This window comes from Cydia splendana, chromosome 4 (genome assembly GCF_910591565.1).
Source record: "Cydia splendana chromosome 4, ilCydSple1.2, whole genome shotgun sequence".
NCBI lineage: Eukaryota > Metazoa > Arthropoda > Insecta > Lepidoptera > Tortricidae > Cydia > Cydia splendana.
In genome coordinates, this window is record NC_085963.1 from 10,701,753 (window position 1) to 10,773,841 (window position 72,089).

The following is a 72,089-nucleotide window of genomic DNA, read 5'->3' on the forward strand; positions in this document are numbered from 1 at the left end:
AATTTTCCACTAAGCGGATTAACCGGTTAACCTCGGGTTAGTGGGCTGGTGCAAGAACATAAATCGACTTCGATGTCATAGGTACCTACGAGTTAGGTTTGTTGCCTATATAGTTTCAAAGAAAAGCTGTATGACGAAAGTCGCTAAGAATTTCATATTAATAGACCGGTTTCTGACGGGATGAAATGTTAAAAATAGCCACAGAGACACTCTTCCCACAATTTCAATATCTCAGCAAGGATCTTGCTCTGAGGCGAGCGGGCAAGGTGTCGCTGTTATTATAGTGCTAATGTCTCCCTAATGCGACACAATTTCCGCGCCGGCCGGCTGACGACTTCCTTTCATATCAGATGCATTAGCGCAAAGATAAAAAAGAATTTGTTTTCCTTTATGAAGTCATATTAATTTAAAGCACTGGGATTTTGATTTGCCACACACACATTTGCACAGTAGCCATAGTAATTCCGAGCTCACCGCAGATTGTGGGATTGGACCCCTGTTATATTATAAGTACAATAAGTTTTTCGAAACTTAAGCAGGCACATATCTGTGAAATTACATTTGATAAATTTTACTACTGCTCGTTGGCGAAAAAAATATACGAGAGGATCTGCATTAATAAGAATTTCGAAACTGAGTGTGTAGTTCCCAATTCACATTTGGCTATCGTGGGGACTAGAAAACAAACTTTCTTGTACATACATGTACATTGTACACTAACAATTAAGTTTTCCTTACGGGACAAGGAAGTTACAGTAGTTTGCATACCCGAAGAAGTAGTTTGCATTAAAAACTAAAAAAATTCGGATAAGACGACGATATCAAGCAGAAAGCCTCTTATCTCGATAATTTATTTAACGATTTGTCGTTACTAAAGAAACTCAGGCAACTACACGCTGACAATTTGTTAAACCAAACTTTTACAAACAAATTTATTCCGCCCAGTTTAGATAGCGGTAGCTCAGGCGGCTTGTTATCAAATTCCGTAACAAGCTACATAAATGCTTCTGCTTTTGTATACTTATGAGTTAAAAATAATATTCATTTGGATCCAAAACATTGAATACGCAATTAATGGGTGGATTTTATTACAAAATGTAAAAAAATTGGTTTGGGAGGACAATATACCTACTTGGTCAGAGGTATCCACTACTTTTGCTTGTCCGGCAGAAGTAAATGGGTATACGGGTACGCGACCCCGGCCTACTCAAGCTGCTGCCGGTGTTTACCTCTTTTCTCTCCGCAACGGCAGTATCCTTAATTTCTTTCTTCTCTCCCCTTCACCTGCCCTATTTCCCTATCTTTGCTTGGTGGGCTTCCCAGCTTCGGCTCTTAAAATAGCACCTAGAAGAAGGTAAACTTCGAACAAAAACCCGGAATGACATCTCCGCAGATGTCTGCATCCGAGCCTCTCTCTGATCGTAGCGGTCTCCCGTTCCATCAGAATTAGAGGGGTAAGGACGAGAGAGTGCATTTGTGTCTGCGCGAACACTTATGCACTTTAATATGTCCTGCGCAATCTGACTGCTTTCTCACAAAGAACTCCGATTTACTTGTAAGACCTGTGACGATGGACAGAGTCAGAGCGGTCTGGTTATGATGCTAACCAGGCTGTGGATGATGTCTGCACATGGGCGGCTCAGGGAGAGTGGTCGCTTTTGCACTGCAATGGGTTAACAGTGCGAATTCGGCAGCACCCTGAGTGACGAAGCAGCCCTATTTAGGGAGGCCCTGCTTCCCTCGCTCAGCCGGGGAAGGGACTAGAAAAGGTGTCCCAAAAAAGGCTTGACCCACTAACAACGGAGGTAGTAACCGCGGCTGCTTCTGCATCACCTTATACGTGGTCGAAAACAGAGAAATAATAATAAAGCAAAACCTAAATCCCGTGATATGACCTTTGGCGCATGGAATGTCCGTACCCTCCTTGACCGCGAAGGTAACCAATGTCCTGAGCGCAAAACCGCCATCGTGGCCCGTGAACTCCGTCGCTACAATATTGATGTCGCTGCACTCAGTGAAACTCACTTAGCTGACGAAGGTGAATTGGTGGAGCACGGTGGTGGTTACATATTCTTTTGGAAAGGCACACCATCTACAGAACCTAGGCGATCAGGTGTTGGCTTCGCGGTCAAAAACAGTATAGTCAACAAATTGGAGGAATGTCCTATTCACATCTCTGACCGTGTGACAACCCTGCGTATACACTTAGAAAATAAAAATTACCTCAATGTTGTCGGAGTCTATGCACCGACCTTGCAAAGGAGCGATGACGTCAAAGATAAGTTTTACGAAGAGCTCACTCAAACTCTTTCTAAGATCCAACCCAGGGAACAGATTTTGCTGCTGGGCGATTTTAACGCAAGGGTCGGCCGTGACTGTCAGGCTTGGCCTGGGGTGTTGGGAAGGCATGGTGTTGGGAATATGAACAGTAATGGCTTGCTTTTACTATCACTCTGTGCCAAATTTGATCTAGCTATTACTAACACTATGTTTAGATTACCCGCTAAATATAAAACAACATGGATGCACCCTAGGTCCAAGCACTGGCACTTAATAGACTTCGTAATTGTGAGGCAGAATAATACTTCCCAAGTCCGTATCACTCGCGTCATGCGAGGAGCTCATTGTTGGAGTGACCATCGGCTTGTAGTTACTAAGTTAAGACTGCGTCTTCACTTACCCCGTAGATCTCAAGGAGTGAAACCTGAGCGCCTAGATGTAGGGAAATTAGAAGTTCTAGAAAGTAAAAAGATCTATGCTCAGGCAGTCACTAATGCGATTCAAACTCTAAATTATGATAGTGGTGACCCCATTGATACCTGGAATTTGGTTTCGTCCAGAGTAGTCGACACCGCCTCTCAGATACTTGGTGTTAAATCTTGTAGACGTGAGGACTGGTTTGACGATAACGACGAAACTCTGACTGAAGCACTTAGGAAACACCGGGCCCTGTTGCGTTTGAATCGTAGTGACCAAGCAGACGCAGTCAAGCAGAATGGAACTCTTCTTCGGAGAAAAATCAGGGAAGTAAAGGACAAGTGGTGGCATGACAAAGCCGCGCGCATACAATGGCTTTCTGACACGAACCAGTTGGGTGCGTTTCATAATGAGATCCGGCAGCTTGTTGGTCCGATAAAGCGAAGTTCTGTGCCGTTAAAGTCCTCCGACGGAACTCAACTTGTTACCAATAAGCTTGACGTGCTCAAGAGGTGGGCAGAACATTTTAACAGCTCGTTAAATATTGACCGTGCTGCAGATATGCAGCATATTGACTCGATACCAGCTCTGCCTACTGAACAAAAACTGGATGAGCCTTTGTTATTGCGTGAGGTTGTCACTGCCATACAACAACAACAAAACAAGAAAGCGGTGGGCGTCGACAATGTACCTGGAGAGCTATTAAAGTACGGAGGGACGGAGCTTCATGAGGCGGTCTGGAAGCTGTTCTCTAAAATGTGGGACGAAGAGCGAGTACCTGCTGACTTTCGAGTCTCTCGCATCTGTTCCTTATACAAGAACAAAGGAGACCGCGCTGACTGTAACTCCTACAGAGGTATATCCCTTCTAACTTCTCCGGGGAAGGTCTTTGCCCGTATTCTACTAAACCGCTTGATGCCGCTATCGGAAAGCATTTTACCTGAGACCCAATTTGGCTTCCGGCCAGATAGAGGCACCTGCGAGGCTATATTCTCTATACGGCAACTGCAAGAGAAGTGTAGAGAGCAAAGTCAACCAATGTATCTGTGTTTTGTTGACCTAGAAAAAGCCTTCGACAGCGTGCCTCGCGAAGTTTTATGGGTGGTTTTGGCGAAACTGATTTGTGCGGAAAAGTTTGTTAGGATGATCCGGCTATTGCATGACAACATGCAATGCTGCGTAAGTGTCAAGGGCGAACAATCAGAGTTTTTCTCTGTTAGCTGTGGCGTGAAGCAGGGCTGTGTGCTTGCGCCCACTCTATTCGCCTTGTACTTCGCAGTAGTAGTTCGGGAGGCACTACAAATTTCTTCTGATGGCATTCGTATTCGCTATCGCACCGATGGTGGCATATTTAACCTAGCCCGGCAAAAAGCGCGCACCAAGGTGTCTCACGCAGTCATAACGGAGATGATGTATGCAGATGACCTGTGTTTTGTGGCCGAATCTCCAGGTGCTCTACAACAGCTTATGTCGAGTCTTGATGAGTCATGTCAAAGATTTGGCCTAAAAATAAATGTCAAAAAGACTGAAGTTCTGGCCCTTGACATAATTGCCAATTCCCAGATTGACATTAAACTCGGCCGGGACTCGCTTAAGCATGTAGAGCAGTTTAAATACCTGGGTAGCACTATTACAGCCAAGTGCCACCTTGACAATGAAATAAACTGCAGAATAGGAGCCGCTGCAGCAGCGTTCGGAAAACTTCGTTCCAAGGTGTTTCGGTCGCACGACATAAAGCTCTCTACAAAGGTTGCTGTATACATGGCTATTGTCCTGCCAAATCTCCTCTATGCCTCAGAAACGTGGTGCGTATATCGGAAGCATATTCGCTCATTGGACGGATTCCACCTAAGATGCCTCCGCGACATTATGGGCGTCCACTGGTCCGACCGTGTTCGGAACACGGAGATCCTTAGACGTGCTGATGTCGCCGGAATAGAGGCCTACCTAATGAGACGACAGCTACGATGGAGCGGTCACGTCTCCCGCATGTCCCAAGACCGAGTCGCGAAACGCATCTTCTACAGCGAACTGAAAACTGGTAAGCGAAAGCAAGGCGGCCAGTTTCTGCGGTTCAAAGATGTGTTGAAGCGGCATATGAAAAGAGCTCATATACAGCCATTAACATGGGAAACACTAGCTGGTGACCGTCCACAGTGGAGACATATTGTGCAGACGCAGGTGCGTGAATTTGAAGCCAGGCGACGCACAGAGCTCGACGTTAAGCGTGAAGAGCTAAAGGCCAGACCACCTGTGGCCATCACGTATAATTACGTCGGAGGGGTGCTGACATGCAGCGAATGTGGCCGAACATTTGCTGCAAAGATTGGCTACGTCAGTCACCTGAGAGCGCACCAGCGACGCTCTCAGCTGTAGCAAAGCAGTCGCTGTAGCCGAAAACGGCTAGGAGATGATGGTGATGATACCTACTTAGTTACTATGATTTAGCAATCTTGATTATGATTAGGTTTTTAAATTTTTTGCTAGATAAGTAATTAAGTACTTAAGCAACAGTTTTAGGCAAACATCATTACACCTTATGAAACTAAGTCCCCCGCCCCGTCTGTCTGTTTGTGTGTTTGTTTGTATATATGTTTGCGATAAACTCAAGAACTACTGAACGAATTTTCATGCGGTTTTCACCTATAGTCCGTGGCGCTCACGACAAAAAAGTGCGATATACGGCAAATGATGATGATGGAATTTCCTTTTACACAGTTGCTCCTTTTGACTTACAGATTGATTTAGGAAGGGGAGCCAATCGAATATATGATGCAAAATTTTGACTTAGGGAGGGGTGCCCCCCAAAATTTGTAAAAGTTTTTTTATATGAAAACGTATAAATTAAATTTCGGAAATGAATTCAGCATCCTTAAATTACACGAAAATGATACCAAACTTGACCACAAGGCAAAACTTTTTTTTTTACAAATTTTGGGGGTGCCCCCAAAAGTTAAAATTCCTCCTTAAGTTAAAATTTTGCATCAAAAATTCGATTGGCTCCCCTTCCTAAATCAATCTGAGAGACAAATGGAGCAACTCTGCAAAAGGAAATTCCATCATCATCATTTGCCGTATAATTAAGTGAAGGCCACGGACTATTACCAATAATGTGATTCTTGAGAAAGGTTTAGGTGTATAATTTGTGTTCCCGTGTAAAGCCGGGGCGGGTCGGTAGTATATTAATAAATGTGTAAAATAATTTTATTGTGCTTGAGAGGAAGCTAGCCTATTGTATGCCCCTAACTGCGGCATAGTGTACGCATTGTGAAGTTGGCAGGTTGCAGAGTCGTCTTCATGGCCCATTAACGGGTTCCGTGCTCGACCTGCTTGCCATTGTGTCTCCACAATGCGGCGACGAATCGAGCCTTGCGACACACAATGTGGGGGTCGATTCTAAATTTCCTTGGCTTTTAGCTGTCTCGAAATACGACTACTGGGTAATTAAGTAATATCCTGTTCATATCAGTTAAAAATTTTATGGTATGGAGTCTTAACACTACATTACAAGGGTATTCTCCATTCTCCGTGTATTATTTAGAACTGTTGTGCAGTCGCAGGAGCCGTAGTAGTATAGGTACACTACTACAAAAGGAAAGAGAACGAATTATATTATAGGACTACGAAAAAACACTCATGTGAAACTCAGAACTATATGTGACGTTATCGATGAAAAGGGACCTTATTGTCGATGGCGCTTACGCCATAATTAATGATGCTCTGATATAAATACAATGCTGCGCGACATTGTGCGGCGTAAGCGCCATCGACAATAAGGTCTCTTTTCATAGATAATGCCCCATATGATAAAATAGTTTTGTCTTTACCCCTGAAAAATGGGCAACATTTTAAACTTGTAATTACGATTGTGAGCATACATGATAATAGAACCAGAATATTTAACTGCCTAAGTGCTTGTTAAACGCAAAACGTTTAAAGTTTATAGTCGATTTGCAAAAAGAACGCCAATGCCTTGTTTCATTGTAATTGTTATCGAATAGTTCGTGATTAGTGGAGCCTGAATTTGGCGGCATTCATGCGTGTTTGTAAATCATACGTTGCGTACCTATTTACGCCTCGTGTGGTGTAACCTTTGCTTCGCGGAATGTGTAGAACACTAGGTATGCAAAGCCCTGACGTAAGAATTCCTACTTTTAAATTCGTTTCCTTCCCTTCATGTTCTGCAAAAGTGATCATTGATAAATTACTGTTACGAAGGAAATTTTGATCCACCTGAATAGATAGAGCGTCGATAGCAGTGTTGCAATCATATCATATCTAATCACTAATTGAGTAGAAAAGTGGAAATAGTACCTAATTAGGTAACGGTGTGTCGTTATACACCGACTAAACAATGTATTAACCCCGGCATTACTTTGCGGAAATCTATAATATTATTATTTCAAAGCGTATAGTTGTGTTAAACTAAAACAATAATACGCTTTGCTAATCCGCGATGTAATTAATTACTTAATTGCATGTAGGTACAAACATTTGTAGGTAAGTAGGTAAGTATAACGGGTTAGCACTAATTTTGTTAATTGTGTAATAAAGCACATTTGTTGTTCTATTAACAATTGTTTTTGTCCAAGAAGGATGCGCCACAACTCCCGCAACCCACGTCGCACGACACACCACCTTCACGCATGACGAAACCACCGAAACCGTAGGGTGTCTTAAAAATGTCGTTCTAAATGTGTGATCGCGACATAACGCTTACGTAATAGTACCCCCAAGATTGTGCATTGTTTGTTGCCCATATTGTATTACGAAACAACGCTTCCTCTAACGCGCTTACGATAACACAAATTTTGGTGACATCAAAATCTGCGGCGGACCGTTCAGATAAACTGACAATGGGGTCTCATTCATTGTAAGATGAAGTGCAAATTGTTATACAATAATGTACTTGTGCTCGTATCGTAATGTTAGAAAATATTACAACATTCTGAATAATGCATAAGTATATTTATTTCCGTTATTACACCAGAAGCAAACAAAGTTGGTTTACACAACATTTAGTATGCTCTCCGTTCATAAGGGCTCTCGGATTATTGTGAATGACGAGGGTGAAACGGCCTCGCCGAATCATTGAGGACGTGAAGTCGGTTTGCCGGGAAATTTAACTCACTCTGTGGCTCGCCTGGGCCCCGTGAACCGGGAGGGACCAGACCGTGTTGCTATTGGTTGCTTGAGGGCGCCTCGAGTTTTCAGGTCAACCAATGTACATACAGAGGCCTCTGTGTCCGTAATGTGTAACTAATTCGAGAGTGCTATCATACTGGTTATCTCTTAGAGAGATAGTTCTATTATCTTCTACATGATATCATATCTCGTAAGTTTCATTCTAGTTTAACTTGGGCTAGAGATATTATGGAAATATTCCTTATGGCAGTTCAAGCCTACTGGTTTACCTGCGGCGATAAGCATTCTGAACAGCTTTGCCCTGAGTGTCGATTTACTCCAACCAACTTGTGGACTTTACAGCCTTAATAAATTTTCTCCGGGAAGGGTCAGAAATAAATATCGAGATTTTCACGTTCCAGTAAATTATTTTTCAACCTTCTAAATCTAGCCGTTAATATTATTAAACCTAGGTATAGTTCGTCGATTTGTAATAGAGCCCGGCGGCTAATCCTATTGTCTATTGTTAAGTAAAACCGCACGTGCTACTTACCTGCAAAACAGGGTCATAATTATTCTATTTGGCACCTGAGCGCGGGCTAGTCCAACGCTCAAAAAACCAGTGTAGGTGCGCTCTCCGATAACGAGCCTTTGTTACGCATCTCGATGACACATTTTAGACTGGTTCTGTAGTGTTCGACTCGCCGGCACTCAGTAACCGAAGTACTGTACTTTTTATGCAGGTGGTTGTGGCACGTGGCACGAGCGGTTTTACTTAACAATAGACAATAGGATTAGCTTGGGCTCTATTAGAAACCTACGAACTATACTTACCTATTCTTTTTTTCTAAATCTGATACTGTTATATAGGTACTTATGTACATATTTGTAAAAGTAGATCATGCACAGATTTTACCTCTATAGGTTATTTTACTTTTTCGTCAAATAACCTATATAACCGTGTGTTGTGTGTTTTCTTATGTACTAGAAGTACCTAGTACAGCAGAATGGAATTTCAAAATCCTTAAGTAAAGTTTTAAATTTTACATAATATGGTCGCCTGTTTCCGGTAAACCTCTGTGATTAACAGCTTCATTGTTATTTCTAAAATAACAAATTATAAAATACGACAGTAAATTAGCTGGTTTACGGGTTGGGGTCCTAGCGTGCGCAGCATTGTGCGCAAGAAACGTCAGTTACTGGCGTTGCTGGAGCAGCTTAAGTTATCTGCGCACTCGGTTCATGTCAATCATGTCTTCTCAACAACACAACGGTCTGTTTTGTCTCTTTTGCCACGTAAAGGCCCCAGTACACAATGGGCCATCGCCGGCCACTCCAAGGGACGCAGCCATGCGGTATAATGAGATAGCAATAGCACTTGCTCCCTCTAATGGCTCCTCTTCACGTTGGGCCAACGCCAACGCCAACGAGGGACGCATTTATGCGTTAGAGGGAGCAAGTGATATTGCTATCTCATTCTACCGCATGGCTGCGTCCCTCGTTGGTGTTGGAGTTGGCCCAACGTGAAGAGGAGCCACAACGCATAAATGCGTCCCTTGGAATGGCCGGCGATGGCCCATTGTGTTCTGGGGCTAGGGAATGCAAATCGGTTATAACCGTAACCGAAATATTCAGTTATAACCGAATATTTTGACAAAATTTCATAACCGAATATTGGAAACTCGAATAACCGGTTACGGTTATTTTCGGTTATTTATTTATGACTAAAATTGTATGTTTTTATCATCTAATGACTACAAAATCCTGCCATTTTTGGCTGGGGCGCCTGTGACTATGATTTTTGTCATTCGTGGACTTTAAAAACAAAAATATACCAAATTTACTTCCCTTATTTATGAAATATTTTTATTGAATATTGTATCACGTCCAAGGTCATTTTTTACTTTTACTGTATTTGGTGTGTTTTACTAAAAAACGAAGACTTACTCACATTCCCTAATACTGTAGATACTAAAACAAAGATTTTTGTATTTTTTTAATTACTTCATTGTAAATTTATAATTTTTCGTCGAAAATAACCGTAACCGATTATAACCGATATTCGGTTATTTTTCGGGCATAACCGTAACCGAAACCGGTTATGAAGTTTGGCCGGTTATTGCATTCCCTAACTGGGGCCTTAAGGCAAGGCAGACTCTAAACCTGCTTTTTATTTCTTAAAAATAACATGAACTAGGATTCAAACTTATATCAAAACAAATACTTAATAGTATGAACAAATCTAGATATTCTCATATTACCTACGAGTAACAACATTTTATCAAATATTGACAAAAAATGTTCACACTTTTGACTTAGATGTTGGCAAGATGTTGGTATTGTGATCAATTAATTCTAAATTTCCACCGAATCTAATTAAAATTAATTAAAGTTTGCTTACACAACACTAAAGTTAGTTTGAACATAATTGTTGATAGTTTCAATCGAAGGTTTCTTCATCAAATAATTTACGGCAGGTTGTTAAGCAAAATAAATTATAAACGGGCTACATTAAATTAGTGGGTCGCTTAATTATATTTTTACGAGGAGGTAGGGTAGTAATGTTTTATTTCCTATAAATCATTTTATTTTTCACCCCCTCAGTTGCTATAAATAGTTTTCTGGCACCGGACCATTGCATTGTAAAAGCTTTTTCGTGTAAAAAAAACAGCAGAGTATAATGTGGACTTCCGGCGTTACGGACTCTGGGGACATACTTACGTTGTTTATGGATAAGTCTAGGGTTGAAAAAAAAAATAGCAGGTGTTACCTGCTATGGGATTCTAATATGTTAATACCTAGTTATAGGTATTAACACTGTATAAAGCTGTAATATAAAGGGCTCCGGAATTTAAATTAGTTGTTTACGTTCTGCGGTACGACAGTAAAATCGAATTAGATCTAAATTAGTGTAAGGGTAACATTCCATTTCTGACCGCAGCTGCTCTACTAGTACGAACGCGTCGGTGTTATTGTCAATTTCCATAGTAAAATGAATGGTAGTGCTGCTGTCGTTGGAAATGGACTGTCACCTTAAGACAAACCTGATAGTCACTCTAAGTGGGTTACGCTAAATCAAGTGTCTAAAAACTGTTTTCATCTTTACTAAACCGCCACAGTAGCTAGCGACTACATTGCGGCGCATCATTACCATGTATATCAGGTATAAAAAGGTTCCGTAGCCGTAATAAGTGTCGTTGACACTAATTCATTTAAGCTTATCAGGCAAACAGTTCCGGCGTACCGATAACAGGAGACATTAGCGTGCGGCCCTGTATTCCATCGCCTACCGAATGTCTGCAAGCTTTTCACTTTTGTAAACCACCATAAATGGGTCTCGAGAACCTTGGCTATAAATCTGCAAAAGAAGTCTAACTCGACGAAGCAAAAATGTTTCTCGATTTAAGGATGACTCACGTTAGATCGGGCTTGCCCGGCCTGGAGCTTCCGGCGCTTCGTTTTCTATGGAAAGCACCACGTGATCACCGATCAGCCGTCATAGAAAATTACATGTCGGACACCTCGGCCCGGTTTAGCGTGAGTCATTCTTTAGATGTTAGTCTAAAAGCGAAAATTAGGCAGTATTATATACTTATTTATTTGATTACTTCCTACGTCTGAAACCTGTTGAAGTGGCGCCATGTAGCTCTAACAATGACGAGGAACTTGAATTCTCAAACGGTTGCCTGGCTTGCCGTGGTAAACATAAACTGTAACACAAAAAAACCTTTTCAGTCCTTTTCTACTGTGGTTTTGTCCAAAGTTTCTATACTTAAATGTGAATTTGTATTATCAGTCGCTGTTGTCGATATTATAATATTTATTATTACTTAGTTGTCTCTGGTAACAGCTATGTGTAATCGGATAGTTACTCTTACACAGGTAGGTACCTACGGCTTATCTCCTGCGTGGGGCGCTGGGAATATTAGGTACAAGCTACTGATGGTGTAAGCCGAGAAGAGATGCTTCCAAGAAACAAAAGATACTGTTGACATGACGTGTGTGCTCGCGAACATTATCTTTAACTTATGCTAGGTTTAAGCGCTGTACAAGTTTTACGATGAAACACAGATTGCAGATGCAGAATCCGTTGGGTAGCCATCTTGTCATAGAGTGTGTGTTTACAAACATTAAGCAGGTAGATTTTGAAGAGTTAACTAAGCATGTAGGCATGAAGAGATGACTAAAAATTGAAATATTTTCATTTATTCTTGAAACCCAAATTGGTTTGAAGATCAGTGACATCAGTGTACACATTATTTTGTAAATATGAATACAATTATTCCGGTACGGTACCTAATGGTATCTTACCTTACTTTCGATTAATAACGTTTATGTAGTTTAAGAAATCGTATTCGATATATTTATTATTTTTAAGTAAATCAAAGGTCATCGAACGGCTGAAACAATGTAGAGATTAAAAATAATTGATTCAATTTATTAAAAAAAAAATCTCTAATAATTATGTCAAACAAAGGGATCCGGTGTAATCAATTTTCGACAGGTCATTAATTCAATTAAATATATAAATCGAATGAACCTTTTACTATCTTTTTCGATGATTATGCAAATCATATCATTGGTTGTAGTGACAAATTAACTTAATAAAAATAGATATATAAGTACCGATATATTTTATTGTATACCTACTATCACATGAAATTTTATATCTACATTGCCTAAGTACATAAAATAAAACCATGAATCTAAACGCCCAAAATGATCTCAGAGAAAATTAATAGGAGTTTTCTTTTCAGAAAGCTTCGACGCAGCTGTGGGCCCGACTGTTTATTAATAACAAAATGTTTTCATGAGTAAAACGATATGAATTTTAGATTAAGTATTCTTTCATTGCCAGTTTTCAAAATAATTCTAAACTCAGTATCTCCGTGTAAGTTAGGGAGAGTGTTAAGTAATATAGAGTTTAGAGGCTGGTAAATTTTTAAAGCGATGATAATTACTCGTAGATAACCAAAATTTTGAGCACTGGACTATTTGAGAGGAATAATCGGTCTATGGTAATTAGGGTTCCGTACCCAAAGGGTAAAACGGGACCCTATTACTAAGACTTCGCTGTCCGTCCGTCCGTCCGTCCGTCCGTCCGTCCGTCTGTCACCAGGCTGTATCTCACGAACCGTGATAGCTAGACAGTTGAAATTTTCACAGATGATGTATTTCTGTTGCCGCTATAACAACAAATACTAAAAACAGAATAAAATAAAGATTTAAGTGGGGCTCCCATACAACAAACGTGATTTTTGACCAAAGTTAAGCGACGTCGGGAGTGGTCAGTATTTGGATGGGTGACCGTTTTTTTTTTTGCTTTTTTTTTGTTTTTTTTTTTGCATTATGGTACGGAACCCTTCGTGCGCGAGTCCGACTCGCACTTGCCCGGTTTTTTTAGGTATGTATTATACCCGCAGTTGAAAGAGACCCAGACTAAGTTTTTTCTTAGTTTAGTTATTATTTGTACTAAGCAAAACGCCTGCTAGTGATCTTTAAAAAATGTATAACGCAGACCAAATCTGATTTTATGATTATGGCGACTAAGCTGCTACCTACCTACTTCACGAAAGTTACGATGTCACGCTCTCAAACCGTCAAAAATATGTACTTACAGTGAAATTGCGCCTTTCAAGAAGGGTAATCTTGAGGAAACAAACAGCAGTGTGGCTCACGTGACTTCATCGCTTCGCTTCCGTCCCTTTAATTTGTGCAATTGACGTTTCTATCTCACTTCCATGCAGGTTTATTCCATTGTTTTCAATACAAATGGAAGCGAAAGTTTCTCACGTCGATGGATCTATGATTGGCATCGGGTGATGGAATGACGTGAAAGATTATCATGAATTCTTACCTCACATTTCTGTGCTCACACGACATTAAAGGTTAATCATAGATCATAGAAGATTGTTTTTGAAAGTAAGTTAAACAGGAGTATTCTGTTTGGATATAGGTAATGTTTATGTTCAGTGGCGGCGCATCAACAATATTCTCAGACAAACCGATGGGAATCGTGATCTATGGACGCCCCGCCATTGTTTACATGCAGATTATATGCAGATTTTCTTGTCATTTCGGTTTTTTGTACATTTTTGTAAAATTGCGCCAATGGGGGTTTGCGAGCTCTACAGCTCACAGATAGAGTCAGGTGATGGCCAAAGCTCACTAATTACTACCACTCTTTCAGAGCCTGGTACCTAGTGAACCTTCCTTTTCTTGTACCTAAAAAAAAAACAAAGTTGATTTTTCTTCAATATTAATTTTACTGCAGGAGTTTTGGTTGTAACCTGACGATACTTTCCTAATCATTACACAATAATTTAGGTTTATTTGATACATATGGTTAACTGTCACGTTTCTCGTATGGTGCTTAATCAGTTTATTTAATAGGTACCTATTATTTCTATTCTTTGTAGTTGTGGCGGAAATGGAAAAAACACACTAGATGAAAATTCTCAGCTATCTCTAAACTACTTAAGTATATAATTATTATAGGTATTCTTGAGATACAGCTTGCAGCAGATAGGTAAACAGTTAAGACTAAGTTAGTGTTAAGTTAAGTAAGGACTGTGAAAGCTAAATAAAGGGCCAAAACTATGTGAAATTATCAATTTCGGTGATGAATATTTCATTTATGGGTAATTAAATGGTTTATTCAGCCTAATATTAAAACAAGATAAACACTAAAATGAATATAATCGACATACTCTATCTATCTATCTATCTATCTATATATCTATCTATCTATCTATCATTTGAATTCAACATAATTAATTACTTTTAATAAAGCGCCATCTATAAATTTTCACTGTTACTATATTGTACCAACTTTGATAAAAGCGCCATCTGTCCAAATAGCTAAGAAACCTGTACGCACCGGAGTGAGCTATTTTGTTTGTTTTAACACTTGACTTTTTTAACTATGAATGCGCGAAATCAAACTAGTTTCAATAAATTCTGCTAGATGACGCGCTTCAACATAAGCGTCCCAGTTCTTCATAAATACTGCTAGACTCTGTGCGGAAAGAGAAGAGTCGTGGAATGTATGGGGCTCAATACATTCCACGACTCTTCTCTTTCCGCACAGACTCTAGCTGCTAGTCAGCAAACTCATCGTCAATTTTGCGCGGCTACCGAAATTATTAAATTATCAAATTTATTTCTTGTACTAATGAGTTCATAACTAATCCAATTATCAGCTAGTGATCGTTATCAACGTGCAGTTTTCGTAGCAAAGGGTATGGTCGGCAGAAAAAACAAATACATTTGAATATTTACTTTTGTTCTTAATTATAAAATAAATAAGTACCTATCTTAGGATTACATCTCTTTACGGTACAAAACCTTTTCCGCCCTAATATATTTTTAAAACAATGTAGGTACGTCAAATGACATTTAATGTTATAAAAATACAACTATAGTAGCGTGCAATATTTTAGAGACTTAATTAAGCTTCTTGTGACTTCTGTTAACGTAGAAAGGTCATTTAGCTATATAAAATGGATTTTTTCCAATCGACGTGAACGACTGACAGCCAAATCTGTTGAACAAATTTTAGTCGTTTATTCAGTATAATTCGGATAAGTAATTATAAATATGTATATAAATCTCATAATTTGCGAAATATATAATGTTTATAATACTTGCGTATTTGTCTTTTGTCAACCATACTTTGCTACCAATACAGCACGTTGATAACGATCTCTATTATCACATATCATTGATTTTCAGCGAGTTTATGTGTATGTGTACCCCTTACACATACACATCATCAAAAATTGAAACGTGACAGTTAAGTAAGTAGGTCGATTAAGATTAAGTTATTATGTAAAAGAGAGTTTGTTAAATATTATGGTAACATTTTATAATTGCAGTGTGGGAACCTCGGGTGGGAACAGTCTAATAAACAAAATGAAAAGATTTTATTTTTCTCTGGTTAGTTCGTACAAATAAAAGAGAATTTAGACTAGAGGAATTTTGTCAAAGTAAATTATGTACTTAGTCAGTATATTAACTGCCATATGGCAGTAAATGTACTGACATTTGTGTCGAAACTTATCTTTCGACACAAATGATTAAAGCTTTTAGAACGCCATTTGACTTTGATTCTTATTTTTTCACTGATAATGTGTCTATTTTTTCGAGGATAGGCCAAAGGTATGGTGCCATCTTTTCGAGCGATGGCGCCATACCTTTGGCCTACTCTCGAGAAGATGGCGATACTTTTTGATATTTAATAAATTTACCACATCAGTGAAAGAATAAGGATCAAAGTCAAATAGCGTTCTAAAGGTTTTATAATCATTTGTGTCGAAAGATGGCAGTAAATGTACTAACTACATAATTTACCTTGACAAAATTCCTCTATTTCAAAATTCTCTTTGGTTCGCATAATGTCTATACTCCGTGCATTATAATTTGCGTTATTTGACACATTATGACTGACGTTTATAGAGATATGTAACTAACCCAAATCGATTGTCACAGCAAGCGATTACGATTGGATGGCACCTAGACTGAGGTATCGATTTGTAACGTATAATGAATTTTGAGATTTAAATAAAGCTAGAATTATATGGTTTTCCCGCAAGGTAAATGCTTTAATACACCGATCGAGTAGGTCGCACCCATCGTCAAAATCGAAACTAACTGCGGATCTATTTTAAAGTTTATTTATGTTATTTCTATGTCAAATTTGTTGTCTGTTAGGTGACGATAAATATATCCATATTTACAGTTAATTATAAACCTTTTCCTTATTTTTATTAAAAGAAAAATGAAAAATTCATATCCATTTACTTAGACGACTACCGATTCATAACGGTGGTGTCCGGCCAACCATAAATTAAAAAAAAGACGTAGGACGTAAACGTTCGCACTGCAATTGTCTTCCTTTGTGATTTCGATGTGCAAGACATTTTACGTTGTATTGCTGTTGTGAGTGACATGTGTCAAATAACGCAAATTAGAATGCACAAAGTATAGTTGGTTGGTCAAAGGTGTAGGTTACCTAGTTAGTTTAAATAAAAATAGTTAATCATAATTTTAATAAAACATTTAATTGATTGTCATAATAATAATAATATCATCCGTCCACTATAAGGTGATCAGCTTAATTAGACTAAATTCCCCAAGCGTGTATGTAGGTAATTAATCAGGTAGGTAGTACATGTAAAATTACAATATCCTAAAATAGTTATTTACGATACAAGTGCGGAAAAGAGGAAATTCGAAACGAGTGGCGATAAATTAAAACACGACCGAAGGGAGTGTTTTAAATCGACATGAGTTGCGAATTACCTATTCGCACGTGTATCGTACAACGTTTTACAGTACATATGGCCCTTTAAACTTTTGATATCGCACGAAAAGTGCTATTTTACGCACTAGTGCGGGAAAATAGGACCATATGTACTGTAAATTAAATTTTCTGATTCATGAACAGTCAAGTTATGTAGGTACTTATACTTAGTTATTAATTAAATAGAAATTGTGACAAGAAATAACTGCGGGTTACGTATTTTTAATAATATGTAATCTGGTGCTTATTCCGTGAATTTTGTAAACTATTTTTTTAATACAGTCAAAATCCCTATTATTGAAATTGGAGTGTCAAACACTGGGAAGTTTTTGCCATACATAAAATTGGCTAGCCAATGGTTGCTAGGGACTTATTTGTTATAACTTTCTTAGAAGCTTAGTCTACTCAGACCGATCACGAATATAGGCTTATATAAAGAACAAATTGAATAGTGCATAGTACTGACAATTATCATCTTATTGCACATAATTATAATTTCTAAAAATGATTTCACTAACAATTATTTTATTCTATTATAGCCAAGACAACGTAATGCCTAGATTTCTAATACAAACAGCGAACTGCAAATAACAATTACATATTATCATCATTTAGAAACGCTTGTCTGAAAAGCAAACTATAACGCTTCAAAAGTTTCTTAGAGGAATGTAGTACCTTAGAGCAACTCAATCAAAAGGAAGGGGGTAACTTTACATGGAATTTCCATATAAAGTCTCTCCACCTTGATTGATTTATATTTACGCCGCCAACTTCTCATGATTGGAAAAAAATCGAATTAAGGAAAGCCCTTGACCCGAGAGTTAAGATGTATTCAAGAAATATAAAGCGGTAAGTAGGTATAGATTGAAGATCCTGGTTATTTTTATACATTTCTAGCAGATGTTTTTAAAAAAGCTCCCGAAGAATGCAAAAGTACCTATCCTTTGTCTTTTTCGTAAAAAAATGTATCTTTCTTGTAGAACAAGACAAAACATGTGTCAGCGACCATCCTAATAATCCTTATCAAAACAATTAAAAACACAGAATTACACGACCGCCATAAACATTGCTTTGTTACGAAACACGCGACCAACGAAAAAAGTCAAACGAGTTTTCAATGTAACCCATCAAAAAGTCTAAAGTGCAAAGTTTGTGTGCAAATATGAAAACAAGTTCGAGTTTTTATGGGTCGACGCAGCCCGCACAGCCACACTTTTTGCGATTTTACAAAACATAACATGCCTCTTTAGAAATTAATTTGCATGCAAAGCTTTAAACCTGGAAGAGCTAAAAGTGTAGACATATGGTATGCCTTACAAGTAAGTACATAAGTAGGTACTCGTATATTGTTTTGATACTTAACGGAATAGGTACTTTGAATTGAAAAGGGTTAAACCACCTAGTTCTGAGTGAACTTTTTAATAAAATTAGTTAGGTAGGTACATACGAAAATTTAAAGAAAAGCTAGTGTTTTTAAGCGCTCTTATTAGGACTTTGATTTTAAACCTCTTTAGGCCCGTACAATGAAATTGAAACTTTTGTAACATTGTAATAAACATCTATTTCAACTTACATTCTATCTCAGATGCAGGACCGAAATGTTTTGGACTCATCCCGAAGAAGAGGCCACAGATAAGTCCGATACATATCGTTACTACAATGAAAATATAATCGGTTTGAATTATTTTAAAGCCCTAAGTTCTAAGCCCTTAGAAAATGTAAATACTACCTGTGACATGGGTGTTATGACCTAGGTACTTAGTTCAATACATGGCACATACAATATACACATAATGCTATCTCAAAACATTCTGATTATTATAGGAAATGCATGCGCGGTGTAGAAATATAAAACAACAATACTTCTATTTCAATAAAATGTCAATATTTGGATACATTCATAATGCGTTTTTATTTTACTAGATAAATATATACTTACATATTAATTTATTTTTGAGATTTGACTCTTAATATTAACGTAACAATCTAATAATATTTACAGCAGCATAACGTTATTAGTGATTATTCATTCTTCGTCATTGAGAAGATCTGTACATGACTTCGCTTTGGTAGTTCTGTAACAAAATGAAAATAAATAATTATTATAATTACCTACAGGGTGAGAATATAATCATCAGTGTACAGTCAGCGTCATATAGTAGGTAGCATCCAAAGTATTCGGTACACCATATCATTTGTATGGCGTACAGAACTATTAGAATACTTTGGATGCTACCTACTATACGACGCTGACTGTACATCACCTTCAACACCACCAGTCAAAAATAATTATGTGAATGTGACATGCTCTTATGCCTCTACAAAAAAAAGGTCGTGTCGGATATTTTTGCGGCGTTCGTTGTGTAACATTATTATTGCAAGTGGCTGTACTAACTGTTATGGTTTATTCGCTAATACATAGGGTGCTAATTGTTATTGGCCAGTATATAGCAATTGGCTACTCCTTACGAATTATAAAGAAACAAGCCAATTGAAACCTTATTATTAAGAGTGGCCAATTACTATACCTATACTGGCCAATAACTATAGTAGTCACCCTATAACCAAATATTTTTACCTTATTTTCCAGTGTCTAAAATATAGCAGAATGTGACCAGATCAATGAGACATTATAATATTGAATTTTATTTTTATTTATCTTGCAATAAATGTGTAAGTAATTCTGCAATTACTTGTTGCAAAACACACTGAGAAAATATCACTACCGTCTACCTATAACGATATAGCCCGCAGACAGACATAAGTAGAAAGAATGACAGCGGAAGCTTCGTTATAGCTAGCCCCTAATAGCGTAATAGAACCCTAAGAATAAATTCCCCAACAGTAAAGTTATAGTTCGAACCTGTAACTGACTTGTGGACATGTCTTTAGGCCGGTAGCGCACTGTACAAACAGTGTAGTGGTGTGACTATGCTTCCTTATCTATCTTGGACTTGATATGGGGCATTCCAATTAAATAAACATACATGTATTCTCTGGATTTAGGACTTACAGTTGTTGTCCCTATGTGTATTACGTAATATAGACATAATAATACTAACTGAGGATTCCTTGTTCTCCGACAGACCCTGAGCTCGATGGGGCCATTACGCACCGCTTTGAAGAGAGCCAGTGCTTCCACGTGCGCGAGCTCATGACACGCCTGTCCGTTCACCGCCAGCACCTCGTCTCCTGAAATTAAGCATATAAACGTTTAGAGCACCAAATAAGATGTTTTAGCCAAGGTTTGCTGTGTCTGTTTTCTCAGCTTGCTATGTTACATGGTCTCAGAGAAAAACGCGCGTGACGTATGGCAGACTGACAGACTATAGGATTTTTATTTTGAGTTATGGCAGCCTCGTGGGCCTTTGCCAAAGTCAACAGAGCTGAACATATAATTGACACAAGGATCCTGTTTTTTCACTTGGCACTTGGCACTAAAACAACTGACCTAGCTAACATAAAGATACAAAAAGAGTTGTTGTTGATGGTTATCTCCGAAATAAGAGTGAGAAGCTATAACAATTTTTTTGCCACCGAACATTTTCAGCGATAGGTACTTAAATTATGACGATCAACAAGGACGGTACAGTTTTCGGCGTAATTAAAGGACATGATAAGTAACTATATCACTGGTATTCACAATTCGAAATTACGTTACATGGTATGATTACAAGCAATTTGCAGAAATGAATAACAAACAGCAACGGAAGTCAGTAGTCTAATACCCAAGTACGACAATCCATTATCAAAGTGCATTGCAAGTAAACGGAACATGTCAACAACGCGAGGTCCGGTTACTATATTTCAGCTTTATTGACAGTACGCTGTGTACACGTTGTGTGGCTTCTTATCCTTATCAAATTACATTCTTTTCACGAAGTTTAATCATAACATGCGGCTTAAAATGCCAATATATTGGTGTAATATTTTTGCAAACGTACCTGCCTGAAGTCTTCCATCGTCGATGGCTTGTCCTTGTGGTAAGATACTTTTTATGAATATTCCCAGCGGACCTCTAGGGGAGTCTCGTCCTCCTACGATGGTAAAGCCAAGAGGTTTCTTCCCGTGGCCCTTTTCGAACGTGATCGTGTGGTAACTGTGCGTGGGTGCTTTTGGCTTGCGGGGAAGCGTGCAAAAGTTTGCCGCGTTCGGTGTATGCGGTTCAATGTTGTTTTTGACTTTGGCCCGTTCCGTCGCGTCGGGCGTGTCGACGTCGACGATGTCACCGGCACAACTGAGCGCGAGGCCCTCCTTGTTGGCGCCACCGTAGCTGACGACCTGCCGGCGTAGCAGCTTGTTGTTCATGCTGCTGTAGGTCGCGTTCTGGCCCTTATGGAAGTGTGAGTGTGTGTTTGCGCCGTCGCTCGCCCCGTCCGTTGCAGATAGCGCGCTCTGATTACACGACTCGTCCTGCGACCGCCGCCGGTCTATCCTGACGTCAATTTTATCGACTCGCCTGTCTTTACCTAAAATTACTGCATTTTCGTAATCAACAGAGCTCTCTCTCATCATTAGCGGTTTTCTTTGGGAAGCTGGCCTTTGTTTAACATCAGGGGTCGTTTTATCTTGCTGCCTGCCTATTACAATATCGATTTCTGGAGCCCCTGATTTAAGAGCTTCTTTTGCCTCGGCCATTGTAAGATCACGAAGTCGTCGCCCATTCACGTTAAGTAATTCATCACCAATACACAACGTCCCTTCTCTGAAAAATAACAAAACAATATTATATGGTGTAAAATGTATCCAGAAGGTAAACAATATGCCTGTGCGTTGAAGTGTGTTTGTACGAGTATTAAGATATATACAACCAACATACAAAAGTTGTAAGAAACAATAGTAAATTTAACCGAATAACATATTTTTTAATTCATAGTCTCTCGAAAAGATAACTGCCTATATTTACTGATTAGATAGGTAACTTATAAACTTACTTTTCAGCGAGTCCTCCTGGAACTACGTGAGCTACCAAGTATCCAACGTGACCTTCATCGGGCAGTTTTGTTTTCGCAATAAATATTCCTAGTTCTTCAGAAGGGTGTCGGCGGACGATACGCACCACTTTGTATTCCAGTTTTTCGGATTTATTACATTTGGTAGGTTTTCTGCAAGGAGGAATCGGTGGGATACCAGCGTCACCTTGGCTAACGTCTCTTTGCCTCATTTTTTGTTTTTCTGTCAGTTGCAAGAAATGAGGTTCCTCAGATACACTGTTATTTGGCATGCGTCTTAGAATCTCTTTACGGTCCAGTGATAATGCCCTTTGGTTATGTCTAAGCCGTGGTTTAGATCCGCTGTTTCTGTCTCTACTCAACCGGCTTGAAGCTCTCGCCTTTATATAAGTGTGATCACCAGATACGCTTCTTCCGTGACAAGGTACTAAAGTATTTGCATGTGACGCAGAGCTTTCACAGCGAGAAGATATTCTATCACTATCAAATATTGAAGAGGCTGCCGATTCGTTGACTAGAATTCCTGAGTCAGCATCTTCACAGTCTTGTATTAACACATTTTCATCATCACATGATGCTTGGTAAACATCATCATGAAACACAGAGCTATTGCCTTTTTGGAACTCGTCTAAACCTGGTAGTGCACCATATGAAAAACTCCGTAATTTAGCTTTGACGCCACCACGTTTCTTTCGACTCCTGTTCAATGCACTGGTTGATTTTAATACATTTTCATTACTCCCATCCACTTCGTCCTCGTCACCTTTTTGCTTATAAAGTTTGGAGAAAAACTTATTTGTGGAGGACTTTAGATATCTATCTGACATTGCTCTTAACTTAGCTGACAGACAAGAACTAGGTCCGATTGTGTCCTTATCATCTTTTTGCTTAAATTTATCAGTCTTTTTTTGTGGTTTGATTAGAATATTTGAAGGTGCACTCTCAAAGTTTTCGTAATCATCATTAAATATTTGATCACTAGACTTGGAAAGTTTTGTGCCGACTTTAGGCACAGGATGATAGCGATCACATTCAGATCCTGAGCTGTAGCATCTGGTGCCTCTAGCATTGAATGATTTACCATCTTTCCAGTGTCTATCGACATGAGTTGGAATGCTTTTAGGAACAAACACATCGTCATCATAGTTCGGCATTCTTACCCAGGGATTTTGGTTTTCAAATTCAATGTGACTATTGGGATAGTTTCCGTCATATCGACAATGAGCAACATCTTCCGGAAGTCCAAATCGACTACACTCACTGCCCGAAGTCGAAGCAGCGTCATCTCCATAATGCAACGGTCCGTTAGACTTGAAACAGGACAATTTAGTATTTTTCACTTTGTCGAGTAGCGGATTTCGTTTTTCGCGGTACACCATGTACTCCTTTTCCAAAGAGCCCCCGCGGTTTTTGCGACTCGTGTATGTTTCTTGCGGTGGAGTGAAGCTGTTCTGCACGGATATTCGGCGAGCAACAGGTGTGTCCTCACTTTGGTGACATGGAATCGGTGATTTATCTACGATTATTATTTGGTCACTGAGGTTATAGAAATTTGTTTCCACTGAACTGCTGCTACTGTTCCGATTGGCAAACCGTCCTGGAGACATATCTGTAACCAAAAAAATCACCAAGTTAAAAAGTTATTCAATAATCAGAAATGATTTAAAATCGTTCCTACCTATAGTTCGTTTTTTTAGCATTAGAAAGAACTTGAAAGAAGGTAAGCGATCTTGACAGGTCTTTTAATTGAAAAAACGCTTTTTAAAAATCAGTAACTATTACTTATGAAAGCAGAAGAATATAAATTATCGTATTAGATTCATAATTGTTACATATTTGTCGTAACTTATAATTAAAATGTGTTTTTCAATTAAAAGACACATCAAGATTGTTTACCTTATTTCTAATGCTAAAAAAAACGAACTATAGACAGTAGAAACTATGTAAAATCTATATAGTTGTAGTAAAATATCGAATATTTCTCTCTGCATTAATGATATACTCCGTGTATAAATGTGCGAGCTATACAACACACTATCCATAAATGCCAGTAAACAGGCATACATAGCTACAGCGTATCGGGCTAACTATGCGAGAATCTTGCTATATTTTGACACGCGCTGGATGTTTATTGCATTTTGCTTATCGCATAAAAGTCGAAGGTCACAGCATATAAATTAGCTTTGATTTTACGACTATGTTTATGCAACCTGCGAGATACAAAATGTAATGTATGACAATTCTAAATCTAGACGTCAATAAAAATTTTGAAATATGGACCAACACCGATTAGGCTCGACAGTTGCCCTTACATTGATTTGACGAGACACAATAAAGTTTTATTGAACATTAGAACCTTGAGTGGGTTTAAAGGAAATATATCATACGTCTTAATGTAAGTAGGCCCGGACTTTGAATTAAATAGGCCGTGGGATAAAATGAAGTTAGCAATTGTGTTCAACGCCTACTGGTTTGTGAACTGGTTGGAAGAAATGCAAGATCTATGATATTGAGAATTAAAACTAATATTCTCGAAGGAATGCATTTAACCGAATTCGATGGCATCTACTATGGAAATTGCATTTTTTATTAGACACTCGTGAAGTTTATTAATAGGTGACAATGACACAGTTACAAGTGAGTAGGTAGAAAAAATGGGTAGCTAAAGCGAAGAAAAACTGCATTACTGTTGCGGCATTCCTGCAGTGGCGTGTGTACGCAGTCGCTGTCACTATCAATGTTCTTGATAAAATAAAATTGGTGACGGGTGAACGATAATCGCGGCAGTAATGTGGCAAAGGACGTCATTCATTTTATCAAATAAATTGACCAATGACAACACCCGCGCAACATCATAGCAGTAATGCTGCAAAAGCAATTCAGCTGCAGTTACCTTCCGAATGTTACCTTCGGTGTGATATAGCGTATAGGATAGAGTCTGTGCGGTAAGAGAAGTCGCTTGTTCCTGCATGCGTCAATCGTATGCGTAGAAAGTTACAAAATTTTACAAAGGTTATCTAAGTTTTATAACTTAGTAAGGGGGTAAGTTACCAATCCTGGCGCGGCGCGACGAGCGTGTTTCGGGCTCGGGCGACGCGGCCAGCAAGCGCGGCGGCTCTCCCTTCTTGAACCACCGCATCCTCGCCGGATGTCAGTCCATCGCGTTATTACTGAAAAGAGCGAAACAATTAATAAAAAATCATTAGTGTAACATGAAGAGGCAGCAGTTATAGTCTCTAAGGGCCGATACAGACGGACTTCAACCCGACTGCAATTTGTATGGGAGGGAACTGCACGCCAACTGCAACGTCGGCGTGTAGTTCCCATACAAGTTACAGTCGGGTTGCAGTCCGTCTGTACCGGCCCTTAGGGTAATAAAATAAAAATAACAATGGTTACACTTTGGTACAAATGTTGTCATCCAGATCCCACAGCGCAGCGCTCGAAATGCCAATCAATACATTATACTAACAATACAATGAAGATGAAGAACTGCCTGTCCTCATACTAAGCTATTTTCTAGTAAATAATATTAGGTACCAGATCACTATAAAACTACTCGTTCCTACTATTTAGTACTAAATTGCTCTCTCACACTTTTGACTCTGACACTTCTTATAATATACAATTTGCAGCACCAAATTGCTTGGTGGTCACGGTAAATACAATTTTTGCTGTGTGAAAAGATTCGACGAAAAATATATGACTTTTAGTCGAGGGTAGGGAGGGGGAAGCCCTAAACGACGGCGTTGCATGAACAAAAGATTTCCTTTGTCAGGATTGGTCCTTAAGACCCAAGGATGGATTTAAGAAGTGTGGAGCCACCCAGGTTTTTGATGTACATTTTTAGGGGGGGGCTCTCAACTTTGTCTTGATATCTATATCATTTTAGTTACTAGGCCAAGTTTGGTATCGTTTTCGTATAAATCGGGGATGCCGAATTCATTTATGATATCATTCCCGCACCATTCCGAAGTAAAAACACATATAATATGAAAAAAATACTTTTTTTTTATTCCTCTTCACGCTTAAACTGCTGAACCAGTTTAGTTGAAATTTGGTGGCTCCACTTCTTAAATCCATCCTTGGGTCCTAAGGACCAATCCTGCCAAAGGAAATCTCTTGTTCATGCAACGCCGTGGTTGACCTTTTTATGCTCTGAGCACACTCAACTATTTACCTTACCATCGATTAAGAAATAGTCGGTACGAATGATAGTTAATTATGTAACACCAGTTACTAATTATTATACTCGTAATACACAAAACTGCATTTGTTTATTACCGTTAACTATAATTATATGTAATTAAAATGCTTTATGCTGTATAGGTAATGCTCAACTGTGTTGGTCCATTTCTTTGCAAAAGTTTTTTGTAAATGCTAAATTTATAACCCAATTGACAGATGATAAAATGACCTCTACATATGTCTATGGTTTTAGTTTTAAGATTTAAATACTTACTATAAAATTGCGCCTTGTGTCGGAGGCTAAGTCTCATTTTAGGTCACTTAACAGGTGTGGGTATTCTGATTTTTATAACAGGTTATGAATTAATTAGATCTGTCAGTGTCAAAAGTGACAGTGTGAAAGTGAGTTCTGGTTGAAGAAATGTCACTTTTGATACTGATAAATCTATACTGTAACTAATCCAGATCTAATTCATAACCTGATATTAAATTCAGAAACACAAACGTCCTGAGGCGCGCAAATGTCGGAGGCATTGAGGTGTATCTGATGAGGCGGCAGCTGCGGTGGTGTGGGCACGTGTCTCGGATGTCAGAAGACAGAGTGGCGAAGCGTATCTTCTTTTCAGAACTCCAGAATGGTAAGCGTAAAAGCGGTGGCCAGTACTTACGATATAAGGATGTTCTGAAAAGACATATGAAGAGATGCCAACTAGAGCCCTCTGACTGGGAGCGGAAGGCAGCGCAGCGGCCCGAATGGCGGCGCCTCATTAATGATAGAGTTAACATTTTTGAGACGGAACGCCGCAGTGAGCTCGACAAAAAACGTGATGAGCTTAAGGCTCGGCCGCCAACCTCAATTTCCTACAACTATGTAGGTGGTGTGCTGACGTGCCCAAAATGCGCTCGAGTATTTAGCAAGAAGATAGGGTACGTGAGCCACCTAAGAGCGCATCAGAGAGTGGATCAGCTACACTCTAATAATACGAGCTAAAAATTGCCTAGTCCAGAGCACACAGTCGCTGGGGCCGAAATCGGTCAGGAAAGCATCATCATCATCATCATCATCATCATCATCATCATCATCATCATCATCATCATCATTAAATTCAGAATACGCCTGTAAATTAATTCTCACGTATCAAATGGACCAAATGGATGAAACGATTTGAATAATAAATACACGTACCTATTATTTATAAAAGTTTTATTCTAAACGGGACTTTTAGATTAGGTCAGATTTACTCTGGGCAGACAGTAGACAGAAGTATCTATTAATCGTATCATGTATAAACATAACTCCTATGATGAACTTGAAAATAAACAAATTATAAAACCATTCATTAAAGAACATCATCCCAAATGTGCCGTAAAAAAATACCGTTTTATGTTTCATCAACTCATTAAATGTGAGCATCTGTAACTCTACACCATATTAAAAGCCGATATGTCAACCGCTTTAAAGGAAAGTTGTCCGTCATTGAGACACAGGTAAGTACGGTAATGACGCAATGAGCAAGTAAAGTATGTAGGTACCTATGTATATTTAACGATTGGACACCTTCAAGACCTCGCTACATGTTTCCCAACTCGTCACGAACCTTTTACAATATAACTAGCAGTTACATGGTTAACATGACCATATTACAACTCGTACCCGTATACATACTGAGTATATCCAGAACAATTTCGCTTATGTACTTGTACTTTGGGGTTGGCCAATAGGTTTTACGCAGAAATGTTGTCACATCGCTTGAGGCGTGTACTCAAATGTTCTTGAACAACCTTTCAATAGAGGATGTACTTCAAACCGGTCCCGGTCACGTTACCATTAGAAATAGGGGTGCTTTTATAGATGACGAAAAATGTAAGATAGCTATCACTCTGCCTGCTTTGCGATTGTAAAATATTTACTTATTTATTAACGTTAAAGTGCATGATGCCTAAACAGAAAAGTTTTTAACACAACTTTGGGAACCAATCAAATTATTTTTTATTAAATATTTTGTGTGTGTGTGTTTTTTTTAAGACGCCGGTTCGAATCCGCCTTCACCGCTGGAGGGCTTCGTCACTTTTTCTTTAATATATGACCTCTATTTCTGTTTATAAGTTTTTAACACTCATGTTCGACCTAAAACAACGGCTGTCCTGGTAATAAAGGTAATGGGTACTAATTTCTTGATAACTACAATTAATTAATCACTCAAGTTTATTCTACATATACACTTGAGTTGTGTAAATATTTGCGGGCTAATGAGCTTGTTTATTTGAACATAATAACTATAATAAGATTAATAAGGGATCGAATCAAGACGGTAGCGATAGTGTCTAAGTATCAATAATAAATACATAGTCAAATTGTGTCACAGCAAAGGTCTTTAATAGCTCTTATTATTATTAGTCCAAAGTCTAATTTCGTTAAATCCTATAGCCGTCGTGAGATGGCATATCTTATGCCTGTAGGTCGCAATAGCTATTACATCAACAGGCTTATTGTATGCATAAATTGACGCTTGTCATAATGTATCAATCTGCATGCATTACAATAGCTCTAGTTGTCAAAACTAATCTGATAGTTATACTAGATGTAATGTATAAATTATCATTACTTTAAAAAATATATAAAAAATATTAAATATTATGTAAGTATAGGACAATTTTACACAGATCTACCTAGTCCCACAGTAAGCTCAATAAGGCTTGTGTTGTGGGCACTAGACGACGATATATATAATACATAGGTATATATAATACTTATATACGTAGAAAACATCCATAACTCAGGAACAAATATTTGTGATAAACACACAAACAAATGCCCTTACCAGGATTCGAACCCGGGACCTCCTGCTTCGTAGGCAGGGTCACTACCGACTAGGCTAGGAGGCCGTTAACTTTTAAACTTGATTTTATAGTTACTAGGTTATAGTTACTAGGTAGATACATTTGTGAATTATTAATAATATTGTATTCTTTCATAAGGCCAGAACAGGTAGAATATAACATATAAAAGCCAACAGATAACTATTAGAATTAATTATATACTTTATTGTATCATCACATGTTAAGGAGAAGTAAAATAAAAAAGTACCTTCTCCTTTCATATATAGTTTTGGAAATTGGTTTCGATGTAGGTATTTTAATTGTTTTTTAATATTAGATCCAGTTCCAATAACAATAAAACTGGAATTCAAATTGCAAGTAAATTTATTAATCAAATATAATCTTACTTAATCATCAAGTTGTAGTAATTGAATGCTTAATGCATTATTGATGTTTATATAACAAGTAATTTTACATAACAGCATTGTTGTTGTGCAAAACTACTTGAGGAAAATTGGTCTCCTCATTCGCCAGCAAGTGCCTAAATGCACTTGCGTTGTCCACTTTAATTCTGCATAATATATCTTTTGTTACAAATGAATCTAAATCTAATGCCGTAAAAGACACAAAGTTACATTTAGGGACGTTACTGAACAATAGATATGAAACCAGATATGAATTTTATAAGCTTAAATAAAAATATACGGGATGTAATGCGGGCAACTGTAAAAGCCTTTCATCCTTTATCGAAGGGTCGGTCGCAAAATGGACATTACGAGTACAATTGGGAATTCCCAGTTATGCGGGAAAATTCTAGCCTTTTTGGACTCCGACTGATTGACAGTAAGTATTACCTGACGTAATGGATCTGTCGTATCAAGTTATTTAAAATATGAAAATAAAAACACACACACACACATTATGACACCTCATTAACAGTAGAATTCTGATAGTCCGTTTTTTTTTCAGATTAGATATTTTATAACCTCAAACGTAGTGATAACTTTTTTCTTCCAAAATTAAATCTGAGTAACTATAATTATATGCACTGAATTTTAGTGTCGTTTGCACATTATTGTACCGCAATATTAGACAATATCATAGGAAACCTAGCATTCCGGAATAAAAATTTAATCACCACTACACTTTTGAGGTTATAAACATTCTAATCTTTAAAAAAACAGGGTATAGTCTGACTTTGGAGTCATCTATTAAACTAGCCATAGTAGCCAGTACCCACTGATTAATTTATTGTACTCATATAGGTATACTTTTAATCGTTGCACTTTATAATGTTCTTTGAAAACTCACTAATCCGATTACCTATTAGGCAAATAGAATTGAAAATTAAATATAGGTACTTACGTTTCGTATTTCCAACAATCCACTATTATACCTAACTTGACAGTTATTTTTAAACGAATACTTTCGTTTATTCTGATTACAGCGATTCCACTATTTCCATTTTGAGAAAAATATTATAAGAACTTTTTGGGAATTTCTACCTATTGGTAGAAGTCAAAAAGGCTTATTGGACAAAACTTTAGGCCTTTGTTAATAAAATAAAAATTAGATATTGTGCGATTCAAACTATGTGCAACATTGATAGTAGGTACTTAGCCTTGATGTATTTAATCTTTGTCACATCGTTAGCATGAATTATTATCATATTATGAAGCTCTAACGACATGCCAAGATGGACATGTGATACGCAATCTTGGCTACAGGAAGTTTGAGGCACAGCGTTTTAAATGTTTTTCTAGTGAGCTCAGGTGATGTCATTTGGTCGGTAATCGAAGTGTCATCGATTTGATGTGCACGAGAGATAATTTCCGGCGTGGGGCAACAGATCGCCGGTGACATAATTTGAAGCAACAGCTGTGTGGGCCAAAGAAAACAGAGCCGTTGGTTAAACATGGCATGAATGGTTAGTACTTACAATGTGCTGGTTACAATACGCCCTTATTCAAAGTTCGTATATGCGACCCTTGATGCGACATCGTTACAGTAACTCTAAAATGTAGGTACCTAAAATAAAATATCCGGATGTGACACGTATTTGGTAGATTTTTATTATTTGAAAATGGAAATCTTGTATCTACTAGAGAATTTGCATATCTACTTGTGGTATCTAAACATATAAATTATATGTTGGAGTTAGTTAGCAACAATATACGTTCGTATGTTTTAACGTATCCGTATCGTTAACAAAAACGAAACACGTATGAGAAAACTTTGGCGTAGGTATATATGTACCTAACTGTCTTTAACAGGCGTTTTATGTGAGAACTACTCTGACTAGTTTGGTCAAATTATTTTTTATTTTTCACGATATTCTTAAACCATAATAAACAATTAATGTACTTATTTAGTAACTTTAGCTTATTAAGTAATATATGCTCCTTACTATAAATTGTTAACAATGAATATTGTTTTGGTACAACTCAATCAGCTTCTGGAAGAGCGGGATTTCTTGACACAAGTATTTACATACTTAAGGGAGGTCCAAAACAATGATTGTGACCAAAAACCGATTTTGATATTTGATTAAATTTCGTTGGTGTGAACATTTACTGCAGAAAATCCATGAGGGCTCTTTGCATCCTTTGCATGACTGTACTTAATTCAATATCCATATACCATGGTTACGATAATTTTAAATACTTCCCTCGCATGTGTGGTGTCAATAACCATATTAATAAAATTAACGTATTGAAAACTAGTGTAAATAACATTATTTGCGGTATTTGACGTCTGTCACTCACAACAGCAATACTACGTAAAATGTTTTGCACATCGAAATCACAAAGGAAACAAATGCACTGCGAACGTTTACGTTCTACGTCTTTTTTTTTTTTAATTTTAGGGTTGGCCGGACACCACCGTTATGAATCGGTAGTCGTCTAAGTAAATCGATATGAATTTTTCATTTTTCTTTTAATAAAAATAAGGAAAAGGTGGATAATTAACTGTAAATATGGATATATTTATCGTCACTTAACAGACAACAAATTTGACACAGAAATAACATAAATAAACTTTAAAATAGATCCCCAGTTAGTTTCAATTTTGACAATGGGTGCGACCTACTGGGTCGGTGTATTAAATACACCGACCGACCGGTAGCTTGCGGGAAAACCATATAATTCTAGCTTTATTTAAATCTCAAATAAAAATTCATTATACGTCACAATTCGATACCTCAGTCTACGTGCCATCCAATCGTAATCGCTTGCTGTGACAATCGATTTGCGTTAGTTACATTTCTATAATATACGTCAGTCATAATGTGTCAAATACCGCAAATAATGTTATTTACACTATACTTATCTTTAGATACCTACTGAATAAATTAAAGAGACCTAATAAAATTAATGATACTTAGAGGGCACTTCTGGCAATAACTGTTTTAATAAAATATAACGTTCAAACATTAAAGGCACCTCAGGGCGCTAATTAAGCTTTTATGTAGAATCCTAGACAATAAAGCCTTTATATGAGTCTACTAAAGCAACGATGAAATTACTCCCAATGATAACATATTTCTCTCAAAGCTTCGGTTGTTAATACCAGACAGGCTATTTAACGACTAATCCGCTGTAACAGACGATATTAATTTTCACCACAAGATTAACTAGGGCTAATTTCGTATAAATTAATCTTTCCACGATAAGGTACCTTCATAAGATGAGTATTGGCAAACAACGGTGTAGAAAAGACGACCCAATGCTATGTTTGTCAAGGTTCAAAATCAAACGATTAAAAATACTGGAAAATACTAAACTGGTCGCGGCCAGGTGTCTTCTTCCAATCGCTTGCCGAGAGCAAAGAAATGAAACATATCCAGTACAGTATGCTCTCCTACATCAAATACTTTCTAAGGAACACAAGGTCACTGATTTCTTTGGTTCCTAGCTTACAGCTCGCCCACGCTTGTTAAGCTTTTGAAATACACGACCAGTATACATACACGCATACAAGTTAATGGTTGTTTTGGCACCGAGATTTTAAGGATAATTAATTATACCGCAACGTCTGTAAAATGTTCTTTGATAACGTTGATGGTAATTTTAATGATGATGTGGCAAAAAATAACGTGGTCGCGTTAGAATATAAAATGATACGAGTAAAATCACGACCAGCATGAGAAAGATTTTTTTTTCTTTTCATATATATTTTATCATTCCGCCAGCCAGACATTTTATTTTTTGAGACAATAATTAATAAACTAACTTAAAAAAAAAACGTGTAACTAATTTGTATGTATATTCAGCTGTGTATATCAAACCTTAAAGTTCTACATTGTATTTAAAAACTGGTCCCGGTGATGCAAATTAAGATAAACATTTAATAATTGACTCAAGTATGTAGCTTCGAGGACTCTATATGTATAAGAAGATAAAAAATGCAAATAATGCTATGATGATGCCATGCTATATTAAAGCTTATTATTATATAACTGTAGGTACCTACTATACAATGCATAGCAGTCAAAAAAGCTTCCAAATATACATACTCGTATACTATTTATGCATGAAGATGGCTTCAAACTTTGCAGCCATTTAAACAAATAAATAAATAGTGTTTAGAATATGTACCTATTACTAAAACAACCGGCTAACTCTGACTCGCACTCGAAGGGAATGCCAAGTTTTTTCTTTAAGGTGACATTCGGATGACGAATACAACAGCACTGCTATTGCAATGTTACTGCTGCACGTTGACGCGTGCAATAATATCGCTGTCGATTTCCTTGAAAAATTGCGTTGTTGCCGCATAACTGCAGCGATTAAAACGTTGCAACAGTGATGTATGCAGTCTTCATCCGAATATGCGGCAACGGCACAGATGATTTAGTAAAACACGTTATGAGTACTCTCATGTTAGCTGGAATATCTCATTTCTAATACATATATCCGTGTTTAAACGGGTTTGTCATACGCCATAGCCAGCAATTAGTTTTACCATACATAGTCACTCGCATAACAGACATATTTATAAGAGAATATATTATGTATAAAGGAAGCAGGAAGGTAAAAATTTAAGGAGCGGTAATTAAATTGTCGAACAACTTATTTCGAGCTGTATAGCCAAAGAATAAAATTAATAAAACATATCTACTTTGATTAGTCATTTCTGCTTTCTTTAATGTGCGGAAATCGTGAAAGCCTAAATTAAACTCTATCTTACCTTATGTTTTGGCTGGCAGTGGCAGGAGTCGCATTAAATTTCTGTTTTCTGTTTTGCGTCACAACCTATGAACAAGAAATAAAATAAGGTTAATAATTATTTTATAGTTTTTTTTGCGTAATAATAAATGTTCTGATTTCTCCTTAACTATTTATGAATATAATATACAGGGTGACCTTAGCCATTGGACAAACACTGAAATCCCACGTAGGGTTACTTCTGAGAAAACGGTAATATTTTTTTAATTAGAACAAAAGATAAAAAAATAAATTTTCAAACAAAATTTATTTCCAATAATCGACAACAAAAACAAATATACTGTATTAATCATTGGCAGTGCTTTTGACAATTTGTTTGAAAATGTGCGGCAATGATGACATTTGTCAAAAATCAGAATCTTATTAATGTCATAAATAAAAAAGATAATCAAAACGGTCGAAAAAGGTTTCATACTATTTATTACCTCAGGAGCTACTGACACACACAGGTTGCTCCAAAGTAAAAAAATCGTAATTTGTTAATTTCTTCGTAACCGCTACACCGATTGTTATGATACTTTGTATACTGGTTCTAAATACCCTAATGCATATGTACATTTCGGCTTTGTCCAATGGCTAAGGACACCCTGTATATTCATCAATTCCCATAATGTCACGGCTTTTATGACTGAATTGAGTACTTTAAAATGGGATAGGTAGATAATACCTAAGTATATGTATATGTCATGGCAGAAATCTGAGACCACATGAGAAAGATAATGGTGATTTTGATGATATTTATCATAACAAAGCTTTTTGGTAAGTTGCAACCTAGACTCCACATACGAGTAAGAAATAAAAAACATTGATGATCCGGTATGAACATACCTCTTAATTACACAGTGAACATGAAACCTCTTTTTAGGCGGTGTCGGTAATTGAAATACGTAGGCAACAAATACCCTTTTGTTCATATTATTGAATATAACTATGTATAATAAAACAGCAATTTTAATTTTGTGTTACGACTGTAAACGGGACGTTCATTTACATGCAACACAGTAAAGGTGAGACTTTATGAGTACTAACTGTCAACGGGCGCGTAGGCCGGCCCGAGTTGGCGGTCAGCAAACAATCAGCAAAAACAAGTATGCAAACACTTTGAAGTCTCTTAAATTTGTAAGCGTATAATAAAATGCAATCGTCATCCTCTAAGGTCTGATCATACTCGTAAAATACAATTGTGTAAATAAGTATCGCTAAAGCTTACGTAACTTCAGAGCAAATCGGGCAAAGAGCCGCAAAGCGCTAAGTGCAATGACGTGAAACATGACTAGGTAATATTTAAATAGGTGCGGAGTTTAAAGGAAAACGGAAAATGTAAATTCGATCCCAAGAAAACGAGTCGTTTTAGGAAAATATTCCGACATTAGCGTTTTTCCTTGGGTAAAACAATTTAACATTATGGTCGCTGAAGCACGTGCACAATATTTATGCTGGCACAATAAAGTCAAAGGAAATAGAGACGCATAAAGGTGAAGTCAGCTTGTAAGAAAGTATACCATGAAAGGAAGGGTTGAAATACTTACGCATGTTTTTCTCAGGTAAATAAAGATAATGAATTATACATAAAGAAATTATACATAAATTGTAGGCCAATTACTTAGGTAATAAGTAATAATAGATGGTGCTAAAACGGTATCCCGTGTTGGATTCTCGGCTATAATTTGACCACTAACCTAGTTCAAGTTTCCACTATTGATTTTCTCTAAAAATAGGTTTTGTTTAAAATAGCGTTTCATCGTATACAATAAATAGAAGTGGCATGGTTTTATTTCGCATCTACAGTACCTTCTGAATTTAGGTAATCGAAGTTGAAATCTGGTTCAGGTCAGTGTAGGAAGAACCTACATAGGTAGTATAAAATAATATTGTTATTTTATGAGCTCTAAAACAAGCCTCGTGTGAAATGTACATAATATGAGTGAGACTATTTTATGCGTTATCATGTTTTAACCTCTCTATCCTAAATTGTGTATAGGTCCCGAAAATTATAAGAAAAACAAATGCTATTGCATTTTTCAAACAACATGGGGACGGTGGCAGGTGTCAACTCTGTACACTTTATATAAAATATAAATCTTGCAAAATTGTATTGATATGGCATCTGTCACTGTACCCATACTGTATGAAAAATACTATAAAAAACGTTTGCGAATGTCAATTTTCCTTAAAAATTAGCATGCATTGCGTTACTTCCACAGCACTACTTACATCCTATTTGACTTTAAAATTTCAGGTGAAAATCTGTTATCTTCAAACTTGGGTCACGTCTTGGGGTGATTAGTATTGAGGTCGCGGTCGGCGATACAGGATGTACGGAATACGAGAGTGATACCATTCGATCCGTGCTTCGACAGTGCGTGACAGATCTACTCCGGAAAATTGAATTGGTTGTCAATGGCTTTCTGTGTTTTTCAACACGGTTTTTTTAACGTTGACTTATTTTATCCAAAGATATACATCCGCGAATTATTGTTTTGCATTGCTGCAGTTTGCACATCACTAACTATGCTCAAGTAGTCGAGTGATGTGCGCACTGGTGCAATGGAGTATTTATTTAGTTATTAATGTACAAATACCTTAGATATAAGAATACTAACGTAGAGAATAAGTTAGAGAGATATTTATTATGTTACTAACTATGTATTATGAATCTTAGTTATTTGAAATAAATGATTATTGAATTGAATTGAATTATATGTAGCTAAATAAATAAAACATAATAATGTTTTTTGTAGTGTTTGAATCCCATATAATTTACATGCCTAAAAGCTTTTTTGGAGAATAATTCCTAAAAATAGAGACATCACCTTTAGTATGCATGAGCTAGCGAAATAATAATGTTCCTTTGAAAATACACCACACACGACACGACAAGACCCACAAGTAACGGGACTAAGCACCGCGACCTTATCAACTTTACCTATTACACTTAAACTGTAAACCCGTGTTCGTCATTGTTCACAAAACGATTTTATGCAGTTTATGCTAATTGCGGTGAAATTGTAGATAACACTAATAAGTAAATATATAACGGTTTTTTTAAAGATAAAAATAAAGATATTTTTTTGCTTTTAATATTTTTATTCTAAAAGAAAACAGTGTCCTGTCATTTATTATTGAGGATTACTTAAGAACCACATTATAGATTTTGCTGGTCAAAATATGTCAAGAGTTATCCCACCGACTCGCTGCCGCTTAGGGTGAATCAGATCAGCAGAGCCATGCGAGCTTACAGTGCTATTTTGTATCAACATCCCCCCCCCCCCTTGAAGTCTCCCCTTCCTAGTCCTTGCTGCAGGATCTGCTGGCTGGAGTTACCCTAATTATCAGTATCAGTCAAAATAGGTCAAGAGTTATCGATTATTGCTATCAAAAATTATCATGCTACTGGTTGAGTTATCTTTGCGATTCTTTATCACTATACACTCAAACAACGCTTCAGTAGGAATTCCTAGCATATATTGAATTCCAGTATGATAGGTAAACTGATTACAAGTGAAACTACGAAGAAGATAAATAGATAAAGTAAACTGGGTCAAACAACAGAAAATACAAAGGACCCAAAGTAAAAGGGCCAATGGCATAGGAAATCTAATTAAACTCGAGAGTCTCACGTTGATTCTTAATTACCTAGACAATTAAATCTCGGGTAATGAAGATGGGCTAAAAAATAATAATTGTGATTGTAGACGGATAAGACGTGAGTCAGGTGGAGGTCAAGCCATGACGACATCTTGATAGCTAAGATTAGCTATGACGCACCGTGGGCTCGGGTGGACTACGCGCGCGGTCACTACCCTGGAGGCAAACAAACAATCGCACCTAGTTCCATCAAATGATAAGACTCTTCATGTTGGTATCTTCATTGCAAAAAAATGGCTACGTAGGTTCATAACTGTCTATTTACGAAATACTATTTCACAAAGACGTCCCATTTCCCATTTACAAACTATGGTCATATTCTCATTGCGTATCATATTGAATGGCAGATACCTATGTCAGTGTAAGTTTCATTATGACTATTTTACTATACAATTGGGCAACTAATTTCACGTGGATAAAACAATATTATGCGTAGTTAATAACTGCGTTTTATTCGACATTCTGTGCGAGTTATCCGTTCCTGGTAGCCTTGATACTTATCCAAGTTCCGTTAGCGAAGATGAACCGGTTAACCTTTAGGATTCATTTAAATCTAAATATCTATAACAACATATATAGTGAAATAAGAATCTCAAGCGAGTATTGTTTTATGACATGGGTAAATGTCTTTAAGTTCTACCCTTAAAAATACATTTAGGTAAAGGTTACCAATGCAAAGATTCTCCTTTCAAAGTTTTCCACTTTATAAACTCGAGCGGATATTCTATACTCTATAGGTAGAAAGCAGTAACCGTCTCAAAGCTGCGCTATTTTGTGGCTGCAAGTCGGTGCATTCTATAGAAAGGAACCGGCTCAGACTTTCACGAGGCGGAACAGGGCTCTTTCTTACCTCCTGTCTCGTAGGGGCGATTCTATTGAGTGTCAGACATTGTGGCTCGACCTCAGTTTGAAACGCGCTGCCGTTGCCAGCCACTTAAATACCTAGGTATAATACGGATTTTGATGTTATTTAGAAAACGCGGTTGGTTGTTAATTAGGCATAAATGGTATGGTTATCAGAATATAATTTTCATACTGGACAATTATAATATGCATATTACGATTTAAATCTAATCGGTTACATAGTTTGATCCTGATCATCAAGTTGAAAATTGTCATCGTAAACTTTGTCTTCTAAGAAGCGTATCTTGAATTTGTTTACTTATTCGTTCATCAGATAATATGTATATAAGATATAACGTACCTATAGGTACAGAGCTCTACTTGTAAAAGGAGCGTTTTCAGATAATTGGAATTGGAATTTTGTTACAAAGTTTTCATTTGATTAGAATCTCTTTGATATCTTTAATGAAATACCGAACTTAATTATCAAAAGGTGTTAAACGACAGCATTTAATGTGCTCAAATGTTTACGGCGCCGTCTAAAGCAAAATTCGTGGCGTTTTACCGCCGAGCCAAATTGACTGGCAGGACTAAAATCACTTTACGATCTGTTCCCTTTTTACGATGTGCAGAAACCCAGTTAAACTCCAGTTTTATTTGTTTCAAAGCGAGTTAGCCTTTTGTTTTTTAACAATTCCCGTCGGTTCACGTAATAGAGGAAAGCAATGAAACTGTAGTTCGTATTTAATGGGTAAGAAAAATACCACACTAAAAGCGAAGGTAAGTAGTGTAAGTAGGTACGTGATCTTGTATTGTTCATTAATACTATACAACGCAGCGTAAGCTTCTGTTACTGAGATTGTGCGTTGATTATATAAGTGGTAAATTTTAATGAAATGCTCATAAGGGTATTGTGTACCTACCTCAATGCAACGTGTTTCTAGAATATTAATAACAGCATGTATCCATGAATTTCCTTTACTTTAATGAAATATATTTTATAATGTTTCGTGAGGTTATGATTCATTTGTCATCTGTTTATCAATCGCTGTGAGTGAAATGCTTAAATTAGTTTAAGCTCGCTCAGATAGAACCTCGCTCGTTCACACTGTTCATAGACTTCACAGTAGATTCCAACAAGTACTACACTACTACTACTATTTTTTAGAACTACATATCAGAAAGCACCTTTGGGATTATTCATTCCTTCTTCTTTTAATACCAATGTTTGTGGTGTTGACATCAGGGATAGAGAGAACAAAAATAGTTTTGCCATTCCTAAAAACTAAGAGCTAATATTTTCCAAAACTCAAAATTTTAACTTATACAACTTAGATTGCCAAGATTTTCTTTCTTTCGCACAATAGTAGCTAATAATGTATCAATATCACTGTACTATAAAAGAAGTGACTAGGTGACAATTTGCACCGCGTTTCTAATATTGAAATATGCAGGAAGATGTCTGTTTCACACAAATCAACGCACATATTTAGCATTGTTATTACCAGCAGCATTGGTCAACTGTTTTATGAATATTCAGTTTCATAACTTACTACGGTTTTTGTTTAAGGAACACTTTGACTCGTCAGAAACATCGCTAAGCAGAAACATGAAATATTAACTAGATTCTTTGTCTTCAAAATTGTGAAACTTAGTAAGAAAATGGCTATTTTACAATATAAAAGACTCGTCTTGTTGGCTGTCATAAACATATCTGGAGATAAAGGTATTCCGGTGAGAGAGGTTCATTGTCCAAAAAGTAATGAAAATTAACCCAGGAAAATATGAATACTACGTTAGCAAAATATGATGACAATAAGTACTTATCGAGAATGACCACATTAAACACTAGGTTTGGACTCGGATACTAAAATGGACATGATAGTAGATAGAATGACCGTCCCAATTGGAGATAGGTATTTAAAATGCCGATTATGCCTTTCTTAATGACATTACAAGCTTATTACGTATGCTTACACAAATCGCCATTTGCACGACGTATTAATATAGGTAGGTATGTAAGTACATATGTAAACGCGAGCGTGCGTGATCATTTTGTTTCGTTGCATAGTCATGACATTATATTAGGAAGTTTAATTACAAAAACCATAATGAACTATTGCGTCGTGATCTCGTGATTCAATGAATTAGGTTTGTTTTTAGTTTTTTGAAAAACATCATGCTACGCCTTCGATAACACGAATATAGAGTTACTTAGATGTAAAAGAGTTTTGTCTTATGTTTTAATGAAGTTTTATCGGTTTTTATACAGTCGTGATTAATCCAAATACGTTAAATAGGATCACTCACGTTTTTTGAGTCTAACAAATAAAATAAATAAATAAACATTGTTCGATGTTTACCGACTTCGTTATATCGTTAAGAAGTTTAAATTAATCTATATCTATCCTGTTCGCGGTGGTTTGAGTCTTAAGGAAGTTTTGTATTAAAAACTAGAAGGTGAAAAAAGACAGGGCAAAACAATTCATGTTTTATTTTGGGATATAGAGATTAATTTATTTGGAAATTATCGTTGTGTGTGCAGAGAATCGTCAAGGTATCTAAGCTTGAAGAGGTTAAACTTTGATGGTATTTTGGTACTTACTATGATTGAAATCACGTGTCATACCATACCTACTCGATATGTTTTGAAGTTTTATGGATTCCTTTTTAATCAGACACTGTTAACATTTAACATGCTCATGTCAATATAGTAACGATATAGTTGTGTCCATGGAAACCGCAACGTATATTACGCAGGAATCGGATGCCAAGTGAAAACGAACTTTCGTTGGTTTCATCAAATGTTTGTGGTTAATTGTTCAACCAGAAGAAAGTATCCACAAACATTTTAAACATTGCTTAAACTACTTATGTTTCGAGTAAACAAAATTACATATTTTCATATATGTACTTTTCTTTAATGAATTTATTAAGTACATCACATCACAAATGTGTTTAAGTCAATGAATATACTGACATAGTTTATAAACATAATAGACTTACGGGTATGTTTCTTGCTCTAAATAATATTTACCCTTGTACCAACTTCACAGTGAAGCCAGGTTGCTTAAATAACCTTTTTACTTTTTAAGGCCCATTGAACAAAGTAATAAACCATTAGGGCTGTTTAACTGGGGAACTCTAAAAGTCGTTTAAGTAAAAACAACACATCAAAGCAGATAATGGTGTGAGAGTTTAGCCCGCTTTCACAATCCGGAACTAATCAGGAGTGAATGAATGGATGAACCTTGAGCAAAGTTCAGCGCTCCCGTGGAGGTGGAGATAATACAGGTGAAGGTATGTACGAGTGTTCGTTAACATCATGTGTGGTTTATGACGCGGCAACTGCTTGATATCAAGTCAACGACCATGGTTAAGTTTACGAAAAGCTCCGTTAAGTTTTTATGAAAAAGAGTCTGTCGTCGCGTACCTAGAATGTAACACGTATAAAAATAAAAAAGGCAAGCCGGTAGGAATCGAGTTCCATTGACTCCCGTCATTGAGGACGTAGAATGATTAGTCAGCGTAAGGGCTTAAGAATAATTATGCTTTTGCCGAAAATAAATGAGAAAACCAAATACATAAAGAGTTAAAATTTTGTCACTATCTTAAACACTATAATGTCTATAATCAACGTTCTGTATTTTCTTTGTCGTTATGTAGAACAGAAATAGCATCAATTTACCTATTTTTTAAATATCGTTTAAGTATATCAACTTATCAAGTTTAGTAGTATAATACTCGTACAAACCGGAACAAGTGGGTTGGTTAATTAAAACAAGTACTAACCTAGGTAAATATTTTATTCAGCAAATGGAAATTCCTAATTGTAACGAAGGTACTAGTAGATTCATACATAAACTACCAAACAATACCCAGTATAATCAATACTACTTAATAAGCAATTAGCGGGATATTAGTAAGTATGAAAAGAAATTAATTTGTTTGCCAACATGCCGTGCGTCATCACGATATTCAAGATTGGTGGGCAAAGTCATCAGATATTATGTAAGTAGGTAAATAGGTAACATTGTTATTTGCTCCAATTTATTATTATTCAACACCTGTTTAACCATTTGATTACACAAAGCTGCCAAATTTTCATTTTTATTATAAAATTTGTTTTGCTCAGGAATGGCAAAATAAAAGAAAAACGTGAGTTTTTCTTCGTGGAAAAAGGCGTATTCTAATTACAAAGTATGATTTACTGGGTAAATCGCACAATATATGGCAATAAACAATAGAAACAATATATAGCTATGAATGATATAAGTACATAAAAGTGTGTGTTGACTGTTGATAAACTATATATTCCTATAGTTCTGACACCTAGAGACATTTACACCTCTAAATATTATAGATTTTACTTGTGTTTTTGTATCTATATTTTTTATATTATTATTACAGTTTTTTTTTTATGTAATTCGACATTAAGAGACCATATACATCTCTAAGTAATTTTAATACGTTAGTTTGAATTGGTAGTTGCAATTAGTTGTATTTTATAAAATTGTTGATGTATTGTTATTTTTTTTGCTTGTATGTAAATTCAATGTTGACGTGTAAAAATGCCCTTGTGGCCTATTTGCTGAATAAATGTTGAAGTTTGAAGTTACCGACATCTTTTAACTTTGGCGAAGGCCTATATGTGGAACGTCTTTTGATCTATTAGTCTATAAAGATGATGAACTGCTAACAAACCAACTACCTATGTACAGTTAAAAGTAGCGAATGAAACAACGTACCAAAAGTATCTTCCACCCTAATAGATTACTTTTTCAAATAGAGGTATACGAGTATGACATTTCTGCAGCTCGCATTCAAAAGTATACAGATACTTTTGAATGCGAGCTGCAGAAATGTCATACTGTCTAATTGTTCTACATTTAGGCTACTTTTATGCTGATTTTACTTGGTACCACCATAAAATCAGGTAACTATATCAGATGAAATATTGAAGGCCTACGAGCGAGTCATACATAATTAACCCCTACGAGATTTAGGTACCCACACAACAACATTAATAATTTACATGAAACCCAAAGGTTTGCTCTTAGTCTAAACGGTAAAGTTAACTATATACATATACATTATAGTATATAAAATGTATAAAATTATAAATATAAAGTTTCATACTTTGTGTTTTTTTTGTAAAATATTAGTTTGAGCCGAAATAGCAAAACACACTCTCTACAGAAGTTCGAGGGTTTGGTCACTTTTCAGTACTTTGGAGGTTGGAGGACAATTTCTCCCAATAGCTTGAGTTTGGGCAGCTAAAAATATACGTTGGGTTCCTTTTCTTGTCAGCCATGCTTCGGTATTATTGTTTAATCCTTCAAGTATTTTAATCATAATTATATAAGCTTTGCTTAGTTTGCCATAAATGTCATAATGTGCGTAGCCAAAGTGAAAATCGTTAGTCGTTAAACGCTAATCTAAAAAAGCTAAAAATATTAAACATACGGAAATGACAAATGCGAACAAAGGGTCACAGAATCATTTATATACATACAATACATTTCTTACTTTTGGATTGGCGTTAACGATTACCTATTGTCAACTTGTTAAGCCCGTAGGTCCATCAGTGTAAATTATGTAATTTCCTTACAAAGTGCAGGTACCTACCTATTTTCATTATTCTTGCGTGTGTTTCTATCAGACTAAAGTATAGTAAAGCTACGTACCTACCGATTACACAGGAACCAGTGAAGCTAGGAATTAGGTAGTCCAGAATGCACGCAGAGCCTTTAGATTATGCAGGAGCATGAGCGCAAAACAAAGTCAGTAAGCCAAGTGGAAATAGAATTTCGGATGAGTACAGAGTAAACAAAGCCGGTTTATATTCTTTCTATTAGGTACGAACGACTTAAAGTTTAGACCAAGCTAATTTGGCTGCGAATTTGATAGCCCAGACCGTGCAAGTGTTATTTTAAAGGTCAAACTTCTATGAAATTATGTCGTTTAAATAACACCTGCATAGTCTGGGCTATCAAAATCGCTGCCAGATTAGCTTGGTCTGCCTCTAACAGTGTCGCGTACGCATTATGGTCGCCATGACTGTAAGGCCAATATTATTAGCGTTTCCAGAGACGAGATAAAATAAGTTAACTTTATCTATTACATACACTCAACGGTAAAAATATGAGTGTACAAATCATTTCAAAAATATGTCCCATAACTCTTATGTCAGTGAATTAAGAACTATGGGTCATATTTTTGAGTAAGTTGTCTACACCCATATTTTTACCGTTGACTGTACCATACTTAAACTTAGTACCTAATGGATGTTTTTTTGGCATGGTCTTAAACTCATATCTCATATATATGTATTTTATGAGGCCTTAAGCTTCGATAATTTATCGTAACATTATCTAGTAAGACTATTGAAATGGATTATATCGCGTATATTGAATTCATACTACCTCCCGACGTTTCGAACCCTTTACAGCGTTCGTGGTCAACGGGGTTTCATGAGTAACTATCGCGGTAACCGAAGACAATATTATTATCTAGTAAGTATTTAAAAGCCCTCTGGGAAAGCATAAAAACATTTTATATATAAGTTAGTACGATTACGTACGAGTAAGACTTTGTAGGGAACAGAAAACTTACTATGTAGCGCCACTATTAGCCGTGACGAGGAATGCACCTTTGTTTGAATACCTACTAAGTAGGTACTACCCCCTTTTTCATAAACGTTTACTAAAGTTAACAAGCCGATAATAATCGTTTGTCCCTTTCCATCATACCAATACGTCGGAAAGGGACAAACGATTATTATCGGCTTGTCAACTTTAGTAGATGTTTATGAATAGGGGGGTAAAGTCTTTACTATTTGCATGTCTCTTCCATCTTTTAACAAAAAGCACGACGTGAACACGTTTAGTTAAATACGTGGTTTGACTTGTCCTCGCTTTAGATTATGTCATTTGCTTTTTTCCACCAGAGTTGTTCGTTACAAACGACTACAAATCATGTAAAATGCTATTGCAACACAGTTTCATTTTTAGTATAGTCACTTGTATTAGATTTATTACCTTCAATTCCCATTCAAAACATGAATCATCTAAAGGAATGCGTTGATGCACGAACGTAATGTTACTATCGAAATCACTATGGTTTTCGAATCATGGTAGGTACATAATCACAATATTAGTCATCAAGTAGACGATCATTACTAATGACATCAGAATCAGATGTGTAAAGTTCGCAATATTAAATTTTTAAAACAGTTTTTACTCATTCGGTGTTTTGATTATCAATAAAATGTCAGGCATTAAACTGTTTGGGTAGGCAAACTTAAATTAAAATTGTAAAGATTATCCTAATCAGACATTTAATGAAGTCTCAATAATAGTTTTGACGAGTATTTATGTTTTGTCAATGTTATTTTTCTCAGGAGTACCTATTTATTATTTATGTAAATTACCTGCTACTGTTAGATATACAATGCCTTAATACATAATTTTGTCACATCCATTGAAAACGTGGAAGATGCAACAATGCATAATAAACATAATATCTACCTTACGAGTTCCGAATTTGAGCGCAACAGCTTAATCCAACTTTGTCTTCGATTGATAAAATAACATCCTATTTATAAAACACACTTTCTACTCCCGTGATAAAAAATAATATAATTTTTCACTGATGGGTTATCGATTTATTTTATTGAATATTGCAAGTAAACGGACGTTGCGGCGTTCACTTGGATGAGGACCCGGCACGGAACTGAAGTTATTTTGTCGACGCCGTTGCCGATACCACTCGCGCTCACGTCTTCACGACGAACCGGACTATCAAACGATACAATGCTAGCTTACATGCATTTGAGTACTTTATTTGGAAGAAAATCCGCAATGGAATCTAACTTATGCGTTGCACGATTTATGAATTTCAACATTCCAGGCAAAATAAACATCAATCTTGAAGATCGTGGTTTGGTGGGACATCAAGCATGAGAACTCGATTCACGAATAGGATTAGATTTAGTAAAAAGGTGCAGGTTACATTACAAATTCATATTTTTCTTTACAATCAGAAATAGACATTACAACAGATAGTTTAAGTTTTTATTAGATAATTTTTGACATTTTCTGGATCATGATTACATGGCGTAATTGTACTCGTACCTTACATACCTAAGTATTGTTTTGCGGTGTTAATTCCCAGTGTTTAATTTACATTTAGGTATAGTACAGTATCCTAAAGTAGATATCCTACAGTTTTCCTGGAATTTTATCGAATTCCGGTTCTTTATAGATAAAGCAATATATTCCTACGGTGGAAAATCCAGCACGACTATAGGTATTATGCAGTTCTTTCATCATCAAGGTCGTTTAAACTCGTTGTCGTCTCGAGTCATCGTACAATAGTTAAGAGCAGCTACAACATCGCATTATTAAATTCCCTCGATTTCTTCAGGGTCCATAATTGGATCTAGGTATCTGTTGTCAATATGGCCAACTGTTAAGCTATTGCGACTGTATATAAAACAAAAAATACCTGCCAAGTGCGAGTCGGACTCGCACACGAAGGGTTCCGTACCATTACGCCAAAATATCACGTTTGTTGTATGGGGGGCTCCCATTAGCTCCACTTAAATATTTATTTTATTTTGTTTTTAGTATTTGTTGTTATAGCGGCAATAGAAATACATAATCTGTGAAAATTTTAACTGTAGCTAGATCACGGTTCATGAGATACAGCCTGGTGACAGACAGATGGACAGACGGACAGTGGAGTGTTAGTAATAGGGTCCCGTTTTTACCCTTTGGATACGAAACCCTAAAAATATTTATCAAATCGGTCCAGCTGTTTTCGACATTTGCTGTATGTGATTTCTGTAAAGTTACAATTGGAATCCACCAGTTTTAGTTTAAATGTTTTACAATCTTATCTACCTACATTGTAAAGTCGTCTTTTGATGAGTTTAAATCTATATTACTACAATATGTTATGATTAACAAGCATTCAACGTAACTCCATTTAAAGCAAGTAGGTTGTCATTCGAGACGGCACTCCATTATGCTAGTTCATCGGAATATGGACTTGATTAGCACCTGGCATTGTCTTCACGGGGGCTTTATTCTCAAGTCTATATTACGTATAAAAAAATGATATTAAAAACATATTGCTTTCATGTGTTTGCTCGTTTTAAAGCCCAGTAACAAATGCACGGGCACAATAGTCTCGTATTTATTAAATACTGAATGAAAATTATATTGTTAATGAGATTTCGTTTCTGAATGTGGCGACTGGCCGGCGTGAGAATAATGCTCGGAGACAACAAAGTGTTCCAAATCAGAAGAGCCCTTAAGGTATTCTTCACTTAAGCGATTTTATACCCTATTTACATACATTATAAGAATATTTTTGACTTGAGAATGTTTGAATTACACTCTTCTCATTTTAAGTGACGTACTTTTAGTGCAGTGTTGCAAGCTCACACAAACTTTGCTATTTTAAACAATTTGAATGTACCACTTTGGGAACATACCTACCTACCTTGGAGACCTTCGAAGGTTGCACTTAGTTATAATAAATGAAACCATGTTAATTATGTTTATTTTCGGTACCATTCGGTAATTTCACTTGTTTACGCAAGCGCGATGCACGGGTTATACATAAGGTAAACTAATTCCATCCCAATAGTTACAAGCCCGCTTCTCACCTCTATTTCTTGAAATTGAAGTTGGCAACTATTGGGGCAGTGTCCAGCACTGGGAAATTTAGGTAAGTACGTTAGAGATAAAATTACTATAATGAATTACATTTGTAATCAGAATCACTGTCTTACAGCCCTATAAGTATTTTGATGCAAACAAGATATTTATTCCTGCCTCAGCGTAACATCCTACGAACAAAGAAGAAATAAAGGTTCATTCGTTCAGTCTTCCATTAAGTGGGGGTCACTTCCCCGAGCGGACAGAAATCCGATTACCTATCGTGCTTACTCTTCCGTTGGGCTTAACTCTGTTACAATAGTTGGAAAACAGAACACCTATTATGTAGTTGGTTATCTATGGACAAGGGAAGTGTGTTGCGTGAGCAGCATAGGAAGTTTTCATAAAAGTTGTCTGTATTTAGATAAATCTATTTTTTATAGCGACACAATTTTTTTTATCTAACGATGATGATGATGTATCATAAACATGATACATCTCGATTCGAGGACTGACGGCACGTTAGACAGGACTGCAACGGAAGAACTTTCAACTGAAATTACAAGAGTACCTGTATATCCAATCCTTTGTTTGTCCTGTGGGTTTAACTTATACAGAATTCTTGCTAGCAATCAGTTCGCCTCTTGTATATTTTAACAATGAAATATACTTTAAAGTAATAGAGAAGGAAAACAAATGATTAAAAGCGAACCTCTTTTAGCCAGGCAGTGCACTTTTTCATTTACTATTAATTTATAAATATAAAGGAGCGTAAGTAGGTAATGTTAATTATTTTTAAGTGTTCGCGGTGAGCCCGTATTACCTTCTTGCGGGCTTTAAGGAACGAAAGATGAGACTTTTTAGCTGACTTTATATGCATTGTTCGTCCTTAGCAGGCCCAGTTTCACTATTTTGTGTAACGGTTTTATTTGGTATCACTTTATCACGAAAACCCCAAATTTATTTTGTTTTTCCCTTGTTCCGTGTGTATACTAGCCAAAGCGCCCCAAATTTTAGTAATAAAAATAAACCGTGTCATACATGTGCACAGACATCTGCTCACTAACACCTGTGTCACGCAGTGCACGCTATTGTTTACTGAAACGAGACTAAAATTAAATTGGTATCTTGAGCCAGCTTAACAAACGGAGTGAATCCAAAAAGGGAAATTTATCAACGCATAAATAAATGAAAAATAAACGGATTTTTTTTTTAATAAATTATGTTATACATTGGTCCTGTCAAATACTGGATATATATATCAGCATTATTCTTAAGAGCCTAGCTCTTGTCGGTCGAGTAATCGCCATTCCGTTCTTCTCTCTGCCACTGTTTTGAGCTCCTGATACGTCACTACGTTAATTTTCTCTTTGGCCTGGTCAATATATGCACGTCTCGGTCTTCCTCTGCCTCTCTGTTTTTCTATTCTGCCTTCAATTATAGACTTTATGTAAGTATCGTGACGTATCAGGTGCCCTAACATGTTTCCCCTTCTGTTTTCAATTGTTCTTAGCAGAGATCTCTTCTCACCTTCCAAATTTAATACTTCCGTATTTGTTTTCCTCTCTTTCCAGCTTATACCTTCCGTTCTTCTCCATGTCCACATTTCAAAAGCGCTCAATCTGTCTCTATCACGCTGGGTTAATGTCCACGTCTCGCTTCCATATAACGCTATACTCCAGACGTAGGTCTTGATAAATCTCTTTCTGATGTTTCGGGATATATATAATACATATATATAATAATATTATAAATATTGGAGTGGAGTCGTTAGATAGAGCTATATAAGCTCCAGGGGTGGAAGTGAAATATGCATAAGAGGCGAGTTGGCACAGTGGCTGTTAACAGCCACTGGGTAGAAAGCGGCGCACACCTCTCGACACCCCTGAGCCGCTCACACCGGTGTTGCCCTTGAGCCATCCTAGATGTCGCTTTTTGTGGGGGCCCATCTTGTGAGGGCGAGTCACCGTCTGCCGGAAATAAAATTGCATATCGTTTTATTAGGCAGGCGTCCGGTTTTTTACCCCATAGCTCAGTACTTAGTCCATCGCTTTCACCGAATAACCTAGTTCATTTTAGATACCATCAACTCTCAATAGCCCTTACACCCTGGCGGGTGCTGCCTCTGCGTGCGTCCCATGACACGGGTAAGGGCAGCATCCGCTCGGTGTACCCCTTACATTTCATTAAAGTGTCAAAAGGGGCTCTACGTGTTGGCTTCGGCTCCGCGCACGCCTCCCAAAGGTCCGGAACACCATTGTTCCGTGATGGGAAAGACATATTATAAATATTATTATAATTTTGAAAACAGTTAAAAAAACTATCATAATTATACCAAAAACAGAAACTTATACCTACTTCATTTTATTGACGAAGTAATGGCTAAATAAGTACCTACATTTACAAATACCTAAGTTGAGTGTATGTAATGTTACAACATTACTACATACATATTTGTCTTTACTTCTCTGCATATTTCTGCTTTCAGTTATGAATGTTATCAGAAACATTTATTATGAAAATGAAGCAGCTTTTATTCAAGATGAGCTCATAAAGCGGAAGATTTATTGTAAGACCACGACAGCTCATTTGAACTGCTACAATTCCCTCTCGTCGTAGGAAGAATTTATTCAAGTAAGAATGCTCTAAGGGATAATATGATTGTCTTTAATAACTATGGAAACTATAAAAAAACCGGCTAAGTGCGAGTCGGACTCGCGCACGAAGGGTTCCGTACAATTAAGCAATAAACGGCAAAAAAAAAAAACACGTTTGTTTATAATTATTCTGTTTTTAGTAAATAGTTAAATACTAAAAACAGAATATGGATAAATATCCATGATGTATTTTACGAAACATTTGAAAAATATTGTACATATTATTGTCTAGGTACAGTCAACTGTAAAAATATGGGTGCACAAATCATCTCAGAAATATGTCCCATAGCTCCTATGTCAGCTTAATTCACTGACTTAACATACTTACATGAGCCGATAGTGTGTGAAAGTTAAAGAGACTTCAGATTATTAGACGAAGGTTCCCGTGTGACGCTCGAAGCAAACTTATTCCTATATTTAATTACACAAACGGGTCTACCGCGATATAATTTCATTGTTTTTACCTTTAATTCCGACGTTTCAGCTGAGTTGCACCAGCTGTGGTCACGGAAAGACTGACGTCCCAACAAATGTCAATGGAGATATTAATAAAACACCACTAAACTACCCGAAATTAGTTTATAAAAATGTTCGGGGTAGACAAAGAAATTCCAGCTACCCGTTAAAGTTTAATGTTAAAGTTTATAAACTAATTTCGGGTAGTTTAGTGGTGTTTTATTAATATCTCCGTTGACATTTGTTGGGACGTCAGTCTTTCCGTGACCACAGCTGGTGCAACTCAGCTGAAACGTCGGAATTAAAGGTAAAAACAATGAAATTATATCGCGGTAGACCCGTTTGTGTAATTAAATATGTGTACAAAACGCGAGAGTTTAAAGTGTTAAACTTATTCCTGGCGAACGCGGGAAGAAGCCAGATAAAACTTGGGACTAAAAGAGAGAAAGTTATTTTATCGCAAACTAGAACTAGCTAACTTATCGGAATATGTAGAGCTTTTAGCATATGTATAGGGTGTACGTAACAGTAATATTTAAATGCTAAATTTAATACTATTACAAATAATTCCATAAAAAAAAAACAATTGACTATTTAACGCTAACTGACTGACTATTTAAATACCTACATATGAAAAAGGAATATATTTTGAAAGAATTAAAAGTACATACTTAGTAAATAAATTCTTAATGCTTCATTTTGATATCTTTAGTAAGTACTTGCCGAAAATGTTTTAGCAAATAAAATAACATAGTATAAATTTGTATGTCTTTCCCATCACGGAACAATGGTGTTCCGGACCTTTGGGAGGCATGCGCGGAGCCGAAGCCAACACGTAGAGGCCCTTTTGACACTTTAATGTAATGTAAGGGGTACACCGAGCGGATGCTGCCCTTGCCCGTGTCATGGGACGCACGCAGAGGCAGCACCCGCCAGGGTGTAAGGGCTATTGAGAGTTGATGGAATCTAAAATGAACTAGGTTATTGGGTGAAAGCGATGGACTAAGTACTGAGCTATGGGGTAAAAAAACCGGACGCCTGCCTAATAAAACGGTATGCAATTTTATTTCCGGCAGACGGTGACTCGCCCTCACAAGATGGGCCCCCACAAAAAGCGACATCTAGGATGGCTCAAGGGCAACACCGGTGTGAGCGGCTCAGGGGTGTCGAGAGGTGTGCGCCGCTTTCTACCCAGTGGCTGTTAACAGCCACTGTGCCAACTCGCGTCTTATGCATATTTCACTTCCACCCCTGGAGCTTATAGCTCTAACGACTCCACTCTGGCCGGCCGGCTAAGGCAAGCCAGAGGCAGAGAATCCTGTCCCACCCACCCTCCTTGCGGGTAACAGAACTCCCCAGGAGCACTCGGGTACGTGAGGTCGCTAATCCCCAACAGCTCGCCACAAGCTGCCCTGCGTTGACTGATTGCACTGGTAAAACCAGCGGGCGATGGGGTCGTCACATCCCTACGCCATAAATTTAAATTTTATTATTACTTTATTACAGTAAGGTACTGAGTATATTTAGATAAAAACTTGTTTTAAAATTTACCGCCAATTTTGCTTGCAGTATTTGCTTGTATTCGTATTTTGTTATTTGCTTGCTAAAACGCATTAGGAACAGTTCGAACAAACTTTTTGCGTGTTGACAGGCCTGCCCAAAAGGGTTTTTTTTCCCCACTTCACTAACACAACGGAAACAACCGAAACCCCACGCAAGTTTTTTTACAAGCTCATCCGTCCGCAGCACATGCAAAGTAGGTATGGGTTTCCGTTTGCGGCTTCATTCGTTTAGGTATTATATTTAAAATTATCTGATTTGCAAGACCGAAGTGATCCCATAAGTGTACCGTAAACGAAGTTTTGTACGGTACACTAATATGATCTAAAATGTACGTAAGTAGGTATTTTAAGTACATATTTACTCGTAAGGGCTACTCGTTAATACATGAGCTATTTAATATTAAGCTTCGTTTGTATAACAAATATCAACATACCTACGTAATAAGTTATTAATTAAACGTAATTGATCTTATAAAGACGACAATGTTTTTTTTTTTTTTACTCGTAGAAATCTTCGTATCTTCGTTTATATAAATCCAGTTTCTTTATTTTTCCATTGTAGGTAAGCAAAATAATATTTAACAAGAATACAACTTTCATTCCATTTTGTACGTGACCTGTAAGCTCGAAATCTTAGTGACAGTGCGCGCGTCTCCGAGGACAAGTCTGATAAATTTTACGGCAAGGCCATAAAGAAATCACGAAACTTGGCGTTCATATAACATGATTACATGAAGTAGGTACTTACATGTGCCGCAACGCAGGTCCTTGACCGTTCAAGGTTGCCATTTATATATGTATGTTACTACATGCGTGGCGTGATTATATTCAGTTTTATATTTGGATTAGGTATGTTATTGTTCAGCCATAATTAGGACGATACCCACGCGGTGCGGTGCAGCGTCGGCGGTTGAAAGAATTGCAAGGAGACTTCTTCTATGTATATTTAAAATATTGTTCCTTGATAGCTAAGTAGGTAAGTATAAAACTAATATCATAATTATTCCAATAATTCTAAGATGTAGGTGGGGGATTCCAGAAAAAAATGGTACCATTTACTTTCTTTCGAAAAACCATCACCTTTTAGGTAAATGGTACACTTTTAAGTGAAAATGCCCAGCTATGTAGGTATGTATGTAGTTAGTAATACAGGAGTAAATAGGTTAATGGAAAATAGGCACAATATCCTACTTGCCACCATGGGTACTTTGTACTTTGTTATAAATAAATATGTAACATATTTAAATAAAATAATATTGCCACTCTGGTGGAAAGCTAAAGAGGGCTCTGAATAAATAATAAACACGCTACCTACATAAAGATTTATCTTAAACGAGGTAGGTGTTTATTTTGTACACATGAGTGGTTTCTTACAGATTATTGAAGTGGAAATAATCAAAAACATCGGTTATTATTATATTGATTGGACGCGTAGAAAACCGATACAGGTAAGTTAGTCAAAATATATGATTTTGCAACCCTACTAACATAATGTTACAATTTTAATAAAAACTGTTGAATATTGTCTATGAACGACCTGTGACCATTTTTAATGTCTAAGGGCCAGTTGCACCAACCACATTTGACAGACTGATCAACGTCAGCCGGCGCCCCCCGGCGCTTTACTATGAAACTTTCCATACATAAAAATTTAGCGATCTCTTTAACGATACGAACAGTTTGGTGCAACCGACCCTAATTATGTTAAAGTGAGCACAATTCTGAGTAGGTAATAAGTAGTTATTTGTTTTACAAGGGGCAAAGTTATTATTTAACCGCTCGTGCTAATATTGATACCCGAGCAAACGAAATATTCCAAAATTGAACCACGAGCGTAGCGAGTGGTCCGAAAAATGGAATCTTGAGCATTGCGAGGGTTTCAAAGCACGAGGGTTAAACAAAATTTCCCCCCGAGTGAAACACAATATTTTTCACCACACCAATCTTAAGCAAATATTAAATGTAAAATATCAAACAAAATCAAACCAAATCACATCTAAATGAATGTTATTCAATATTTATCATCCAAAATCATCATTTAAAAGTCAATTCTACCAGCAAACATAAGAAAACAACTCAAAATTTGCATTTGATTACTTTGCCTCACATGTGAATAAAATGCAACTTTGCTATCAGTGTTTGAAGTGCAAAGTAAGCCTTTCCGAGCTGGTGTGGTGGAAACATATTTATCATCAAACTTCAGGATCTAAATAAGAAGCAACTTTTTATTGACCTACAAATTTGAATTGTGTCTCCACGTAATATGACAGTTAGAAACCTAAGTAATATTACGTTAACCAAAATTACGCAATTAGCGTTACTGTACTGCAACCTGGATACCTGACATAGCTACAAAGATTACCCTACAATACTTAGTACCTAGCATGCATTGGTATTGTACTCGCATCATTATCATTAACACTAATTAGCGTTCCTACAGCTCGCGGTTACTCAACATCTCTTAAGGCGGCGTTACCGCTCTGGATCATTGCAATCGCTTCCGAAGCACACACGAGTGCAAGACTCAATGGACCAGTTTAAGTGCGATCGTCGTTCACGCGTAGTTGCTACGGATTCAGAGGTCTAATAAGTCTGGTTTACTAGCGAAGTCGTCTTGCCGGCGCTCGCGCAATTAACGAGAACTCACGGCCTAGCATAATGGTCCTCGCACCGGCTCTAACGACGCCTATTTATTGTGAACGTTCCGCAATTATACCCGAAGTGCACTTTTTTTTAATTTTTTCACGAAAACCGAGTCGTTTTGAGTCACCAGAATGTTTTATTTTGTTTCTGTCACGTATTTTTATGCTCGTTTGACATAAATTGTTTTAATTAGGTACGGGGGCGTTTGGAAAAGTCTGTACAGAAGATTTTTTTACGTAAGTATTTAATAAAAAATAACCATCAACACAGCAGAAAATGATTAAAAAATTGTCAATAGTTCGGTATTTTTTATTTAAACTATAATTACCAGTAATACCTACCTATATTTATTTTTATTTAGACGATATTAAGTAGGTACGATTGATACAATCCTGCTTTCCTGACATTCTTAAGTTGCACTGTGTTGGTTTTTAGGGTCCTTTATTTGGGTATACTTTAGATAGGTACTTACAATTAACATGTCACCGCCACACCTGTATACTTAAAGTGCCTGTGACACCACTAGAGTTGCAAACGTCTTTAGGCTGCTTGCCAGAAGGCAGGCCGATCTGACCTCTTTTACCATTTCTTATAAAGGTAGCAAGTATAATCGCTTTTGTTAAATATATTTTGTGTTACGCAAATTAGTAAGTAGATCTTTTTTTTAGCTATCCCAAAATTACCTGGCTCAAACCTCATTTCACATTGAATTACAAATCAGTTAACGCCGCTCCAAATGACGACGTTTAGTAGGTTTTTTGTCCTTGCATTCGACCCATTTCCAAGCGCACGTCTCCGTAAAAACAGTTCCCACCAAATGTCGGTGTCCAGAAATAAAAGTCTATTCACTTAATAAGATTATTCCATTCTGTAATAAGATTTCGTCCTCGTGACTTAGTGAAATAATTGCATTATTAATTAAAATAGAACCTGATGTGTACTTTATTTACGTATATAATAATTTATTGATACATATTCTTACAAATAATATGTATCAATAAATTATTACAAATATTAATATGTTCCGTACGAACAGAAAAGAGAACCTTGTTTTCAGTGTTCATTAAATTTCTCGTATTTGATTTATGAAGGTAGGTATCGTTTTAGTGTTATGCCTATTTATGTAACTAAGCAAGCATAATTATATGGCAATGCCACCTGCAGCCGTCTTATACCTGTATACATATTTACTTTATTGGTGACCCAAACTTTTAGTGCGAAAAGATTTATAATTTACAAGACCTATAAATTATTTTTCATATGTTTAAAAATGCATAAATATTTTTATAAAAATTGTAAAGTCGGTAAAAATAGTTTACACGTCCTTACATTTGTTTTTTTCTAAACGTACCTACAATACATATTATACAATAACAATATTTGACAAATAACACAATTATATATTTATGCATTTTAAAGCCGGTAAAAATAGTTCTACTAGTACTTACCTACATTTGTTTTTTCTAAACCTACCTTCAATACATATTATACAATAACAATATTTGACAAATACAACCAACTGAGTAGTCTACCTTGAATGAATAGGCTGTACAACATGGGCAGAACGGCCATGGATGCACCTGCCATTCCCGGCCTATTATTATTAACCACAAACTGCATCCAACCTGCTCCTATCCACCATTATTACCGGGTCTCGGTACTGTATTCGATTTATTTTATTGATGTATCTAGCTGACGACGTGATAGGCAATTTCTGTGAAATTAAGGATACCGCGTATCTACGTTAGCGATTTTTTTACAGTACCTACCTATTACGCGGCTACTGGCACTTATGGCGGGTGGTCTTACATTTATTCGTTTTTTCAGTTCTCTTGTAAGTAAAAAAGAAACCATTACAATACCACTAATTGGTTTATCCATCCAAATACATATCATCCAAGCGACCATGTTTTAAACGGCAGAATTACAATTAAGTAGGTACTTAACTATCACGTGGTCAGAAATATCATCTGATCACTATGACATCAACCCACATATTACTTAGGTAGGGTATGTCCCAGTGTTTGAAGAATTCTCTTTATCTCTACTTCTGAAGAACAAAAACAAATAATACGAAAGGAACCTTAAAATTTTACCTCATAAATTGTTATTGTAATAGACAATTATTATTATTTTAATAACTTAATAGACAGCGAGTTTTCCAAATGCATCAAGCATCTGTAGAGGTAATCGTTTAACTATATTGAATCCAAAGTGACGTAAAACTATTAACACGGTTTATTAAAGCGTGGAAGAAATCATAGACTATTAATTATAACAGTGGAACAAATTCGATAATTACGCTCTCAAGAAGAGACCATAATGGCTGCCGTGACAGGAACACTTAAAATAGCCGTTCGGAGTAAAAAGTCTACTGACTTTCCAGAAATAACGTCCGGGGAACGAACTAATGCTTTCTCTCACGGAGGTACTGAAGAAATATCTCACGGTTAAACATTTCCCATTTCAAAACGTATACATCAAGTGCTGTAGGAATCAATTCCGAATTCGATTTTAACTCGATTTGATTAAGTTTGAAATTGTAGAAGAGTAAGGTCGGGTGGCGGTCTTTTGCTTCGTAAAAGTCACTAGCGTTGAATTAACAGCTCCATATCGGTCCAATTTGTGCTTCAAATAAAGTTTACTTTGCATTTAATCAAGCTGTGTTTAATTTTATTGATACAATCGACTTGTTTACTGGGACGCTAAATAGTTTACATTGACCGGAAAGTTTCATGGCCACGATAGGTTTTCGTGTTTGCTGTAAATTTTATAACCAATTTGATATTACACTTAATTGGGAAATGTACCGGCAATTAAATTATTTATGACTTTGGTTTTTAGGGGCTTAAAATACATCTATATAATCTCCGTTCTTGCTAATAATGGTTAGAATGGTTAGATTTTAAAGACATAAGAAATTTTCAAACCTGGAATTAGGAGTCGGAGGGTCCGTCTGTTATATGTTTTTCTCAGAGAACCTTTTGATATACAAAGTTGAAATTTGGAACGCGACAATTTTAATTTAGACGAGCTAATTATTTTATTAAGATGTGTTGACATATTTTGAAAACAACCAGTCGAGAAGATACGTAAGTACTTACCTACTTGAAATTCGTAGGAAACATCCCAGCCATAATAAATTTGCACAAAAACCTTGGGCTCTTCGTAAAATGTGTGTGAAATCCTTTTTTACCGGGACGCAATAAGAGCATTGCCGGCAGGTAAGTCAATAATTGCCGTCTCATGATAGAATACCAATTACGAAGCAATCTTACGGGTTATTACTTTGATGACTTGCTACAAACCTTTAATAATGTACTTATGGTTTAAACTGAGATACGTCTTATATAAAAATACCTACTTTTGATACATAAATAAATATACATACATAAATACCTATGTAAAAAACTGTATTAAGCGCTCCGGTTGTTATACACATATTTATTAGTAACATAATACATGATGTACATGTGAAAAATAAAAAGAAACATTAAAAAAATCGTTTTTTACCTACATATATCAAAAGAAGCATTTTCTCAGGTGACTGTGCAAAACACTGGTTTATGAATCCACAACGTCAAAAACTGCGACTTTTATTTTTATAAAATTTTCCCTTTAGTTAATTCAGAAAATCAAAAGCAGCCAAATTGCGTTTTCGGCAGCCAAAATAGAACCATCTTTCAGGAACCCACCTGCGAGGTCACATCGTTAGCAACATTGAGAATAATAATAGGCTTACGTGTGACGATAATCATATGCATGTGTTGTCTATCCATGCAGTAACTAAACGCTTAGAATTAATGGCTGTGTGAGTGAACCTCAGGTGTAGGGAAAAGCCTTAGCAAAGTTCAGTGCTCCTCCGCACACTTCGCATCATCGGCATTGTAAAATCAACCTTATTCTATGGAAAGTAAGTTTATTTTTATGTTTTTCATTTACGGCCGAATCCCGACTAATGTGTTTATAGATAAAAGCCAATAGGCCCACCGTCGGCGATATACGTCGTATTGGCAATAAAAGTAGCTACTAAATACTGTTGTTCTTATTGCCAATTAACCGTAAAAAATACATTAACTATGCTTACCTGTTAAGTATATTAAAGGCCTTACACTGCTTAATGGTAATCTCATAATGCCTCAATTACAAAAGTAATTTGAGCATTAGAAAAATGGGGGCGACATTTCGGCATGCTTACGTATTCAGTTTTGTCAAGTGATTTCACGGCTGCGTGTCGCAACCGCATAAATTTGACATGACCGAAACTTGGCACAAGTAAATATTAACGGTCAGTACCACAACTCATTCGGTAAAATGTCTAAGAATGACATCGTGTACGTAAATGTGATATATGTTAATGATACTTGTGTCCATTTTTTTAAAAGTTGAATATCATTTCAAATACCCTACGTTCTAAGGACACTAAGAACACTACTTAAAAATGTCCATGTATTCACCGAACATGCGTAATAACCAGCTTTATTTACCTGTATAATACTTACTAACAAGTAAGTGAAATGTAACATTAGGTAAGATGTTGTGTGTTTTAATAACCTAACCTAAACTAACACTCATTACACGTAGTAGCAATTACGTCCGAGGAGTGCCGCGCATATTCATGTGTTGATTGTGACACTTAAATGAAGTCAAGTTACTGATTATACTCAAGTTGTGACAGAATTCCAGTCGGTCGAATGTCATACGGCACGCCGAGCAACATGCCGTCGACATTCGATGTTGCCACCTGTTCTACCAGTCCGTTATGACTACGCTGACTTAACGCAATTTGGGGAACGACATTTGCTCGATGGACTTTAATTCTAAAACCCAATATCCGTGCGTGTGTAACTCGTTTATGACATAATTTGCATGGAATCGATTTATTAGATTAAATTATGATTGGAATGGAGCATCTCCTAAAAAGTATCACGTGACTTTAAACTTCTGGTAGGTATTACTTAGGTACTATATTAAAGACTTCATTAACTCTATTTTTCGCAGCATTTCCTCCCTTTCTCAACTTAATAAAATTTAGATGGCTTGCAAAAGCAGACCTGATGTCAAAATTATCAGTACTTTTATAAAGCATCTTTAAACGACACCTCATTTATGATTAAAGATCACTTACACTGTATTCGATACTTCATTAGTTTCATTACATAAGTCATGAGTGTCATGAGGTCATGACCATCATGAAAGTTTTATTTCTAGAGACTTGTTTTTACCCCTGTTATTATTCCGCATCATATTCAAAAGTACATGTTTTATGCCACTTACTCCTTAGTCTGAACAGTTTACTTCTTGGTATATTAATCCACTAAAATATTAGTTGCCTTTTACGTTACCGACTGCTACTAGTATCATAAATATACACAAAAGGCGAACACAACAGAAATGGTGACCCAGATAAAACGGAAAAGCTTAGAAATCCCGGAATCAGCAAAGGCGGAAAAACGCAAATGCGGCAAACCGCTAATAGTCCGCATAGACAGAGAAACACGAGGCGTCTGCGTATGGGCAATCTTGTGAGCTAAATGATTCGTAAGAAACGCTTAATGCAAGAGTCACGGTTAATAATTCTGCATTGGTATACCTAATTTGGTAAATTTTATATAAATATTACTTATGACGGTCAGGCCGTGCGAGAATGAGTTGGTAATGTCACTAATGTCCATACAAAAGTTCTATACTTATGAAATGATATAAAGAGGTAAATTGCAACTACAGCAGCAAATGCAGCAACAGCACAATTACATCAGTTCATGACAATGTGATGATGATGAGATGGCATAACTATGAGAGAGATCTCTGACCTGTATGTCTGGGATTGGATTTGAATAACACTAGGTCCATGTTGTAGGGATTATAACATCTATCATTTTCAGGGCACGTTCTACTGGGTGTTGTCTTTCTATCCCTATTAGTAGCAGGATAGCAGAAAGTATCTGACAAAAGCATAGTAATAACCATTTTTCATCAAAACAAAATACATGAACATATTACAAATTTTTCATCAGTGATATTTCTGTGAAAATTAATGGACAAATAAGATTGTCACATGACGTGTAATTATTTCAGTCACTTCCGTTTGGCCGCTTCTCTGCGGCACAGATTGCAACCCGGTCAGCTAATGGTTCTCAATGGAATTAGATCATTCATTATATATTTGGGGCGCTGATTTCAGGTGCGGAAACTATACACCGTACGCTATGTAATGAATAAGAGATGAGACGCATGTTTATTACATGTTATATAGCTAGGTAGCTGATTAAGCAGCGTTGTTTACATATTTATATTATTTACTATAGCAATAATTTCGAAAAAATATCCAATAAGTATAAAACAATTTATTTTAAAGTTTTTTTTGACTTTGATATTTTATTGACTGAGTTCATTGATAGTATGGATATTTTCACTTTATTAGGTACGTTAGAAGAAAATTATAATTTTTAGATTTGACGTTGGGAAAACTAAAACCAGTATTTTGTTAGGTGTCATGCTGGCAATTTCCGTACGACTTCGCGTTGCATCCCGGTCCGACGAATGGTCGGTCCCAATACAATTAGCTCATTATTTATATCTCCCTTGGCCCCCGCGTTCTGCGGAAGAGACGAAAGATTGCTGTTGTTACATTTACACGCAAATGCTTCGTTTTACGCAAACAAAGTACGCATTGATATTTTTTTCTAGAATAAAGTATCCAACGCTGACTCATAATTAATAAGGAACAATCTTTTATTTCCACATTCATCTCCGGCGGTTTGCCTTCAGAAAGCGACATCATTTTTTCGTTTCCTTTTTAAATTAATGAATAATCTGGATTAACAGCAAGACATTATATAAAAACAATTTGCTATCCATATCACTATTCCAAATTTCAGTTAAGTACCTATTTAGTCTTTGGTAAGCCGTTACTTACCCACCTACTGCTTATTAGTAAGTTTGTCATTTTGGTGCGGAATGGAATGGCATAATTATACTGATCAAGTGTGTGTTACACATTGATCACAACTTATAATTACATATAAGTTTAATGAATGAACCCACCCAATATTGAGTCATAATTTATTATTCATACAAGAATGTCCTTGCAAGGCAGGCGGGACTTATATCAGTTCCAACTTTCAAGTTCTCTGGCATGCCAATTCTTACTTTCCCGTTCTCGTATCTGAAGCTCGATGCTGTAATTGAAAAAGTAACCTTGCCATGTAAGGCATACTGTTCAAATTAACTTGAAACAAATGTATGAGAAGATAGTAGGCAGTCGATGTGGCAATCAGAGAGTTTCACTCTCGCGGTGGCGAATTATCAGCATTATAACCCGTATGCTGAACTATTTCTATAAAATAGGAATGTAGATTATTTTAGATATGGCTATGGGTATAAAATGATATTACGATAGCATAAGACATAACCAAAGGGTAGGTAAACAGTATAAATGCCTATGTAGGTATATTCATTGATCCATTAGCTCGATTAGCTCTCGCGATGGTAAATATGCAATCTTGTATATGCGTGATACGATAAGAATTAAGTTGTTTCTATTGAATAATAGAGGTAGTCCATTTATGAAGTCACCGACCATGTTATAAATTGATGGGCTTCAAAAGAGCTCATAGGATGAACCACTAACAAATTCGTCACCATTAAAACCCTGGTTTAACCCTGATTGGTCGATACTGATGTACTTACCAACTTTATTTTAATCTAGTTAATTAATGACTTTTGGTTGTGAACCATCACTATTTGAACTATTAAATCGAATGTGTTAGCGTAAATGTTAAATGCGTTACGCAATTACAAAAATCTTAATTAAATGCTTATAAGAATAGTGTTCATTCGGCTATTCAGTTCTAGGCATTGCGCACCTGAGCACTCCAGAAGCTTACCTTAATGGCGGTAATTAGTCCTGGTTCTTGCGCCCATTTCACCACAAGATGTTAGATAATTAACAACAAATTGCAGTCTTGCTCCTACGATTAGATCCATTATGTACCTACTTAACTGTTCAGTTGTTTGTGCCCTAGGGCATTTACCCTGTGGTATCTGAGGAGACATTATTCATTATTTCCTTGATAGGTCTGTCGGAATATCAGGAGCATACAAACATGTCAGTTATAAATTTAACTGTCATTGGAATATAGATAGTCGATAATGTAAATATTTGCCCGGTTCGTAGATATTTATGTATGGCTGGTAGCTTAGGAGGCAGGCACACTAGTAGCTAATGTTATTTACTGTTTAAGTAGAAGATAATTTCCTGGCGGCTTAGCACGGTCGCGTTTTTATCCCTTGTCACCATGCCTGTCACGTTCTAACAAGTATGTAAGTACGAAAGGGACGCGCATAGTGATAGTCAATAAAAATGGAACCGTGCTGAGCCCGCTGGCCTGATTGCTTATCTATGTGACTCCAGTGTAGGACGTGTCCAGTGTCTAGTAAGTGTATTTTCCTACTTGAAAATGTCGTGGTAGTTGTAGTGTAGATATTTATTGATCAATAAAATATGTATAGGTAATGTAAAATAGCATGTAAGTTAACTGGCCGCATGCGGGAAAATATCTAGAATTACTAAATAGTTAGAAGGGTCATATGGCTCACTTTCCCCAAACTGGTGGGGAGCATGCATTCACGGTGGGTCTAGGTGACACTAACTGGCACTGATATTTCCTTTATGAAAAACCAGTCAAGTGCGAGTCGGACTCGCGTTCCAAGGGTTCCGTACATTACCCAATTTTTAATAATGTATTTTTTTATGTGGAACGTGAATGAAATGTCTTTAATAAACCCGTAGGGATCGGATCAAAAACTAAGTAATTAAGTCCGACTCATGATTGACTGCACATTTCTAATAGGTTTTCCTGTCATATATAGCTAGTTTGTTAGTGCACGACACCTTGCACTTTGTGACTATGCGCTGAAACTTGGCACAGTTGATTCTTAGCTGGTCTTGAGCAGATACAGACCGGGAGACCTCGAGAGCCACGTCTCATTTAGTGGGGGGGAGGGGGGAAGTTCGACGCCGCCGCGCTTCACTTGGAGCAACATTTCTCTAAAACTGTACCTATTAGGGCATGTGATATATCATTTTCGGATAAATTAAGGATGAGGAATTTATTATTGGAACCAAAACAATGCACTTTCTAACAAAAAAATACATAAAGTAGAAAAGACACAAAAACGTATCTTGGATTTTTTCATAATTACCAATTTTTTTTTTTTAAAGTGTAGTAGGAATCTGAAAACAAAAAATATAGTTGTAAAGCTACACTTATTACGTTTAAGAAAATATATAGTTTATTATACAAAACTGTTGTTACATGGGAGATCAAAAATAATATTAAGCGTGGGTCAGAGTGATCTCAATACAAAATATTATTAATGTGGGAAAGTTACTTATAATTTGTTCTACAATCGTTTATTTTTTTAGTTTTTCGTAAATAACTCGTAAACGGCAGCCCTCAGCAAATAAATATCTTTTACGTAAATAATCTGTTTCAAATGTCTTATAAAATAAGTGCTACTTTTTTTCGCTAAGATCAATATTTAAAAAAATATTGAAGGGAGAAAATAAATACTAAGGTCCCCTTTTTTAGTCATTCGTAAATAACTCGTAAAGGATGGCCAATAGCAAAATATATTTTAATACATGAATAATTAGCATAAAATTTCCTACAAAAAAGGTTATTCAAACTTTTTCGCTAGGATCAATATTTAAAAAGGGGACCTTAGAATTTATTTTCTCTCTTTAATATCGTTTTTAATATTGATTCTAGCGAAAAAGTTTGAATGACCTTTTTTGTAGGAAATTTTATGTAAATTATTCATGTACTAAAAAATGTTTTGCTATTGGCCATCGTTTACGAGTTATTTACGAATGACTAAAAAAGGGGACCTAAGTATTTATTTTCTCCCTTCAATATTTTTTTTAATATTGATGGTATATAGCGAAAAAAAGTAGCACTTATTTTATAAGAAATCTGAAACAGATTATTTACGTAAAAGATATTTTTTTGCTGTGGGCTACCGTTTACGAGTTATTTACTAAAAACAAGAAAAATAAACGATTGTAGAACAAATTATAAGTAACTTTCCCACATTCATAATATTTTGTATTGAGATCACTCTGACCCACGCTTAATATTATTTTTTATCTCCCATTTATAAACAGTTTTGTATAATAAACTATATATTTTGTTAAACGTAATAAGTGTAGCTTTACGACTGTATTTTTTGTTTTCAGATTCCTGCTACACTTTAAAAAAATATTGGTAATTATGAAAAAATCAAATATACGTTTTTCAGTCTTTTCTACTTCATGCTTTTTTTTTAGAAAGTGCATTGTTTTTGTTCCAAAACTAGATTCCTCATCCTTAATTTATCCGAAAATGATATATTACATGCCCTAATAGGTAAAGTTTTAGAGAAATGTTGCTCCAAGTGAAGCGCGGCAGCGTCGAACTTTCCCCCTCCCCCCCACTAAATGAGAGGTGGCTCTCGACGTCTACCGGTCTGTTTCTGCTCTTGAGCACAGTTGATTGTTAGCTGGTCTTGACCAGCTAACAATCAACTGTGCTAAGTTTCAGCGCATATTCTGAAAGTGCAAGGTCCCCATACAACGGTGTGCAGTAACAAACCAGCTACTATAGGGGAAAACTACGTATTTTGTGTATTTTTTTTTTAATTTTAGACCCAGTAGTTTCGGAGATAAAGGAGGGGGGGATGGTCGGACAGACAGACAGATAGACAGACAGACGCACGAGTGATCCTATAAGGGTTCCGTTTTTTCCTTTTGAGGTACGGAACCCTAAAAATGAGTGATAGATTGTACAGTCCAATTGTGGCAGTGGTGCAGCAACAAACGTCACTCATTTTATCAGGGAAATTGTCAACGACAGTGCCCGCGTCATCGTCGCAGCAGTAATGCCGCAACAGTAATACTGCTGCAGTAATCACTTTAAGTTTACCCTCTAACATTGGTGAACTAAATAAATACGAAGGTTTTACTAGAAACATTACCACCTAGAATATAAAAACTACCCTAACCTGTTTTCTTCGATAGTTGTATAATGAAAGTAAACTTTAAACAGCCATTTTTCTAAATACCTGAATGTAATAAATAATATATGCAAAATCTCGTTTCATATAAGTACCTATTTTCTTAACTACCAATATTATTTACGTAATTCTGATAAGATAGCACACTAATATGTATCGAACCTTAGGAAATATCCCGTTCATTTTATTAACATCGAGTCGAGATGACGGTAGGACCGGATTTGTTATCTTAAGTAAAGGCAATCGGACCGAAGACAGAATTTTAATGACCGCGTGAGCCGATCGCCCTGAGACTGAGACGGTAATTTCATCCTACAGGCTCGGGAGCATCGGGAAAGCCTGTGAAAACAGATTAACTTTAAGAGCCTCTTCCCTTATTCCCGGTTGCATCTATTGCACGCCGGGATGGCGGGCACCTGACTCCGCGGTAGAACTTTACAAATTGATTTCCATTTGTACTCAAATGCGAACCAAATGGGAAGGAACTTTTGGCAAGTGACGATGGGATCATGTCAAAACGAGATCCAAATGAGATGAATTTTTAATGTTCGATTGTGGTTCAGAAGCGGTTGCCTACGTCAATCCAATATCAGACGTAAGGATTACATTATAAGAAAGTGTCTGCTATCTGACATTGATTACCTATTGATTATTTACCTACTCATATCAAATTATCCTGAGTATCTTATTACATACCATAATTTGTTTACTCAGTCACGCTGCCACACCTACCTATTTATATTTGTTAACATGTATCTAGTTACTCGTATAACTAGCATTACTTGTATTAATAACTACCTAGGTCCCTAATTTGTTATGAAAAATGTCTACTGCCCTCTTCTAGGGTCCCGTAAACTTAGAGTGCGAACTTGAGGCAAAGTATAAGCCCCTACTGTTCGTACCTATGTCCCTCCGTCCGTCTGTAAGTAGGTGTCGGTATTTTTTTAATTTGTTTTCTTTGTGGTGAAATAAAGAATATTTATTTACTTACCTTTGAACCATAATAGTCAAATTAACCACAAAATGTTTACAGACTATGTAAAAAATAAATATGATGTCACGTAAGGGTGCGATTCGAACACCAAGGGTGCCCGAATCGCACATGACCGGTGTTAAAAATTTCATACGCCGTAATAATATTATTATTTAATTAAAGAGTTGTTGTTATTATTATTTTTTGTGTGCTGTATAAAAAAGCAGGGCGTTAGGCAGTACCTAGTTTGAAATGATACCAAGGTATGGCGTACCTACCCAGGGACCGCTCGGCGCAGATACTCGATCGAGACAAAAAATAATAACTATCTTCTGGCCGAGAACTGGTTCCGAGCAGCGGATGAGGCTCGATACCTAGATATAAACACGCAGAACATGCTCTTTATGTGTTTTACTTAGTTGTTAAATAACCTATTTAACACCGGTCACCGACTTATCCCGAAGTACCCGCATGTAAACGCAAACTACCTTGAAATATCATTTGCAAGTAAACATTCGTAAGTTTTAAAGTGAATTTACAGCAATATCATAAATAATTTCAACGTAAATTGCATGTTATTATAAAAACAGTCAAAACATTATATGGTAAACTAATTGATAACTCACCAAGCAGCAGTCAAAACGCCGACACCAAACAAAACAAATTCGCCACACTGTACACAAAATCCAAGTGCCTTTGTTTCCAGTCACAGTTTTAGTCAAGGTTTTCAGTTTTTCACAAGTTTCACTCCACAAATCGTCACAAGAATATGACGAAGAGAATAACTTTTCGTGCGCGCGCGAACGAGACGTAGTGATAGGGCGCTCGTTCGTTTCTGACTGGGGAGCTCTGTGTGCACAGTGGTTCGGCCATGTTCGCCGGTGGAACCCCGTGACCAAAACCCTAAGGGTGGGCGCGGAGCTTCTGCAATCAATGAGTTAAGTCGCCATAACCTGGCCTTTAGCTTGCAAAGGTTACATGATTGAAGGTAAACAGGAGACCGCGGGATCGTTTGTCATTGATGACAAATTGCACCTGTCATCGGAACACAAGCAAGACATGACGTGGGCATTGAATTTGACTGTATTGTGAAAAGGTTTTTATTTGATTTTTGAATGTCTGTTTGTAAAATGCTTTCTTTTGGAATGAAAAAAGTATATAAGTTATGCTTACCTATGTGATTGAACTAGGTAATTAATTAAGTACCTACTCATTGAAACTTTATTAACTAAAACAACTTGATAATTATATTAGCTAGAGGTACTTAATCACTCGATAAATAATGGCATTGTGAATATACCTAATAACGTATTACCCTAGGTATTATGTATTTCGACGATTGTATGTTATTTTTGCAGTCAGATATCTTTAACGCAACAGTTCGACAGCCCATCTTTGCATTGGCTATATGATTTTTTGTTTATGTTTGCACATGTGCATCGTTTACCGCGGTGCCGCTGACGCGGATAGCTTTTTGTTCCATTTCTAGCCACTTTAGCAAGAACCACGTGCAATGTGCACAGCAAGTGTTGTTTAGCAAATATATCAACGTCATCACGTATGGATAAACAAATATTACAACTTTGGTAACTTTAATAGCTTTACCTCGTCGCAATTAATATACTTATTGTTTACCCAAATTGATCCAGTTAAGTTTAAGGACTTTCTTTTATAACATTTATATTATAAGTATTATCAAGTTTAGCTTCAAATACAGTAGCTTAATTTTCTATCTACTTGCTTTTCTGTGTAAAAAAATATTACGTTGAAGAGTACAAAACAGAAAAAAAATATTACGCTGCGCCGTGAGTTTAAAACAAATAAAAGGCTACTGAAAATTCCTATATGAAATCCAATATGGCGGTCCGAGTATGCCCACGGTCTGTGAAAGCAATGAAAAGGAAACCCCTAATGGATATTCTACCATTCAGGGTGCCTTAAATGACTGATGGATGGGACTTTAGCATTAATGTATACTTACGGCTTCTTTCTTCCGAAATACTTAGTTAATACGAGGATACAAGGAAAACAAAACAAATATCTGTGTTAAATATCTAACAATTGCACGAACGATAATATAGGTATACGAGTAGATGGTCAAGCAAATCTTGTCAGTAGAAAAAGGCGCGAAATTCAAATTTTTTATGAAAGGATATCCCTTCGCGCCTACATTTTTCAAATTTGCCGCCTTTTTCTACTGACAAGATCTGCTTGACAAGTATACCTACTATAGTAACAAAAATAGCCGGTACGTAGCCAGTATTAGAGTCAGACCGTGAAAAGTCTGCAGCGATTTTGATAGCCCAAGCAGTGCAAGTGTTATTTCAAACGTCAAGCTTCTATGAAATTATGACGTATAAATAACACTTGCACTGCGTGGGCTATCAAAGAAACAAATTAGTTAGCACTTTCACAAATCTAAAAATAGTAAACTCTGGTCCTTACCACATGGCAGTCACAGTATATAACAACATACCGTCAGAACTAAAACATATAGAAAACGATTCAACATTCTTTAACAAACTAAAAAAGTTCTTGGTTGAAAACTCATTTTACAATATAAAGGAGTATCTTAATTATAAGTCTTAATAATGTTAATTGCTAGTGTGTACTAGTTTTTAAGTATTCGTTTTTAAATATTAGTTTTTAAGTCTTTATGTATATTGCTGTGCCCCAACGGGGTTTATGCTGGAACATGTAAATATTTTTTTATGTAAAAGCAATGAATAAATTATGAATTATGAAGTATCAAAATCGCTGCAAACTGTTCTTGGTCTACTCTAGTATTGTGTCCATAACGAACAAGGTATTCAATTTCGGGCGCCGAATATTTTGATGAACAAAATACCTCCGCTTTTTGTTTCGTTTTTCATTTATTTGAGTAGCTGAAGTTTTTAGTCCATCGTAGATTAGGACGACATTTTTGTATATGGAATCTTTGTAATTTTCGCAAGCCTTGTATAAGTTGTATAGCAAAAATAAGCGGCAGTGAGCAATGTACTATGTGTTTTGAAAATACAGTGGTTACTTGTACTATTTGCTAGTAACTAAGTTCGATAATTTAGGTATGTGTAAGGGATAAGATTTGCTGTATAAAACAATATGTTAAGTAGCTACCCTAAAAGTACCTAAGTCTCTGGGACAAAAACGCGGATGCAAACTAAACGATCCACAGGGGATAGTAATTAAAATTAAACGCTATTGTTATCTACACGTTTGATGCATCCGTGAGTCTGTTTCGTCAAACAAAGCAGAGCAAATCATACCAATTAGAGACTTAAAATAGACGTTTTTTGCTTATCCAGCGTAATTGTACCCTTTTTAATTGGCAAGGTCGGCTTGCTTAGTTAAATAGAACTTTTTGTAGATTCTTTATTCTTTTAGCTGTCTGTCTAATTATCATTCGAAAGTACTCTTAGCTACGCAAATCACCTTTTTGCATTGACGTATACGTATCTCAGGACTGGCCTTACGGGCAATAAGAATGGGGCATGGATGGGGTCAGTACAGCGGTGTGACATTGCTACAACGCGATTGGTTGATGAGTTCGCATCACGCACGCGATTGGTTGATGAGTTCGCATCACGCGCGCGATTGGTCGCAACTAGTTGCGTTAGGCTCGTGCGATTGGCTTGAATTCGTGAGTGACACCGCTGAACTAGTACCATTTTTAGTGCCCGTAAGGCCAGTCCTGAGATATAATACGTCAATGCCTTTTTGCCTGTGCATAGTTTATTCGCTTTTGTGTTATTAAATGGCAACTTAGCAAAAAGAAACGGTGTCCAAGCAAATGGATGTTTAATTGACATTTTAATTAAGAGTAGAGATTTCTCAATCTAGCGATACATGAGTGCACCCATGCACGTGGTATGGAATCAGTCCGAGCACTCGAGCGAGGAGGATCGAGAGCCATTCATGTGTTGGTATGAAAGAACTGTGTGACGTCGACAGTTGTGATGTCCTAGTTAAAAATAGCTAATACCAAATCACCAAATTGTTAATAAAAGAAAGGAGACGAGAATATTTTTAATAGGTTTGTGTCGATGTCAAAAACAAACAAATCAATGTAGGACAGGCCACCTAATAAAGTGGATTTTAAATAAATTACACATGTGCCTACTTCGTAGTGACAAAGAGAATTTGAAATACTAAACTATCTTTGGTAGTGAAGAGACCCTTTGATGTTGTCAATAGATTAAATTGATTCCTTTGTGTAGGTAGGCAATAAAAATAATCCATGTAAAATGAGTATTTTTAGGAATTGGTTA

The 72,089-nt window shown here is 36.6% G+C and overlaps 1 protein-coding gene across 1 annotated transcript; it reads right to left on the reverse strand.

Annotated features, from left to right (window-relative positions):
• Window positions 1–16,861: 16,861 nt before the first annotated feature.
• On the reverse strand, window positions 16,862–34,340 carry LOC134789861 (uncharacterized). Its single transcript, XM_063760532.1, has 6 exons — window positions 34,276–34,340; window positions 25,129–25,247; window positions 22,060–23,686; window positions 21,070–21,830; window positions 20,188–20,317; window positions 16,862–19,200 (listed from the first exon to the last, which is right to left on the reverse strand). The coding sequence occupies exons 2-6, from the start codon at window positions 25,214–25,216 to the stop codon at window positions 19,152–19,154; spliced, it is 2,655 nt and encodes an 884-aa protein (XP_063616602.1). The 5' UTR covers window positions 25,217–25,247; window positions 34,276–34,340; the 3' UTR covers window positions 16,862–19,151.
• Between the last annotated feature and the right edge of the window lie 37,749 nt (window positions 34,341–72,089).

Bases quoted from the DNA above. Each gene is read 5' to 3' on its own strand.
- LOC134789861 (XM_063760532.1), bottom strand. From the start codon at position 25,216: ATGCGGTGGTTCAAGAAGGGAGAGCCGCCGCGCTTGCTGGCCGCGTCG. The intron at 23,687-25,128 runs GTAACTTACCCC...TTTTGGTTACAG, and splicing joins GTCGCGCCGCGCCAGGATTG to ATATGTCTCCAGGACGGTTT. The intron at 19,201-20,187 runs GTTAGTATTATT...ATTTTGTTACAG, and splicing joins CGGAGAACAAGGAATCCTCA to AACTACCAAAGCGAAGTCAT.